Source organism: Dipodomys spectabilis, unplaced genomic scaffold (genome assembly GCF_019054845.1).
Source record: "Dipodomys spectabilis isolate Male_0828 unplaced genomic scaffold, ASM1905484v1 ptg000527l, whole genome shotgun sequence".
Classification (NCBI taxonomy): domain Eukaryota; kingdom Metazoa; phylum Chordata; class Mammalia; order Rodentia; family Heteromyidae; genus Dipodomys; species Dipodomys spectabilis.
In genome coordinates this window covers 410,019-482,107 of record NW_024871204.1, presented here as the reverse complement: position 1 = coordinate 482,107, position 72,089 = coordinate 410,019, and the positions used below count along the sequence as shown (strand labels likewise).

General features: G+C 39.3%; 1 pseudogene; it reads right to left on the bottom strand.

Moving 5' to 3' along the window:
- Window positions 1–52,709: 52,709 nt before the first annotated feature.
- On the bottom strand, window positions 52,710–52,809 carry LOC122099668 (annotated as a pseudogene).
- Between the last annotated feature and the right edge of the window lie 19,280 nt (window positions 52,810–72,089).

The window sequence follows — 72,089 nt, the reverse complement described above, 5'->3', positions numbered from 1 at the left end:
TGCGTCTGGCTCCTTCGTCCCGGACTGCGTCTCAGGTATGCCTCCGCGGCGGTGGTCGCCGCTGCGACCCTGCCGCCGCAGCGGCAGCTGCTCAGATGTGTCTGCTTGGCTTCCCCTCTCTTGACTAACTCTCTGTCCTGTGATGGCACACTTGGTGTGATTCTCTGGCTTGGGACTGTTCACTGGAACTCTGAAACTGTTTTCTATGCAAGAGCTTGTTCAGATTCCAGCTTCTCCTCCGCCATCTTCCGACTTCTCGTGGGATAAAATTTTAAGGGTGGGGCTAGGAATGTGGCTTAGTGGTATAGAGCTTGCTCAGCATGCATGAATGCCAGGGTTTGAATCCTCAGTGCCACATACTCAGAAAAACCTAGAAGCTGTGGAGTGGTTCAAGTGGTAGAGCGCTAGCCTTGAGAAAAAGAAGCTCAGAGACAGTACCCATACCCTAAGATCAAGCCCCAGGAGAGTAGAAACAATAGGCCAGATGCTGGTGGCTCACAACTGTATACCTAGCGTCTCAGGAGACTGAGATCTGAAGACCACAGTTCAAATACAGCCTATGCAAGGAAAACCTGTTAGACTCTTATCTTCAATGAACCACAAAAAGACCACATGTGGCACTATAACTCAAGTGGTAGAGAGTTCACCTTGAACTGAAGGGCTCAGGGACAGTGCCCAGGTTTGAGTTCCAGACAGACAACTGGAAAAAAGTGAGGGTCAATCAAATTACTTTTCCTATTTGCTGATTAGGAGAACATTCTCTGGAAATGAACGCTGATGTACACCAGAATTGGAGTCAGAGCTCCAGGTTCAAGTGTAGCACATCCATATGCCCAGTCTCTCAGACTCTAGAATTACAACATTGTGTCCTACAGGGTTCTGAAAGGTCCATTGTTGAAAGGCTTAATATGCTCCCCAAACCCTTTATGATGAGCCTTGACTTGTATTGTCAATGTCATTACAGTTCTGAACCTAGCAGAGCACCAGTTCCTCACACCTGTCATCCTAGCTGAAGTCTCAGGATCACAGGGTGAAGCCAGCCAGGGCAGGAATGTCTATGACACTCAGGCTTCCACTGCTGAAATGTCAGAAGTTCAAGAGTTTCCTGTGTTTCCGTTGGTGATAAGTACTTGCACTCTAAATGTTCTTAGAGTTCTCCAGGTATAGAAGCAGGAAAGAAACATTATTGACCCATCCTGGGTTCAAATGAAGTTCTCAGGATCTGAACCCTAGCCTTGTTAGCAGGAAGAACTCCAGGGTAACATTGTATTTGAAGGTAGAAAACAGTTATGAAAGCCCTTCTTTCCTCCTGACATCCAAAACCAGATTCACCTCTCATCTTTCTATGTATCTATCTATGTATCTATGTATCTACATACCTACCTACGTACCTATATACCTAGCTATCTCTTTGCCAGTTCTTGGGTTGAACACAAGGCCTTGGCACTGTCTGTAGCTCTCTACTACTTGAGCCACAGAACTAATTCTGCCTTTTTCTGTGTATGTGCTACTGAGGAATCGAACCCAGGTCTTCTTGCATGGAAGGAAATGACTCTCAGTAATCCACATTCCCATTCCCTTCATCTTTTTTTAATGGTAGTTTTTATGCTACCATTTTATGTTCCAAAGTTTAATTTTCTGAATATTGATTACTTCTAAGAAACCTCATCTTCTCTTTCCCTGCCTCGTTTGTGCTTGTTCCTGCATTGGCCTCAGCATAAAATGTAAATAAAGGCTGCTGAGGTTCACCTGCTTTACCTGGATGGCTGCACAGATTGTTCTATATATCTGTTTGTTGCCAGTTCCAGATCTTGAACTAAGGATCTGGGCACAGTCGATGAGCTGCTTTTGCTTAAGGCTAGCCTCCTACAACTGGAGCCATACGCCCCAACTTCTGGTTTGTTGGCACTGAAGTAGGAAAATGGGCTCAAGGACATTTCTGCCTAGGGTGACATTGACCATGATCCTCCTATCACAGCCTTATAAGTATCAAGGAGGAATGCTGAGAGACACTTGTGCCTGCCTTATCACTGCTCTTGCTAATGTTCTTGGACAGACAGGTGAGTTCCCTATTCTCAGGTTTAAGTGGTGGGAGCTGGAGCCCACAGTTCGAATCCTGATCCTGCCACCTTTAAATGGCAGGAGAGCCTAAGAAACTCATTCCTATCCACATGAATACCAATGGAATGTGATGTTTGTCCTGATTGAATGGGCACTCCTTGAATCATTCTAGGATAAAATCATACACAATTATATTATAGGACACTGATCGATTTTAATTACTAAATTATGAAGGATTTAAACAATCAAATTCATTAAATGGAGGCAGGATGAAATACCTAAGAATTGGGCATCACATAGTATAGAGATGCCATTTTTTCTTCCAGGACTTTCTTTAGTTAATCGGTATATACCATTTTCTGAATGTAGTTTAGTATATGAAACTAGGATATATTATATCTGACCAGAAAATCAATTATTTAAACATTTTTTATCAGTAATGCTTAAAGTGAATTGTAGAGGTACATCCAAATTATGTATATTTGAAGGCAATGCTTGGTTAGTCCTCTTCTCACATTCCCCATTCCTTTCAAGAGAATAATACACATTTTAAGGAAATACTTAGAATGTTTTGGAGAAATAGGTTGATTTAAACCAGTGAGTTGCTCTATGATGCATATTGTTATTTTATATCCAGAAAAGCTAAATTCTTACTTTATCATTTTCCTTAGGCTTTATATTCAGACTTAATCTCTGATGGGTGACAAAGATATAAACATTTTTAAACAGTGGCTGAATTTAGGCTGAGGTATCTAGGTACAATGATACTCATGCAGATAGGCCTCACCAGTCATGAGACCCTGATATCCAAATGTTAACCAATGCTTTTGGTGTCATGCTTATGAGATTTTGTGTATTATAAACAGTGGCTATTAGAATTATTTTGTAATCAACATCATTTCACAGGTTAGGAACGGAAGTGAGACATTACACTCAGAACAAAATTTAAGGAGGCATCCAAAATTAGTTACCAAGTTATACATCATTTAACACAATGTTTTAAAAATAGCAAACTAAAGGAAATAATTAATGAAAAAATCAACATTTACAATAAATACAGAATCATTATGACTGATTTATCTTTTTTATTGTGAAAAGTACTATACAGAGGGGTTACAATTACATGAGCAAATAATGAATGCATTTCTTATCGAACATTGTAGCCTCCTCCTTTGTTTCCCCTTCCCATCCCTTCCCATCCTCCTCCCGCACCCCCATCATCCTCCCCCCACCAAATTTGTAAAGTTCATTTTCGACATAACGACTTTTACATCTCATTGTTGAAATGGGTCCACCTGTATCCCTATTTAAACGATTTGTTTTTTCCCTTCCCCTCCACAAATTATACAGACATCAAATACTGTGAAAGCAGGGGTTATACAGTGAGGAGGGACATAAAAAGCAACAGAGAAATCATCTTATAAATGTGTTAAAAAACAATCTCATGAAAGAAAAAAAAACCATTTGAATATATATCTTAGGGTTCATTTCCCTAACATCAACTTATCTGACCTTTTCTGCTTGACTCAGACATATACTAGTTATCACAAATAAGGGAAACTATAGGACATGTGTTTCTTTGGGCCTGACTTACTTCACTTGCTATCATTTTTTCCAAGTTTTTCCATTTCCTAACAAATGGGGCAATGTCATTCTTTCTGATGGAGGCATAAAATTCCATTGTGTATATATACCACATTTCCTTGATCCATTCATCTACTGAGGGACATCTGGGTTGGTTCCATATCCTAGCTATGGTAAATAAGAGTGCAATGAACATAGTCGTGCCTGTAGCTTCAGTGTGGTCTTGTGTGTGAACATTTGTGTAAATGCCCAAATGTGGAATTGCTGGGTTATAGGGGAGCTCTATGTGTAGTCTTTTGAGGCCCCTCCATACTGCTTTCCAAAGTGGTTGAACAAGTTTATACTCCCACCAACAATGTAGTAAGTTTCCCTTGTGTCCACATCCCGTCCAGTATCTGTTGTTACTAGAGTTCTTGATTATAGCCATTCTAATTGGGGTGAGGTGGTATCTCAATTTTACCCCAGTTGCAATACAGCTTACATGATGACTTTTCTGGTTATATGTTTAGTTAGGTCTTGATATTTAGTTGTAGAAGTTATGTTTTTTCATATATTTATTTGTCAGGTCAAAGAGGAAATGAATTCCTTGCCAGAGTCAACATCCATAGAAATGTTACAGATGTATCCTGCAACTTTGCCAAAGTTTCAAATCAGCTCGAGTAACTTGGGTCTTTTTCTGGATCTAACTAAATAGGTGTGCAATTTTTTCAGTACTAGAAAGATTTTGACCACCATTTATTAAACTAGTATTTTCCAGTAACTACTTCTCTCTTTTCATGAGATTTTTATCTCATTTATATCATGTATTGAAGTTTTCCTTTAGATAACCCACATTCAGTCTTCTACAAAGTGTAATTTGGAGTAGTTTAAAATTATGTAGACTCATGTACACTGCTCAGATTGTATAGTTGCATATTTTTTTCTTGTTAAATCAGTAGGAATCAGTTTTCAATATGGATATTATTGGACTTATTCATTGCATTTCTGAATTTTTAAAATATGTCATGATTTTGTTATTTTATTCTTTTAATTTTGTGCCAATCTCAATTCTCATACAGTCACATTTGTTTTAAACAATTTTATCCATTCAAGGGATTTGCTATATTAGGTTCATCTAGACGAATTTAATTACAAATTAACACAACCGTATTTTTGAGACACAGTTATCTTTATGGCTCTACTCCAAGTTAATATGTATTTGAGTTATTTGTGCTTTCAAAAAAAAATGGACAAACATGTTTTTGTTCCGGGGGGAGTTCTACTTTGTTGGTTGTTTTTTCAGTTGTAGTGACTTCAACATATGTGTGCATTATATATAAATCGTTTTGTGTCTATATTTTGTTTCATATAACGGAAAGTACAAAAAGAATCAGTGATTTAGAACTTTTCCAAATAGAATTCTAAGAGAGACACTTGAAGCTTTGTGACAACTGGGAATTGGCAGGTCATCAAAGAGGTGGGGTTAGCAGAATAACGGAGACATTGTTTGACATGATTTTAATTCTTCCTCCTCTTGCCTCACTATTTCTAATAGTGTTACTTCAAAGTCTTTAGTGGAAAGAAAATAATTATGTCTGTATGAACTCAGAATTTTAGGTTCAGTTGGGACACACTACATATTCATATTTCATTTAAACTTGAAAAAATTTTTTCCTTCGTTTAAAATCACAGATGTGAATTTATAATGCTAAAATAGCATCTACTAATTTATATGAAATGGTTCACTTCACACTATATGTAATATAGACTCTAACAATAGTAGTGAGTAATATAGTATGTAATAATTGACTTTGAGGGAAATCAATTGCAGTGGATTTTTGTGAGATACTTAGTAATAATAAAACTTATATTTGATTCTATCGAAAAACTCACAGTTACATCTAAAAGTTACTCATAGTTATAAACTAATGCTTACAAAGTAAGATTGTTTCTTGGAAAAAGCCAGAAGTTTCAATAAGCTTGCTTTTTTAAGATTGTCTTGGATCTGCGCTTTGTTCACTCATCCTGTAATCCTAGCTACACCAAAGTCTGAGATCTGAGGATAGTGGTTCAAAGCCAGCCTGGGTAGAAAAGTCTGTGAGACTCTTATCTCCAACATAACTCTTGAAAACTAGAAATGGTACTGTGGCGCAAGTGGTATAGTGGTATCCTCAAACTGAAGAGCTGAGGGACAGTGCCAAGGCTCAGAGTTCAAGACCCATGACCGACAAAAAAAAGTGACATGGATTTTTACTTTATATTTTCATGATTTTTATTGTAAAAATACACACAGACGGTTTACAATTACATGAATAAGGTAATGAGTACATTTCTTATCAATCATTGTTGCCTCCTCCTTTGTTTCCCCTTCCCATCCCTTCCCATCTCCCCCTCTGCACCTCCACACCCCACGGCAAAGTTATAAAGTTTGCTTTTCGACAGAATATCTCGTAGATGTCATTGTTGTAATGGGTCACCCTGTATCCCTATTTGTTTTTCCCTTCCCCTCTCAAAATAATACCAACATCAAATATTCTGAAAACAGGGGTTAAACCGTGGAGTAGGAACATGCAAAGCAACAGAGAAATCATCTTATAAATACACTAGAAAAAAAGAAAAGAAAAAAAATTTGAGTCCTTACCAAGGGGTTCATTTCGCCTAACATCAACATATGTGACCATTTCTGCTTGTCTCAGACATAAATTAGTTATTGCAAATAAGGGAAACCATGGGACCTATATTTCTTTGGGTCTGGTTTACTTCACTTAATTTTTTCCAAGTCTTTCCATTTCCTAACAAATGGGGAAATGTCATTCTTTCTGATGGAGGCATAGAATTTCATTGTGTATATATACCAAATTTTCTTGATCCATTCATCTACTGAGGGGCATCTGGGTTGGTTCCATATCTTAGCTATGGTAAATAATGCTGCAATGAACATAGTTTGCTGGTAGTTTTAGTATGTTCTTGTTTGTGATCACTTGGGTAAATGTCAAAAGTGGGATTGCTGGGTCATCAAGGAGCTCTATGTAGAGTCTTTTGAGGAACCTCCATACTACTTTCCAAAGTGGTTGAACAAGTTTACAATCTCACCAACATCCCGTTCAGGATCTGTTATTATTAGAGTTCTTGATTATAGCCATTCTAACTAGAGTGATGTTGTATATCAGTGTTGTTTAGATTTGCATTTCTTTTATGGCTATGGGGGCTGAGCATTTCTTCATGTGTCTATTGGCGATCCTACTTTCCTCTTCGGAGAAGATTCTCTGTAAGTCTTTAGCCCACTTATTTATTGGGCAGTGGTTTCTTTGAGGATTTGTAGTTGGGGGATTTAATTTTTTGAGTTCCAGGTATATTATACATATGAGACCCTTGTCCCTTTTATAGCTAGTGAAGATCTTCTCCTAATCCATGGGCTTTCTATTGATCTTGAGAGCTTTGTCCTTTGCCTTCCAGAAGCTCTGCAATTTCATGCAATCCCATTTGTCCAACCTTTCTTTGATTTGTTGTGTTTATGGGTATCTATTAAGAAAATTTAGTCCTGTTCCATGGATATCTAGAGTATCTCCTATTTTGTCTTGTAATGTTTTTAGGGTGTCTGCTTTGACTCCGAGGTCTTTGATCCATTTGGAATTGATTCTGGTGCGGGGTGATATATAAGGATGTAGCTTTAGTTTTCTATAAGTGATTAACCAACTTTGCAAACACAATTTACTAAAGAGGCTGTCTTTCTTCCATTCTATTTTTTAGCTCCTTTCTTAAAGATTAGGTGGCTATAGATCTGTGTGTTCATTTTCTGGGTGTTCAATTCTATTCCATTGATCCTGAGATCTGTTTTTGTGCAAGTACCAAGCTGTTTTGATTACTATGGTTTTGTAGTACAGTTTGAAATTTGGTATTGATATTCCTTCAGCACTGTTGTTTCTATTGAGGATTGTTTTTGCTATTCGGGGTCTTTTATTGTTCCATATGAATTTTTGGATTGCATCTTCTATTTCCTTGAAAAATGAGTTTGGAATATTGATAGGTATCACATTGAATTTGTAGATAGCCTTGGGAAGTATTACCATTTTCATGATGTTGATCTTTCTAATCCAGGAGCATGGGAGTTTTTTTGTTTTTTTTTTTTTTTTTTTTTTTTTTTTTTTACCACTTTCTAAGTTCTGATTTGATTTCCTTTTAAAGTTTTCATCATAAAGATCCTTCACTTCTTTGATTAAGTTAATTCCTAGGTATTTTATTTTTTGTGGAGTATTATGAATGGAGTTGCTTTCCTAATTTCAGCCACGCTTTTCTCATTGTTGGCATACAAAAAAGTCATTGATTTCTGAGAGTTAATTTTATACCCTGCTAATTTGCCAAAGTTTTGAATCATCATGAGTAATTTCTGAATGGATCCATGGGATTTTTTAAATAGAAGATCATGTCATCTCAAAGAGGGAGAATTTTACTTCATCTTTCCCTATTTGGATCCCTTTTTTATTTGTATCTTTTCTTATTGATGTAGATAGTCATTCTAATACTAGATTGAAGAGAAGCAGGCAGAGTGGACATCCTTGTCTCCTTCCTAAGAGAAAATGGCTTTAGTTTTTCACCATTAACTATAATGCTGGCTGTAGGTTTGTCATATAAAGCCTTTATTGTATTGAGGAATGTTCCCTGGATTCATAGTTTTCCCAGAGCCTTCATTATAAAGGGGTGTTGGATGTTGTCGAATGCTTTCATTGCATCTATTGAGATAACAATGTGGTTCTCACCCTTGCTCTTGTTGATGTGATGAGTTACATTAATTGATTTGCATATATTGAACCAGCTTTTCATCACTGAAATAAATACTGATTGATCATTGTGTGTGAGTTTTTGGATGAAATGTTGATGTCGATTTGCCAAAATTTTGTTGAGGTGTTTTACATCAATGTTCATCAAAGAAATGGGTTTATAGTTCTCTTTCTTTGATGAGTCCCTGCCTCGCTTTGGGATGAGGATTATGGTGGCTTAATAGAAAGATTTCTGTAGCGAACTTTCTCTGTCAATTTCATTGAAGAGTTTTTGGTGTATTCGTGTGAGCTCTGGTTTGAAGGCCTTGTAATATTCCTTTTTAAATCCATCTGGTCCTGGGCTTTTCGTAGATGGGAGGTTTCTTACTGCTCTTTCTATTTCTATGCTTCTTATGGTCATGTTACTTGATTTATCTCATCTTTGTTGAGTTTCTGCAAGTTGATATTAGCTAGGAAAATGTCCATTTCTGCCAGGTTCTCAAACTTATTAGCATAATGGTTTGAGAAGTATTCCCTTACAGTGTTCTGAATCTTGGTTGTTTCTGTGGTGATGTTTCCATTCTCATCTTTGAGATTATTTGGGTGTCTTGTCTTCTTTGGTAAGAATTGCTAAGCGTCTATCAATTTTGTTAAATATTTTTGAAGAACCAATTCTTTGTTTTGTTGATTCTTTATATGGTGTTTTTGGATTCTAATTCATTTAATTCTGATTTAATTTTAATTATTTCTTTCCATTTCTTGGATTGGGATTTATCTTTGCTGCTCTTTTTTAAGGAGGTTCAGATGTCTGATTAAATTGTTGGCTTCAGATCTCTCTAATTTATTGATGTAGGAAATCACAGCTATAAACTTGCCTCTCTGTACTGCCTTTGCTGTGTCCCAGAGGAGCTGGTAATTTGTGTGTTTATTTTTGTTGAATATCATGAACATTTGTATTTCCTTTCTAATTTCTTCCATGACCCATTTGTGATTCAACAGTGTGTTGTTCAACCTCCATGTGTTACAGGACTTCATTTGTGGCTTTTGGTGTTGAGTTCTAATTTTATTCCCTTGAATGCAGTTTCTCACCCTTTACTGTGGTCTTGTTCATTTTCTATGAGTAGGACACCTTTAAGTATCTTTTGTACAGCTGGTTTGGTGGAGATTTATTGTTTCAATTTTTCTTTGAAATGGACTCTTTTTATTTGACCTTCGGTTATGAAGGAGGGTTTAGCTGGGAACGGTATTCTTGGCTGATACTTACTATCCTTAGGGCAATGGCATACATCATGCCAAGCTCTTGCTTTATTCATCTCTGCTGAGAAATCTGAGGTTATTCTAATTGTTTTCCTTTTAGAGGCGACTGATCTGTTCTCCTTGACAGCTTTAAGGAGCCTTTCCTTGGTCTGAATTGATCCTGTGCAGATTACAATATGACGGTGGGATGTTCTGTTTTGGTCTGGTCTACATGGGGTTCTAAAAGCTTCTTGTATCTGAATAGGCCAATATTTTTGCATGTTTGGGAAGTTCTCTGCTAGGATTCTGTTAAATAAATTTCCTAGACCATTAACGTCTGTCTCTAGGTGCTCCTCTACACCCAGTATCCTCACATTCGCCTTCTGATGGTGTCTTCCAAGTGTTGAATAGATCATATTTCTAGGATTTGTCTTGGATAATTGTATGTTCTTTCTCTATAATATCCAGGCTGTCTTCAATCCCCGAGATTCGATATTCTGCATGGTCTAACTTACTGTCAAGTCTTTCTACTTTGTTTTTTATTTCTTTTCCTTCTAATTGGTTTGCTTTGATGGCTTCAAATTCTTTGTTGGAGATTTGTTTTAGATATTGTTTGAACTTTACTTGCTTAATTTGATGTTCAGTGTTTATTCTCAAATCACTTAGTTGATCGGTTAGTGTTTCCTTGGACTCCCATTCCTTCTGTTGGGCTCCATTCATCATTCCTTTTGTGGTCTCTCTGAATTGTTTCAGCTGTCTGTTTATGAATTCCATGAATGCCTGTATTGATCTTCGTCTAATCTCATCCCACTCTCTCAATTCCTGTATTACACTTTGATAAGTTTCCTCACATTCACACAATTCCTGTAATTTTCTATGACTGTTTTCAGCCTTCTCATGTTATCCTTGTATTTCTCTTTAACTGTTCTCAACCGGCTTATGCAATTCCTGTTTTAATCTTTAAGTAGCTCCCTAATGTTCACAAGATTCCTGTATTAATTTTTGTTTGCCTCCTCTCGCTCTCTATCATACTCACACTGAGTCCTTTGCAAGTTTTCAATTATTTCATTCACCATGTTTACCAGCAGTGTTTGTAGAGCTTTTGATAACTCTCCTCTGAATTATTCATTAACTGTTCTGTCACCTGATTATCATGAGTGGGAGTTCAGACACTTGGACTTGCCATTTTTCTTGTGTTCTTCCAGCTTATTGTGCCAATTTGGTATGAAAGTAACACCAATTTTGTGCTAGAATATTATTTTAAGGTAAGCATCAACCAGAGTTCTGTAGTTGCACAATCAAAATGGCTTCAAATACAATATAGTTCAACAGATACAATCTATTCAACATCAAACAACCATGGATTAATGGGTTACAAACAGCAAAGAAGGATTTGGCAAACCAGAAATTATGAGCTTTAGGTAGAAATGTGTGGAAAAATAGGACTAGAGGGATGTGGACAGATTAAAGGAGAGTAAATTGAACCAAGTCCTAATCTCTGAGAGGGAAATGGATTGGGCAGAATTATAGGAGAGATATTTTAAAGAAAAATGGGAAAACAAAAATTCAAGTTTAAGAAGTGAAACACAATTTATGTAAGTTTAAAGAAATGATATTGAGAGAAGAAAAGAATAGGACGAGAAGAGGGGAGGAGAGAAGGAGACATGAAAAATTAAAAAATAATTTTTTATATTGGTTACTAGAAAATTATGTAGGTATAAAGAGATAAGACTGCTCGTAAAGAATTTAAGCCTAAGAGGTTGTGAATTGAGTAATAAATTTCTGTATTAATTATGTACAAAATGGGGGATAAGGTGTAATAATTGACAACAGGCATATATCTGGGGATGAGCGGAACAGCAATTAAGTCATGCAAAAAAGAAAGAGAAAATATGAAAACAATAAAAAGGACCAAAAGGTCAAAAGATATTAAACACACACACACACACCAAAAAAAAATTATGAGAAAAATATTTACAGAAAACACTTTAAAAATAAAAATTTAAAAAAATCATAAAAGAGGTCTTTGGTTTTTTGAGTTTTTTTAGGGGGGCAGGGAATGGGAAGAACCTGTATCTCCCCTGTGTCCATAAGAAGTCTCTTCGTCGAGTCTCTGGTCTGTTTGTGGTGTTTGGTTTTCCTATAGCTTGATTGGTTTCTTAAGTCAGTTTGTTTGGGCAGAAAATGCTCTGTGTTAGGCAGGATTTTGTGTTCCTCCTCCCAGGCTAGTTCAATGGGAGGGAGATCTGCTTTGAGTATCCGAAAAGAGGGAAATGGCAATTTCCTCTAGTTTGGAGAAGCTGTGATGAGGCTAGGTTCTGTGTAGATTTGAGGCCTTTCAACAAACAGTAGCTTTTCCCTGAGGGGCTAGCTCCTGAGACACAGAGTCCAGCTTTGAGTCATTCTCAGGATTTATGTTTACTGAATTTCAATTGTTTGTCTAGGCTTCTGTAGGGAGGGACAGACTCTACCTCTGTTTACATGGTGAAGAAAGTCACTTCTCTGAGGGCAGAGCTCTCTCTGCCTGGGCGGGGTGACTTTCCCCTGGGTGGAACTGAGCCTGGCAGGTCCCTTCTAGTTCCTGTGATTTGCAAAATGACTCTTTTGTTTTCTTCAAAAGGCTGAGTTGTAGCTACCTGCTCAGCCAGACCTTTGTCAGTATCAAAGATGGAGATTTCCAGTGGTGGAAGGGGAGAGGGCTGGCATTCCCACCTCTGCTCCCTGAGAAGGAGTGAGGATTTCAGGGTTCTACTCCTGTCAGTATCTTAGTTCCTGGGCAGTCTCTGGTCTGCAATCTGTAGGATGAAGGTATCTGCTCCTTCTCAGTTCTTGCTGGTGTTGAGTAGAATCCCCTGTCCGCTGTGTCTGGCACCTTTGTCCTGGGATCTCTCTGTTGTAGGGATGATGGCTATGGCCGATGCTGCTGCTGCTGTAGCCACAGCAGCCACGGCTACTAGCAAGTGCTCAGATCTGTCTCCATGACTGGATTTTCCCTTTCTGGACACACTCTCTGTACTGTGATGGCACATTTGGTGTGATTCTCTACCCTAGGACTGTTCACTGGAACACTAAAACTGCTATCTATGAGAAAGCTTTTTAGTTTCCAGCTTCTCCTCCACCATCTTCCTCAGAACTCCCTTAACACTTTATTATGACATGATATTGTGACATCATATTGACATTGTGATATTACTCTACCATTCTGTTCTCACACACCTATTATGTCATCTCATGTTAGAAAACTCATGGGTTTTAGGACTTCTATCTCCTTCCTTGAACTCTTTTCCTCATTGTAAACTAGTAGCAATTGAAATCAGACATGTGATTGTAATATTACAAACTCACAATGACATCACTATTCCATGGGTGACCTCATGACCCCAGTGATATCACAAACCTATTGCATCATCACATTGCCATTGTGACATCACCATCACATTGTGACGTTTTAATCAGTTATGACCTCTTAGCATCTTTGAAACAGCATATGGCCTTTGTGACAAAAAAATTCAGTAGTTTACCTATGTATTCATTGTGGTCTAACAATTGAGATCAGTTATACCATTGTTATATTAAAAACCCTTCGAAGCAGAATCACCAGTGTGACTTCATTAACTAGTCCTCTCCTCATAAATTTGACATGATGCCCTTGTGATACATAAACCCTTTTTGATCTGATAATCTGTTTTTTACTTATTTCAGGTATGACATGTGATATTAGAAATGCACTCTGATATCATGAAAATTATGTCATCACTTTGTCAGATATCATGCACATTGTAATCCATTGTGACATTACATACTTGTTGGGAGTTCATAACGTTTGGGCTAATGCATAACTTTGTAGATCTCACAATCCCATTCTGGATTTATATTCACATTTGTTAAAGGAAAATTGAAGTCTAGCATGTCATTGTGACATCATCAATCCATTGTGACATCATAAACCTACTGTGACCTCACCACCATTATGGCATCACCAACTAATTATGACATCAAAATATTATTATGACTTGATATTGTGACATCATATTGCCATTGTGATATCATTGTCACATTGGGTATTGCAAACCTATTATGACCTTATAACATTTTACAAAATTCATGGCCTTTGACACTATTAACTTGTAAACTCGTATACTTATGTTGCACAAAACACAAGACAATCTAATAAGGCACATTGAGGATAACTTTATTTATGCTAGTAATGGGCCTGCATTTACATTGTCCTGGGCTGTACACACATTGACAAGCCAGCCCCAAACACCAAATCTCAGACCTCCAATGGGCAACCCTGCACATAGTTAATTAGTGTGCAAACCACCAACCCCCCAAATTATCATCTCGAAACTCCACACTTCAATAGGTAAGGCTTTTTCCTTTTCTCTTACTCCCTCCTTCTTTATAGACATGTTCTTCCTTTCCCTTTTTCCCTTCCATCACTTCCTTCTTCTCTTTAGGCCTCTCCACTATCCACAGGCCTACACTTCTCTGGCCTGGTGGCCAATTGGCATCCTTCTCCTCCTGCACTCCCTCAAATTCCTCTCCTCCCAAGTCTTTCCCCTCCTGCTATCTCACCACTTCCTTCCTTCAAGGTCTTCACTTGATTTTCTCCAATTCCATTGCGCTGACCATGCAGCCTATATATAGGTTGAACCCCTCTCAGACCCAGTGGGTCTCTTGCCTAACAGTTTTCAACCATCACTTCATGAACTGCACATTCCTCAGTAACTTCTTCACAGCTCATTTGAGAATGACATCCTACCCCCTCCAGCAGCATGCCCTGTCCCCGTTTGTGGCATGACCCATGCACTCCTGTGGGCCAGGACATGGGGCCACATTGATTAGTGGGTCATGCTGATTATTAGGGCTTTGCTGCTTTATACATCCCCTACTGGTTTTCATGTCAAATCAAATCCTTGATTCCTTCTTACCAAATCCTAAAAATTCCCATATCTCCACCCACTGACCAGGCTTAAAATGTAAATTTAATTGTAAACAAGTAAATTATAAAAACACACTAGTTATTACTAATTAACACTTAGTAAGTCTTATCCTTATGGGACCCTCGGAGTGTCTGCACAGTCCATCTTGTAGCCTTCTCTGTATATGTGTCCACTGCCTATTTCACTAGAGACTGATGTATCTAATGCTGTTTTTCGTGCTAATATAATAGGCAACAGTGAAGTTAGAACGACCAAGTAAGGTCCTTGCTACTTCGGTTCCAATTCAGGAGTATGATGCAGTTTTACACACACCAGCTGTCCAGGCAAGGAAGAGTGGGTGGAGTTTCTTTTTTTTTTTCTTTTTTCAACTCAATTTCTTAGTTTATTTCATTTACTTGAGGTCTAGCTTTTGAATTTAATGCTGAAGTGAGACTTGCTATAGAATACACTACATTACTCTCCCCAAAGAAATTTTCCTTCCAACTGGATTTAATTTCTTATTTTATATTTGAACTTATTTTATCGTCAACCTAATGTTTATTTATTTTTACACAGTTTTTATTATTATTATCTATAAGTAGTTTTACAAAGAAGTTCCCATCCTACAAAACAGTAAATGAATACAAGGTGTCTGACAACATTATCACTCATCCCTCATAACCCTTCCCTTCTCACATGTTTTGAAAAAATCGAGATAGGTGATTACATATATTTCACATATTTCACAGTATTGTGGAATTGTGATACTTAGTAAAGTGACAAACACTTTTTAACCTTGACAAGGCAAATTATTGTTATCATGGTCTAAAGTTTGTTAATTATATGAGCTTTGACAATCCAAATTATTTTTCCCACCTCAGATGATGTTTACATTTTTTCCTTTTGCTTAGTGTAGGCTATTCCCTCTTTCCCTCTTTCCCTCTTTCCCACTCATTCCTCCCTTCCCATCACTGTGTTTGGGTTGCTTAGTTATTTTTCTTCTATGTCCAGTGCAGCTGTTGGGCCACTTTGTTGTATGTTGTTCCATTTTCCACTTATTGTGTTCCTCCTCCTGGCTTCCCTCCATTGCGTGCATATTTCAACAGTCTACATGGTCAAGAACATGGGGTCATTAATGGTGATACAACAAAATGAGTGGCTGTCCTTTGTTTCTCGAGACCTGTTTACTTTGTCATACCTTCTGGCATTTTGGCTTTAGCCTCCACATATCAGGTAGACCCTGTGCCATTTGTCTTGTTGTTCTTGGCTTACTTCACTCAAATAATTTGGTCTAGTTCCATTCATTTCCCTGCAAATGCCATCATTTTGTCCTTTTTAAAGGCTGCATAGTGTTCCATTGTATATAGGTACCACAATTTTTGGATCCACTTATCAGTAGTGGCTCATCTGGATTGTTTCCAAATCTTGGCTATTGTGAACAGTGCTGCAATAATCAATGAGGTGTGTGTCTTTGTATACTGGTTCCTGTTGTTCATAGTAGATGCCTAGGAGTGGTATGACCAGTTCATAGGAGAGGTCGATATTTAGCTTTCTGAGGTTCCTCTAGACTGCTTTCCAAAGTGGTTGTATTAATATACATTACCACCAGCAATGCAGTAATGTTTCTCTTTCTTTGCATCCCTTCCAGCATTTGTCATTGGCTAAATTTAGGATGTGGGCCATTCTGAATGGAGTAAGGTGGTATCTCAGATTTGTTTTTATTTGCATTTCTTTTAAAACCAGGGATTATGAACATTTCCTCATGTGTTTCTTTGCTGTTTTTTTTCTCTTCTTCTGAGGACTATCTGTTTAGCTCCCTTGACCATCTTAAGATTGGTTTGTTAGATTTATGAAGAGTTAGATTCTTAAGTTCATCATATATAATGGCTATTAGACCCTTGTCTAATATATTGCTGGCAAATATTTATTTTATTTTATTTTTATTGTGAAAAAACTGTACAGAGGGGTTACAATTACATGGGCAAGTTAATTGCTGGTAAGTATTTTCCCCAATTATTTGGCTTTCTTTCTAGTTTGATTGCTATTTTTTATCTGTGCAGAAACTATTTATTTCAAGGTAGTACCATCAAGTCATTCTCAAATTTGTAGTGACCCTGGAAATCTGTTCTGGAAGTTCCTGCCTATGCCTATAAGTTCAAGTGTCTCTCATACTCAGTCCTGCAGTAGTTTCAGAGTTTCAGGCTTGATGTTAAGATCTTTAATTCATTTTGAGTTGATGTTAGTGCATTGTGATAGGCTAGGATCCACTTTTAGTTTTCTGCATGTGGCTAGTTTTCCCAACACCAGTAGTTGAAGAGGTTGTGTTTCTTCCACTGTATGTCTTTGGCTCCTTTGTCAAATATCAACTGACTGTTCAAATGTGGCTATATTTCTGGTTCCTCTAATCTGTCTCATTTATTTTTGGGTCTCTTTTTGTGCCAGTACCAAGCTGTCTTTGTTAATATGGCTCTATTGTATAGCTTGAAGTCCTGTATCATGATCTCTCCTGCATTCTTTGTTTTGCCTAAAATTGTTTTGGCTTTGCTAGGTCTTTTGTTGTTCCATATGAATTTTTGGACTATTTTCTCTATTTCAGAAACGTAGGTCACTGGAATTTTATTGGAAATAGCATTGAATGTGTTTATTAATTTTGGCAGTATGGCCATTTTCACCATATTAATTCTGCCTATCCAGGAATACGGGAAATCTTTTGATTACTGGTATCCTCTATTGTCAAGGTCTAGTGTGTTGGGATCCCTGGGTAAGGGTCACGAAATCACCAGGACACAGGGGATGCAGAGTGCAAACAGCAATTGCCACTGCATGCTGTGCTTTATTGTTAGTGGCATTTAAAGACAAGCAAGCATGATCTTTGCCAAGATTTGGTCAGAAAACCTTCACACAAAAATTTCAACAGATACATTTTTACTTGACATATGAGACAATGTCTTGGTATATTATTATCTAAACTATTTTAGAGCAAGCTCAGAACACTTCTCCAATCTCAGGAAAATGCTTGACCAGCTGTTCATCTATGCTTAAGCAAGCAGAAAAGCTACTTCCTCAGCTTTCAGGAGTCTGTGACATGTGTTTTGAGATAGGGAGAGAGAAAATTTTCCCTCTCTAGCCCGGCGTGCCAAGAGCTTTCCTAATCCCAAACACAGTCCTCAGATAATCCTGAGGCTGGAGCCTGTATCATTCTTCCCCCTCAACATAGACCCTGAGTCTTCACAATTTCCTTCTTTTTTCTTTTGTTTTAAAAGTAAAGCTTTCCACAGGGTTATCATAGAAGCTTGCATTGGGTTCATAAAAATCAAATATAACAGCACAAGTGCAAACAGAATACTCACAATCATAATTCCCATACCATTAGCAGTATATGACATGGTTTGTAGTATTCTTTTCAGATCCAATCCTTCCAACTGTTTAATAAATGTATCAGCAATATTAGAAGCATCATCATTGGCAAATTGTTTACAAAAAATATCATGTACATTAAATAGTAACTGAGCAATCAATTGAGCAGCAGTAGAATTTCCAGATAAATACTGCTGTAATCCATTTCAATCATGTATAGATTTATTATATTTTACATTAGTAATGCAAAAGGTAGTAGAATTCCAATAACATTTTAACAATAACTGTTTCTCCAAAACCAATAACTTTTTCCTAACCATCCCACTGTCTGTTTAATAATATTAATCTGTGTTTGTAATTGAGCATCAATTTTTGCCTGTAAGACCCACAATTTATGTGAATCCCGGTGCCATTCTTTCACAAAGTGTTAGTTTATAAGGAAGTGTGTAGGTCAATTCCAGACACCGCAGCAACAGTGGTAATAGTAATTTGGATTAAAATCACAGCTGTAATGGCTCCAATCATATGTTTTGTACGTTTTAGTAGTTTGGTAAAAAATTCAATAACAACACTATCCAAAGGATTTTGGGACCATTCTCTTCCTAATTTAACAGGTAGCCAAATATGAGTTCTTTGTGGAAAATCATAATACTATCACTGTCATTAAAATTAAGAGAGGAATTAATGCAAGAATACAGGGGACAATTAAAACAAAAAATAGCAGGATAAAATGTAAAATTTCCCACTAAAAATACATAAGGCAGAGGCACACAAGCAGTTACATTATAAGATTTGTACAAAGTAAAATTATAAGTGGATGCAGAGTTCGCCATCCCCGAAAACAATCCATTTGGTAGCATCATGGGTTTCAGCGCCGCTGCGATCTTCTAAAGATGAGTTTGATCAGCAGTGGGTACAGACATGAAAGCCCATCGAGCATCTGTAATGCCCCCATCTCCCCAGGCCATCAATCGAGCTCCAGTAAGCGATCCATTAATGGCATCCGTCATCCTAGTGACATTTGATAAATCACATCTGGTAATATTTCATTCTGAACATGTGTTAATAAATTGTCCAAAAGTTCCCCAATTAATACAATTATTGAACATTTTTCCAAATGTTCCTCTACACTCTTGCCACACAAAAGGCTGATATTTTAAATCAATATAAGTAAAATCAGGGCACATTGGTAAGGATAACTCGCCATCAAAGGTGACTCTTTCCCGGCTACTATTAATGGACTAAGTAGTTAATCGCTGCAGCTGTGTTTTAGAATTGGAAGTGTGCTTCCCAGGTAAAACTCAATGTTGCCAATTCATAAGTAAACATGGAGGAGGCTCCAGAAAAACACGCAAGGAATGAGTATAGTAAGTAAAATTTAAAAAGCTATCATTATCCTTATTGTAAAATGTCAAATTATTCCAAGGAGGAGATAAAACAGCAGGAACAGTATAGACGGTTATATCCATGTCTCCCCAAACAACAGGTTCCAAAAAAGGAGGGTTAGGAACAAAGGCCCAATAACTTACATTAGCATTAGCATGGACAGGATTCACAGTAAGCAGGGCACACATGGCCGGAACAAGTTCTCACCTGCGACAGGTTTACCAGTGTGTTGTAACAACTTTTGTCCTTCTCCAGTCAACTTTTAAACCTGCCCCCAGGTGGGCAGTGGCGATTTATTCTTCCTCAACTGGTGGACGATTTCTTGCAGGATATGGGGCTGTCCTCACTGGGCCGCGTCTATATCCATCGTACAGGAAGCCAGTATTGTTTGCCATCCTGTGTAGACACAAAACTCTATCCTCGCCCCTTATATAATAATGTTCCTAGTTGCCATTCTGCTTTCAATGTAATCTTAATCCATGTGGGAGCATTTAGATAATGTTTTTGTGATATTTGTTCAAAATGGCGCTCAGCTCTAGTTAAAATATCTCCTTGTGGTAAGTTTAAAAAGTTAAGAACAAAAAGAGCTTGATGTAAAATTATTTTAGGTTTTTGCATGGAAAACCACAAATTATTCATACCTTCATCCAACCTTTTCCTCCTTTTTAATTTTTTAATTTGTTGTTTTAGTGTGCCATGAACTCGTTTAATACTAGTTTGTCCTTGGGGGTTATATTCTATTCCTGTAATATGTACCACATCATAAAGTTCTCAAAATCTTTTAAATTTGATATTTTTAGGCTGGTCCCTTATCAATCTTTATTTTGGCAAGCACTCCCATAATGTCAAAAGCTTCCAAGAAGTATTCTATTACATGGTTAACAGTTTCTCCTATAAGGGCAGAAGCCCAAACAAATTTTGAATAAGTATCTATTGTAACATGTACAAACGAAAAACGGTCAAAGGCTTGTACATGGGTTATATCCATTTGTCAGAGCTTGTTAGGTGGTAATCCTCGAGTATTTACTCTAGCAGGTACAACTCTCAAATGCATTGGTCTGCAGATAGGACACCTTTTAATAATTTGTTTAGCTTGAGAATAAGGTATTTTATAATGCATATGTGAATGGCCAGCATTTGTATGTAAATGAGCATGATCCTGTTCAGCAGAAGCAAAACTAACTAATTTATCAACCTGATTATTGCCATATACAAGGTACACAGGTAATGAAGAATGACCCTTAATGTGAGTTCCAAATACTTTGGCTTTACGTTGTTGCAGTAATGCTTGTAATTGTTTAAATAACTGAGTTAGCTGGGGTTTAGATGAATATGTAATAGCTATTAGTCACATCTACTACAGCTTAGGCAGAATCAGTAACAATATAAATATCTCCCACAAAATCTTGCAACACCTTAATAATAGCAAAAGTTGATTTTGTTGAACTGATGCTAAAGTAGTTGCTTGTACCCAATATTTATTTGTTGCACAATAAGCACTTTATTTTTTCGAGCCATCTGTAAAACCGGTAATAGCAGTGGGAATAGGGGCCTTGGTAATTATATCATTAATGACAAATTGTTGTTTATGCAAGCAATCCCACAATTTACCTTTGGGAAAATGATAGGAAAATTGCCCACTAAAATTTACTAATGTTATTTGTAGCATTTCATACATGTTTAACAAATATTTTACTTGGTCTTTTGGCAAAGGAAAAATAATTTTAAATAAATCATACCCCGATAGGGTAAATACCCGTTGCCTGGCCTGTTGAATAATAACTGTCAACTGGACAAACAAGTCGTTTAAGGATTCAGGTGGACCTGTTGCAACAATGAGAAGTACAAAATGTCATGTCAAAACCAGCTTTACAATGTCGGTGGGGGGGAGGGGGGGTATGATTGGGTGGGGGGGGAGGGGGGAGGCTGGGAAGGGAGGTGAAGGGTAAACAAAGGAGGAGGCTGCAATGCTTGGTAGGAAATGTATGCATTGTCCTGCCCATGTAGTTGTAACCCCTCTGTACAGTATGTTCTCAAATAGAATAAAATGGAATTAAAAAAAAAATAACTGTCAACTGTTGTTCATAAGGCATAATATTCTTTGTAAATCTATGCCGTGTATAAATCCATTCTAATCATAGCTCATTTTGTCCTATAATTCGTGTTGGGTATTTCCATGTATCCAAAATATATAAATTTATGGGTTGATTCAGCATTACTCGATGTAAAAACATTTCTTTTTTATTTTTTGCTCTACAAATTGTAATTTATTTTTAGCCTTCTTAGTTAAAATTTTTTGCTATGTAAATCAGGCTCCCCTTGTAACAATTAAAACAAATTATGTAATTGATAAGTAGGAATTTCTAAGGTTGGTCGCATCCAATTAATATCTCCTAATAGCTTTTAAAAATCATTTAACGTATGTAATTGATCACGTCATAAAGATATTTTTGAGGTGTCACTGTTTGTCTGGAAATAACATATCCTAAATAATTAACCACTGTATCTTTTTGTATTTTTTAGGTGCTATTTTAACTGTGATAAAAATTTAACACAGGGTTTATTAGTTTTTTGAATTACTTTAGTCCAAGAGCCATAATGCTCTTCTACTGTCCAAATCCTTTCCCATGCTATGTCTTGTAACTGCTCATGGATCTCTTTCAGAGAGTTCACTTGCATACGAGCCTCCACATATTGTTCTGTTACACTCAACATGGGAAAGGTTATGACCTGTAGGCGTGGATTACTGCTCTGTGCATTTTGTCTAGACCTTTCTGTACATAACTCAGTAAACCACATTTGCCATTGTAGGTATTTAGGTTTCTTAAGCAAGGCTCTACAAAGCATCTTCCGATCATCGGGAGCAAAATTATTGTAATGTCGAGCAAGCCCATTAAGCAATTCCTTAACATAATGATATTGAGGTCCATACAAAGTCACTGCCTTTTTAAGTTTACCAATATCATAAACAGCAACACCTTCATATCTGGCTGGTTGAGCTATACCATTCATACGGGGTGGTCGAATTAGAGCATAAGAAAAAATAGGCATTTCATCATCAAACTCACTGTCTGAGTCCTCTGTTTCGTGAGGGAGTGACGCTGTAAAAATTGTATCAGCCAGCAGAGGAGCCGAAGTCTGCTTTACTTTCAATTTCTCAGGTTCTTCTTTCACTCTGCTAACTTCCAACTCCATATGTTGTAATTTTGATAAAATCAATTCCATTTGCTCATTTTATTTACACTTTCAGTTTGTTCCTTTTCAGCCCATTTTTACCTCTAGTTTTTTCTCTGTTAATTGCAATGCATCCTTATCTATTGCGTCCTTAACCTCAGAGTCCAATTGTTAATCTACAATAGATGTGGTGGCCTCTTTCTTTAAGTCTGCTATTAATGTTTCCTCATTCAAAGCTTTAAAAAGGGTATGTAAAATAGCCCAAAATCTAATAGGACCAAAATCTAATCTCTTCCCCTTCTCGAACAGCTCTTTCTTCATTATTCTTTACTCGTTTACAATTATCAACATCTAATGTTCCATTATCGGGGAACAAAGGATTCCATTCCCTAACTACATTAATACACATTTCTATGTCAAAAGAAGAAATATTTACACCATAGGTAGCAAGAAAATGTTTAAGCATATGTAAGTACGGAGTAGACTTAACTTGTCCCATCACCCTGTAATTAAAAGTACTTACCTGAATATCCCTTCCTGAATTCAACAATGCAGGGTCCCTGTTTGGGCGCCAATTGTCAACGTCTAGTTCATTGGGGTCCCTGGGTAAGGGTCAGGAAATCACCAGGACACAGGGGATGCAGAGTGCAAACAGCAGTTGCCACTGCATGCTGTGCTTTATTGTTAATAGGTATTTAAAGACAAGCAAGCATGATCTTTGCCAAGATTTGGTCATAAGACATTCACACAAAAATTTCAACAGATACATTTTTACTTGACCTATGAGAAAATTTCTTGGTATATTATTATCTAAACTATTTTAGAGCAAGCTCAAACCACTTCACCAATCTCAGGAAAATGCTTGACCAGCTGTTCATCTATGCTTAAGCAAGCAGAAGAGCTACTTCCTCAGCTGCCAGGAGTCTGTGACATGTGTTTTGAGATAGGGAGAGAGAACATTTTCCCTCTCTAGCCCGGCGTGCTAAGAGCTTTCCTAATCCCAAACACAGTCCTCAGATAATCCTGAGACTGGAGCCTGTATCATTCTGCCCCCTCAACATAGACACTGAGTCTTCACACTCTATGATTCATTTTTTAAGGCTTTTACACTTTCCATGAAATAGACCCTTTACATCTTTGGTTAGTTTAATTCCTAGATACTTTTCTATTGTGAATAGGGTTGTTTCCTTGATTTCCATTTCTGTTGGTGTGCAGAAAGACGACTGATTTTTGTGGGTTAATTTTGTATCCTGCTACTTTGACAAATTGGTTTATAAGCTCTAAGAGTTTGGGGCTGAGCTTTAGGGATCATTAATTTATAAAATAATGCCATCTGAAAAAAAATAGATAGTTTGTCTTCTTCCTTTCCTGTGTGGATCCCTTTAATGTCTTCTTCTTGCCTTATTGCTCTGGGTAAGAATTCCAGAATTATACTGAAGAAGAGTGGAGATATTGGGCATCTTTGCCTTTTTCCTGTTTTTAGGGGAATTGGTTGTTGTTTTTCCTCATTAAGTATAATATTGGCCTTTGATCTGCCGTGTAGGGCTTTTATGGTCTTTTCAAATGTCCCATATATTCCTATTTTTTTCCAGAACTTTTAGCATGAATGAGTGCTGAATTTCATCAAAAACCTTTTCTGCATCAATGTTGATATTCATGTGGTTCTTGACCTTGGATCTGTTGATGTGATGGATTACATTTATTAACTTACATATGTTAAACCATCCCTGCATCTCTGGGATGGAGCCTACTTGGTTATAATGTATGATATTTTTTGTGAGGTTTCTGGATTCTGTTGTCTGCAATTTTACTGAGGAGCTTTGCATCTGTCTTAATAAAAGAGATTGGTGTATAGTTCTTTTTTTGTTGAGTCTTTGCCTGGTTTGGGTGTGAAGGTGATATTGGCTTCATAGCATGAGTTTAGGATTACTCCCTCTGTTTCTATTTCTCTGAAGAGCTTGAGGAGTATGGGAATTAGTTCCTCTTTAAAGGCCATATAGAATTCTGTAGTGAATCCATCAGGTCCTGGTCTTTTACAGTTGGAAGAATTCTGATTACTTCTATTATCTCTTTGTAGGTTATTGACATGTTTAATTGATTCATTTCTTCTTGGTTCTGTTTGGGCAATTTTTTTTTCAGGCAGGAAAAGAATTTATTTACCGAACTGCTGCCCCCACCATGCATGGTGGAGAAGCATGGCTGAAAAGGAAGGGGTGACCCACCTCTGGACCAGGACTTATCTAGGCCAAGAACAGGAGAAGGTGTGGCCAGGTGGGGGAAATGTGTGGTCACACTGGATCCAGATGTGACCTCAGGGTCTGGTACCCTCTTAAGATCAGATGGGAGGCATGTGACCACAGGTGGCCCAGGATGTGACCTAAGAGGAGGGGAAAGTGACTGCTTCCAGGTCTGCCAGTTACCTATGTAACAGATACTGGGCTGAAACTTAGCCACGAGGGAGGAAGGTGTCCCTGTTCACACCTTATATTCCAGCCTTTTGATAATTATGAAAAAGGGCGAAGATTCTCTCTGGCTACTTCCTGTTTTCACGGGTGTCAACAGTAGGGGTAAAAGGCTGAGATATGTTCCCCTCTAGGAGAAGGCAGCAGGAAACAGCTGTCACTTGGGCATTGAGTGCTTAGATGAAGTCTAGAGGAGACAAGTCTCTTGGATGTAGTCTGGAGAAGACTCAGGCATTGAGGGACTGAAAAAAATAATATAGAGCAAATAAATAACAAGAGGAAGGACTTGGGGCTGAAAATGTTGGTACAAATGTCGCTAGCTATTTCTGACATCTGGTGACTAGGTAGAGAATAAGTCAAGTAACAAAGGCAAGAATGCAAATTCCTTTCCAGTTGAAAGTTAAACAGGTATTGACATTAGATGGGCAGTCTTCTTACTTCTGTTGATCTCCCGGCTCTGGTTAATTTTTAAAGTGCAGGCACAAAATGGATGATGTGATAATATCTCCTCTTACTCCTTTCCATTTTTCCTTGTTCCCCAGACTGGCTGAATCTAGGTGCTTGTTACTGGGATGGTTTGTCCCAGTTGGTATTCAAGGAGGTTTGAACTCAAGACCTGGGCACTGTCCCTGAGCACTTCTGCTCAAGACTAGCACTCTACCACTTTGAGTTATAGTACCACTTGCAGTGTTTGCTGGTTAGAGATAAGAGGCTTGAGCAAATGCTTCCTGCCTGGCTGATTGCAGGTTAGTTGGGAAATGGAGTCTGAGGGATTTTTCAGCCCGGCCTGGCTTTGAACTGCAATCTTTGCCACAAAAGCCCTTTGTTATTTCCAACTAAAGTAACAAGGAGATCAAATAGAATAAGTAGAGCTTACCTGGTCCTTATCAAAAATTGACCAAATATTCTGCAATGAAAAAACTCATTAGATGAGAGAATCTTAGGACACATATGCCCAATATTTTAGAATCATGTTGTCAGTACTAGAACACAACACAAAACAAAAAAGGCAAAACGCAAAACCTAAATTTTTTGATAATATTTTTTAGACATCTTTGCTAACAAATCACATCAGATGGTTGGGCCTCAGTTACCAGGGTCTGTGAAAAGAGCAACTTGATAGCAAGGCACATTAGAATAGGTGGTTGGAGGAGTAGTAAGCTTGGTGGAGCGGAAAGGGTTGTGTGGGGCCAAACCCTTAATCAACCATGTGGCCAAGATGGTGAACTCAAGATGGCAAATTTCTGAAAAAAATGCAAAGAAAGCCTAAACAAAAAAATCAAGCTTAGTTTGGCAAGCCTTTGAGAGGGAACCCAGAGGGGGTCCCTGGATCCCAGCCCATATCCCATTCTTCAGGGCACAATCCAAAAAGTTGTAGAAAAGAAAGGGAGAGATATAGAAAGTTGGACATGAATAGCAGAGAGCATAGAGAACCTGAAAGTAAACAGACTTCTGACCATGTACCATTGCAGAGGCAATAATCGTCTAAATCTGAGAACAGTATTAAAACATTAGGTGCTCTGGCTATCCAAAGAGCACAGGGGGCATATCAAAGGTGTTTCACGGCTCGGGCATGACTCACAGCACCCCAGTAAATGTGTAGGAGAGTCAGTCTGGTGAATGAAGAAGAGCTGACCAGGCAGAAGCAGCATCCCGACTTTCCACAGAGACCTCTAGAGAGAAATGGCCAAGCCCCACAAACCTAGCATCCTCAGCTTCATAGGTGACCAGCCTTTCCGCTAAAGGCCATACGAGCTATCTGTCATGGTGCCACATCTGCAGAGAGATTGACCAACAGAGAGCCATAGAGAGTAGTTTCACTCACCAGACTGGACAAGTAATGTGGATGTGGATGTGAAGGCCAGCAATGGTATTGGTTAAAAGTCTCAAGGCAGTTTGGTTCACAGAAAAGTGGTGGTTAGGAAATTCTAACATTTCTGACTCAAAAACCACATCCGAACCATGGCACCATATGTAAGGTATATGAAATAGGTAGGTTTCATTAGGAAGCCAATGAAGAGAACACCACATGCTATTCAGGCAGGAAAAGATGTTTGTTTACCGAACTGCTACCCCCACAATACATGGTAGAGAAGCATGGCTGAAAAGGAAAGGGCAGAATAGAAATTTGAATTTCTGTAGAAATTTATCCCTCTCTGCTAGGTTTTCCTTCCTTTGTGATTAGAGTCTGGAATTACTTCTTTACGATTGTTTGGATATCTTGGATGTCTGTTGTAATTTTCCTGGGATATCTCTGATATTATTGATTTGGGTCTCCTCTCTTATTTTGTTAGTTACTCTTGCCAATGGTCCTTCAGTTTTATTGACTTTAAAAAAAAACTTTTTATTTTATTAATTTTATTTATAATTTTCTTAGTCTCTACCTCATTAATTTCAGCTCTTATTTCAGTTATCTCTTTCTGTCTAGCAAATTTAGGTTCAAATTTTTCTTGTTTCTCTAGCAGTTTTAGTTGCATCATAAGATTGTTTACTTGATCTTTGTTTTCTTTTTTTCTTTTTCTTTTTTTTTTTTGGAGGGTGGGGTCTGGTCATGGTGCCTGAACTCTGGGCCTGGGCGCTGTCCCTCAGCTCTTCAGCTCAAGGCTACCACTCTACCACTTGAACCACAATGCTACGTCTGGCTTTTTTTCTTTTTGCTTATGTGGTGCTGAGGAATCGAACACAGGGCCTCATGCATGCAAGGCAAGTATTCTACTACTGAGCCACTTTCCCAATCCGGTCTTTGTTTTCTTGATGTGTGCACTGAGAGCAATAAATTTGCTCCTCAGGACTGCTTTTGGTGTGTCCCATAGATTTCGCTGTGATGTTTCTTCATTTTCATTGAATTGTAGGAAGTTTTTAATTTCTTCTTTAATTTCTTCTGTGACCCATGTATTGGTCAACTGAGTTCTGTTTAATTTCCATGTGTTTAAGTTTTTTCTAATTTATGCCTTATTATTGAGAACTAGTTTGATTCCACTATGGTCAGATAGAATACAGGGTATTATATCGATTCTCTTGTATTTGCTTAAATTCCTTGTATGAACTAAGAAATGATCTATTTCATAAAAAAATAGGGGGTTGGCAAGAATAAGACCTTGCTGGTGTGAATGCCTGTAATTCTAACTATTCAGGAGGCTCAGATATGTGTATTCAGGTGCCAGTCCAGGCAGGAAAGTTCATGAGACTTTTCTGGGGTTGTTCAGGACCACATCCTGCCTCAAGTCTGGGGTTGTTCACCCCCTTTGCCATCATTGGCCTGGCTGGGCTGCTTATGAAAACCAGTATGGAGAAGCGCTGCACCCCACTATGGGTCCGGAGTGGTTCGCTGCTGCTGTTGATGCCACTGCTGCTGCCACAGCTGTTGCCACTGCCTTAGCTGCTGCCACTGCTCCAAGATCAGCTGGGCCACTTATGCAAGCCAGGCACCCCACCACCAGTCAGGTGTTAACCACTGCTGCTACCTCAGGCTAGGCTGGGCTCCTTATGCGGACCAGTATGGAGAGGCACAAACCGTCACGGATCTGGAGTTGTTCACTGCAGCTGTCCCCCCCCCCCATTCACTGCTGCCGCCCCAGGCTGGTCTGGGCTGTTCCTGTGGGTTAGTGTCAAGAGGCATTGTGCCCGGAGTCTGGGTGGTTTGCCACCACTGCCAGCTGCCACTGCTTCTCCAGGTTAGGCTAGGCTGTTTAAACCACCAGGACAGAGGAGCCACGCTCAGTCTTGGGTCATTTGCCACTGCTGACAGCTGCTGCTCCTCCTGACTGGATTGGGCTGCTTGTACCAGCCAGGAAGAGGTGCTATGCCAGGGAGGGTGAGGCGAGTTTTCGTGCTGGCTCTGCCTTCTGAGATTTCTGCTTGTATTCTCTAGGTTGGCACCACCTCTTGGCAGTCTTCTGAGAGCCTTGGGATGCTTGTGAGTGTGTGGTCCACAGACAGTCCAGAGCCTGGCCACTTAAGGAGCTGGGCATGAAACCCCACCAATTAAGCTGCTTAGTGTGGAGCCCCATCACCAACAACGGGTGGGGGAAGGGTCTTCCCACTTTACTGTCTGTGTAGGTTTTTCCCTTTTCTTTTTTCACTTCCTGTATCTCTCTGAGTAATTGCCTTTTTTGTGGGTCATTTCGAGAAACAGAGCATTGAAATCCAAACTCTGTATTTGGTTGGAGAGAGCTGAGGTGTTTCCCTGCTGTTCCATCACCATCTTGGCCCCTCCCTTTCAGGTGGAGTTTTTCTTAGGTGGCCAGTGGGCCTTGATTACCAAAGGATAGGTACATAAAAGAATATGTTTTAATGCCTGCAGTCTGTAGTTAGACATTTCTGTTAATATAACCTTCCCAAGTTTAGGAACCAAAGGGGGTGGTCTACACTAAAGTATTTCAATGGGATTAAATCCTTTAACATAGAAGCTACATCTTGCTCAAAGGAGAGCAAAGTGGAGGAGGCTTACGTAGCCATGGCCAGTATCTTTATTTAATTTAGTTAGTTTTCTTTAAGGTCATATTCATTCTTTCTAGTGCCTTGAACTCTAAGGTCTATAAATGGATTGTAACTTCCAATTTATTCCTAGGTTGTTAGTTAATAATTAAGAACTTGGACCATGAATGCAGGGCCATCTTTGGACCCTAAATTTAAGGGTAAGCCAAATCAAGGAATTAGTACACACCTCAGCTCAGCTTGAAAAATTGTCCACTATTACTAACAGATACCAATAGCCATACTTTCCAGGCTTTACATCTGTGGAGTCCACTTTCCCAAATTCATGATCTGAGGTTCTTCATATATGAATTCTTTCCATAGGTTCCAGCTTTTCAGCATTTACCTGATGGAAATTACCTACACACATTACAAAGAATTGTCAGGCTGAGGCCCCACTAGTTTCAGAAGTTTTAGGCAGTGGCCTCACTCAATTTACCTGGGTGCAAATATCTATATGTAAACTGACAGAAAGCTTGAGCCTGTATGTTATTTTCACAAGCTCAGTATCAACATTTGCACACTTATTACTATTGTGTTCGCTTCTTCTTTTAATCTTAACAACTAGTAGCTCTAGAGAACCAACTGGTTTTAGAGTGGTCTCCCAAGCTACGTGATCAGCTCAGATGTTTCCCTGTATCTTAGGGTCTCTAGTTTCTTTACTTCCTCTATTGTACTCTGAACCTTGGAGTCTTCTTCCATTTTATTCTCCTCCTTTTCTCTCAAACTTGTTTTCATGACCCCACTCTAGTTCTCAATGTGCTCCTTAACCTGCAAGTGTTTTGGCAGGGTCACAGGAGAGTTCTTTGACTAGCCAACTGCTGCTCCTTCTCACAACACCTTTGCTTGCTCTTCAGCTCCTCCCTTAAGTTCACAAAGGTGCTATTGAGAGGTAATTTTTCCCACCTCCAACTGTTCCATTGGGACATGAAGTTTCTGCATTACATTTATGGTGAAGATCTCAGCAGTCTTTTTGGCTTTTTATTCTAGTAGTCTCTCTTTCTAGTTTTCCACTTTAGTGTATTTTTGTGACAGATCTTCCAACTGTTTGTTTAGCTCTTCTGTTTTTGTTCCTAATGCTCTTTTCCTTTCCCCGGCACTCTCTGTCAGAGCATGTGGTCCTTTAACTCTTTCTGAATAGTACCAATCTCTTTCTTGAGCCTGATATTTTCCAGTTCACTTTTCCTGGCCTCCTCTTCTATGACACAGCACTTCCCCGTCTTCTCTGCTAATTACTCTTTCCTTCTTTCTCTGTTGCTTTGAATTTCTGGTGACACTCTTCAAAGCTTATAATCAACATGTACTTCAGCCTAATACATTCTTATATCAGGTAGAGCTCCTTTGTCATGGCGATGGTTTCTTAATGCAGCATTAGGATCTCTTCTTGGCCTCACTTGTGGTTAGCAAGGATGGCAGCATTGCTGTCCTGTGCTTGTTTGCCTCTGACCTGTGGTCCCCTAATTTGCCTCATGCTCACCCAGGCTAATGTACTTGAATTTCATTTGATTTTCAGTGTTTTCTAGGTTCTTTTTGAGGATTTTCTTCTCCTTTTTGACTCGCACAATTTCTTAATTTATATCTTTAAATCTTTTCTTCACGTCAAATAATTTTCTCTGTTTTCTCCAATGTGCTCTTCTATGTGCTTTCAATCTCTTAGTGGGTTTTGACTGGTATATATTGGAGACTCAGTCTTTTATAAGACTATGTTTTGAGATAGAATGGTGGAATTTTTTCTTTGCCACATTTCTTAACTTCAGAGGGCTGCTTTTTAAATTAAACATAGTTGGAATTCAGAGCCCCAAGCTCCTTTTCATGTTTCTCCAGATATATGAACACATTTTCCAGGTGGTTAATGTGATTAATTAACCTGTCATTTTCTATCTTTCTCCTCCGTGGGCATTCCTTTTCCCAATGTCTATTTTGTTTGCAATAAGCACACTGATGTAGTCCTAGAGGTTCCCTATTGCCATTTGCAAATGAATTGTACTGTCTTTGCCAAGGGTTTCTTGATCCCTATTCTGGTGTTCCTACCAAAACTCAAACCCTTTTCTTAGACTCTTTTTCCCAGGTATCTCTGTTAACAAACACCCTCTGGACGACTAATTCCAAAGTAGAATAAACTTTTCCCTCAAAACCTTCTGACTTTTGAAGCTTTATTCTAATATTTGGGGCTGTCTGGGTAACAAATGCCATATTTAGGAGGACTCTTTCATTCTCCAGGGCTTCAATATCTATAGGCCTATACATCCTATAGGCTTCTGGGAGAAGTTTCAGAAAAGCATTAGGGTACTCACTGGGGAACTGTAAAATCTCACCCACCTTAGATTGATGATTTGGCTTTTTAGCCACTGCGGTATCCCTGCTAACAGAACCTGGCAATAATAGGTAAGCACCTCCATACCTCAATTGCTGTTAGTCTGAGCTTGGGTAAGTCTGTGTAAAGACTTGCTGGTTCAATAGTGGGGCTACTCTCTGGTCGAAGGACCACCTTCAAGTCACGAAGCAGGATTCACTCCCTTTTCTACCAGGTGAAAAGTGACTGTAAAATTTGCTGACACTCATCCCAGATGTGCTTGTGTTTGAAAATTACTGTCTCTAACGAAGTAATGAGCCCCTTTTTTCTGAAAAGCATGGATTTTGCTGTTTCCAGTTATACAGGTCACTAGTTGTAAAGGGAACATATATTAGAAATGGGGCTTGCCCACCATCTCCTCCATGTTCCTGTCTCAAAGGTAATAAGGGTAACATACCACATTGTACCACCTCAGATTGGTACAAGTAACCACTTTTGGTATGGGAGGACTTAACTTTAGAGGTGATGATGGCAAAGAATAGGAGAGAGAGTACATCAGTGCATCTTCCTCTGAGGAATTCTGTAAACCTGGAGGCGAATATGTTTTGGATATGACACCTTTAGGCCTTGTTCTCCCATCCTGAGAAAAGGAGTAAACAGAGGTGCATACAGGACACAGAACTATCAGCATACATACACAGACCAATAGCCACAGACAACTCACATCTCCCATGCCTCTCAATGTTGACCTCTACAGGAGGTCCCAGATGACAGAGAGAATGTCCCAGATTGTCTCTTGAGGAGGCCACAAATGATCTTTGGAGGATGTCACATATGTCATTCCTAGGAGGCCCTAAAAGACCTCTCATGGTGGTTTCAAATGGCTTCCCAAGGAAGTGTTAGATGACCTCCAAGGGATGTCCCAGATGTCCTCTCAATGTGGCTGAGATTACCTCTCGAGTAGCTCCCAGATGGCCACTCACAGAGGCCACATATGAACTTCAGAGGAGGTTCCAGATAACCCTCTTGAGAAAGCCACAGATTACATCCAGAGAAGGTCCTATATGGCTCCTGAAGGAAGTCACAGATGATGTCCGAAGATAGTCATACATTTCTCATCAAGGTAACCCGAGATGACCACCCAAAGAAGCTCCAGATGACCTCAGGAGGTGGTCCTAGATTGCCTCATAACGAAGCCCCAATGACTACTTTTGAAGAGGTCTCAGGTGGCCTCCTGAAGAAGCCCCAGATGACCTCTGGAGAATGTCCAAGATGGCCCCTGGAGAAGGCCCCAGATGAACTCCAGAGTAGGTCTCAGATGGTTTCTTGAGGAAGTCACAGATGTACTCTTGATGAGGTTCCAGATGGCTTTCTTTGGAAGCCCTACACAGCCTCTCAAAGAGTTCCCAGATGGCTTCCCAAGGAAGCCACACTTGACCTCTAGAGGGGGTCCTCAAAACAAGCTGGCAAGCTTGCCCAGACGTAGCCTTAGAGGTTCCTAAATGACTTTTGTCCCTCTTGGTCTTCTGGAGACAAACACTCGAGGTAAACTCTCAACCCTGAGTGCTGACACTCTCTCCTATGGGGATTTTTCTCTGGGGCCAAGGCCTGTTGCCATCCAAATGGATTATGTCAATGTGGTCTTTAAAAATTAGGACCTTTATAGTTCAAGAGAATCCATCAAGACACAGTTAATATAATAAATGTTCTCCAAGCCATCAACCCCCAAAATTATGATATCAAGAGCTCCAAACCTCAAAGGGCAAGCCTTTTTCTCCCCTTCCTTTGTCTCTCCTTCACAGTCCTATACTTCCTTTGAGGTCTTTCCCTTTTTCTCTTCTACCAGTTCTTTCTCCTCTTCAGGCCTCTCCACTCTCCACAGGCCTGAACTGCTTTGCCTGGGTCGTCAGTTGCCATTCTTCACCTCCTGCTCTCCCTCAACATCCTCTCCTCCGAGGTCTTTCCCCTTATGCTATCACACCACTTTTTTCCTTCCAGGACTTTTCCCTTTTTCTCTCCACTTCTATTGAAGTCTGTACCCCTTCTCCACTCCAACTGCCTAACATTTTTCAACTGTCACATCCCAAACTGCCCACAGCCCAATAAATTCTTAACAGCTCAACACGTGGAGATTAATGCACCAGCACCTCCCACCAAATGCCCCACCTTCTTTGGTGGCATACTTTGTCCTCTCCAGCTTGCCAGGAGATGGGGCCACGCTGATTATTGGACCCTATATATTATTGGGACCCTGCTGATTATTACAGTATCTTCCTTGTGAACTGGTAGCAACTGAAATTGGAAATTTGATTGTGATATTACAAACTCGTTGTGACATCACAAACACATTTTGACATCATCACCACCACGACATCAGAAAGCAATTGTGACCACATTGTCATTGTTACATCATGATTCCATTGTGACATCTCAAATCTATTATGACCTCTTAACTCCTTTGAAAAATCACATGCCCTTTGTGTATCCATATCCTTGTTGTTAAGTAATGACAATTGAGATCAGACATGCCACTATAACATCAAAAAGTGTTTGTGACATCCTCAACAGTGTCATATGACTTTTTCATTATGGAAGCATCAGCTCATTGTGACATCACCAAACTCAATGACATATTGCATTATGACAACAATTCTCATTATAACATCATAGACATATTGTGAATGCCTATTCTGTGATTCTGTGGTATGAGAATTGATATGAGAAAGGCACTTTTGTGCCTACATAACCATTTTGACATCATAATCACTTTGTGACATCACAGTGCCATTGTGCTATCACTAACACAATGTGACAACACAAACTTCTCCTGTCCTCATAACTTTTGTGACATGCTGACATTGTGATATCTTAGACCTTTTGCCCTCAGAATTTGTTTTCAACCTCATATTTCATGTGTTACATGAGATACCAGAAATCCACTGTGACATCATGACCATTGTGATATCACACTGACAGATGTCATGATCATCGTGTAATATTATGACTTCACAAATTTTGATGTCACAGTTAGTTTCTGATGCCATACAGATAAGGGGTAATCGTAGGTCTATGATGTCATAATTGGTTGGTGATATCCAAATGATAAAAACAATCCCATTTGTCATGAAATCACAGAGAATAAGAGTTCACAAACAGACTGAGGTATCTCCAAAGGCAGGTGTTGTCACAAATGTCCTAAGAGGCTTGTGATGTCACAGTGTGACGCAATATTCATGGTGTCTGTCAGTATGATGTCATAATGATCATGATGTCACAGTGGATTTATGATGTCACATATCATAACTGAAATATTATAAGGTTTAAAGCAGATTACAAGCTTATAAAGGCCCTAAGACATCACAATTGCAGCACATCTCAAGACTTATGAGGACAGGGCAGATTTGTGATGCCACGGTGTGTTAGTGATACACCATGGCACTGTGATGTCACAAAGTGATTATGATGCCATATATTTATGAGATCACAATGGTTTTCTGATATCAACCCACATGGCACATTTGAAATAGAATGAAATAAGAGAATAGGCATTTACAATGTGTCTATAACATCACAATGACAATATAATGTCATAATGCTATGAGGTCATTGTAAATTGGTGATGTTGCAAGGAAGTAATGATGTCATAATGAATATGTGGTGATGGGGTCACAAAGGGTTTGTGGTGTTACAACGGCATATATGAATTCAATTGTCATGTGTTCACAATGAGGATATGGGTACACGTATGGACTGTGATGTCACAAATGCCATGTGTGTTTTCAGAGGTACTTAGGGGTCATGATAGCTTTATGATACACAGTTGTGATGAGGTCACCATGGGTTTTTGATATCATGATGATTTTGTAATATCTCAAACACATGTCCCAATTCAATTGCTAGTATTTCACAATGTGCATAAAGTTCACAAAAGGGGCTTGAAGTCCTAATGGACATGGATTTTTAAAAATGTTATGAGGTCATATTAGGTTTGTGAATACACAATAGGACAGTGATATCACCATGGCAATATAAACTCACTACATCATTTCAAAATATTCTTTTGGTGTCACAATTAGTTGATGATGCCACATTCGTGATGAAGTCACAAAAGATCAGTGATGTCACAATGTATCGGCCATGTCACAATTACATGATGGTTCTCAATTGTCTTTAACTTACAATGAGTATATGAATTCACAAAGGTACTGTGGCTTCTCCAAAAGTATGTGTTGTCACACATATATTGAAATCCTAAAAGATTTGTGATGTCAGAATTTGGCACAATGGTTATGACATCTGGCAGTGTGATCTCACCATGGTCATGATGTCACGGGGAATTTGTGATATCAAATGTCATATGTGAAATCTAATGAGGTCGACAACAGATTATGAGGACAAAAAGGCCTAAGGTATCAGAATTGCAGCATGTCACAAAAGATGATGACAGGATAGGTTTTTGATGTCACGGTGGGTTTGTCATATTACAATGGCAACGTGATGTACAAAGGGATTGTGATGTCACAATGGTTATGAGTTCATGATTTGTTTATGATATCAACCTACAGGCCACATTTGAAATAGAATGAAATCAGAAAAGGCATTCATACTGTGTCTATGATGTCACAATGACAATGTGAAGTTCTAATTCTATCATATCATTTTCGTTTTGTGATTTCACAATGAGCAGATGGTGTCAAAACTTCAATGTGATGTCACAATTGTGATGATCTCACAAATTGTTTTGATGTGAAAATGTCATGTATGATTCTCAATTGTTACTATTTCACAGTGGGGATTTGGGTGCACAAAGGGACTGTGATGCCACAAAGCTATGTATTTTTTTCAAAGGTTATAAGAGGTCATAATAGATTTGGGATGTCACAGTGTGATCCTAGTGTCAAAACAACAATGTGATTTCACAATGGGTTTGTAATGTCACAGTGGTGATGAGGTCACAATGGGTTAGTTATGTCACAAGTTGTAATATCACAATTATTTGTCCAATTTCAATTGCTCCTAGTTCACCATGAGGACATTGTAATAACCAGCAGTGCCCCTATAATCCACGGGAACAGATAGTCATCATGGCCTCCTGGTCTAGACCACCGGAGAGGGGAGTACATGCCACTGGAGGGGGAAGGACATGCTGCTGAAGGAGATCGGATGTCAAGCCCCACATGGTGAGCTGCCAAGAAGTGATTTGGCATGGACATTTGGGAAGTTATGTTTGAAAACCCTTATGCAGAAAATATATTCCATTGGGGGAAGGGTACAGCCTATATATAAGATGCATGTTCAGAGCAACAGAAGGGGAGAGAAAAAGGAGAAAGTCCTGGAAGGAAAGAAGTGATGAGACTACAGGAGGGTAAAGACCTGGGAGGAGAGGAAATTGAGGGAGAGCAGGTGGTGAAGGATGGCAACTGGCCACCTGGACAGGGCAGGGCAGGTCTCTCAAGAATAGAGCAGCCTGAAGAGAAGAAGGGAATGGTTAAAGGAAAAACTGAAAAGACCTGCAAGATAGGACAGGTCTGGATAGAAGTAGGATGAAGAGAAAGGAAAAAGCCTTTTCCTTTGAAGTGTAGAGCTTTGGAGTTCATTATGTTGGGGGCTGGTTGTTTGCAGACCAGTTAACAAATGGCTGGGTTCATCTTGAGAGGTCTGAGGATTCGTGGTTGAGGCTGCATTTAGCTCTGGGCATCCAGCTCAGGTCAAGGTAGTCGCTTATTACAAAATTTGTAAGGTCAAGACAGGTTTGTGATGTTACATTGCATTAATAATATCACAATGTCAACATGAGTTCACAAAGGGATTGTAACGTCACAATGGTGATGTGGTCACAATAGGTTTCTGAAATCAACCTATATGCCACATTTGAGATAGAAAGAAATCACAGAATAGCTAATCACATTGTCTCTATGACCTCACAATGAAAATGTGATGTCATAATGCTATGAGGTCATTGTCATTTTGATATGTCACAATGGGCAGTTGGTATCATAACAACGTGATCTCACTCGAGATGATGTCACAAAGCATTTGTAATGGTACAATGGGATGCCTGATGTCAGTTGTCCTTTGTTCACAATGAAGACATGGTTATCCAAAGGGACTGTGATGTCACAAACACCATGTGCTTTTTCAAAGGTGCTGAGAGGTCACAACAGGTTTGGGATGTCACAAGGTGATCATGATATCACTGTGGTAAGGTGATGTCACAAAGGGTTTGTGATATCACTTTGGTGATAAGGTCACACATGGATAGTGATGTCACAATGAATTTGTGATATCACCATTATATGTCCAATTTCATTCTACTAGATCACAAGATACGAGTTCACATAAGGAGCTAGAAACCAGAAAGGCCATGAATTTTGTAAAATACTAGGAAATAATAGATTGGTGAAAATGCAATGGTGAAAATCCCATTGACAATGTGATGTTACCATTACATGAGATAGTATTTTTTTGAAGTCACAAACAGTTGGTGATGCCATACAGGTGAGGAGGTCACATAGATTTGCGATTTCACAATGGGATGATGATCTCACAGTCTCATGCCAGATCTCTAATTGACAATGAATATATAAGTTCACAAGTGTTAATTGTCTCTCCAAAGGAATATATTGGCACAAGTTTAATGAGTTTTAACAGGATTGTGTCATAATGCGACTCAGTGGTCATGACATCTGGCAGTGTGATGTCACAATGGTCATGATCACAGTGGATTTATGATATCACGTGTCATACCTGAAGTATTATGAGTTAAACAATTTATGATCTCAGAGAAGCCAAAGATAACACACTGGAAGCATGTCAAAAAATTATGAGGATAGGACAGTTTTATGATGTCACAGTGGGTTAGTGATATCATAATGCCAATATGGTGTCATAAAGGTATTGTGATATCATAATGGTTAGTGGTCACAATGCATTTCTTTTTTTTTTTTCTTTTTGGGTCCGGTCGTGGGGCCTGAACTCTGGGCCTGGGCACTGTCCCTCAGCTCTCAGCTCAAGGCTGGCGCTCTACCACTTAAGCCACAGCACCACTTCCGTTTTTTTCTTTTTGCTTATGTGGTGCTGCGGAATCGAACCCAGGGTCTTGAGCATGCAAGCAAACGCTCTACCACTGAGCCACCTTCCCAGCCCTCACAATGTATTTCTGATATCAACTCACCTGCCACATTTGGTGATGTCACAATGAGCTGATGGTGTCATAATAACAATTTGATGTCACTGCTGATTTATAATGCTACAATGGTTATTAGGTCACATTATGTTTCTGATATCAACACACATGTCAAATTTGAAATACAATGAAAAAGTTGGGCGCTGGTGGCTCACACCTGTAATCCTAGCTACTCAGGAGGCTGTGATCTGAAGATAACAGTTCAAAGCAAGCTCAAGCAGGAAAGTCCATGAGACTCTTATATCCAATAAAAACCACTGGAAAAACAGAAGTGGCGCTGTGGCTCAAGCGATAGAATGCTCACCTAGAGCTGAAGAGCATGGAGTGCACCCAAGCTCAGATTTCAAGCTCCACGACCCACGACCCACACACACACACACAAAAAGATTAAAAATAGACATTCACATTCTGTCTATAACATCACAATGAAAATGTGTCCTATTATCACTGTAGTTTTGTGATGTCAAAAGTAGTCGATGCTGTCATAATGAGAATGTTATATCACATTGGTGATGTCACAAAGGGTTCGTTATGTTACAATGGCATGTCTGATATCAATTGTCAGTTCATAATGAGGGCATAGTTACACAAAGGGATTGTGATGTCACAAAGTATATGTATTTTTTCAAAGGTGCTAAGAGGTTCTAATAGGTTTGGGATGTCACAATGTGATAGTGATGTCAAATGACAATGAAAGCTCACAATGGGTTTGTGATGTCACATTCGTGATGAAATCAAATAGTTTTGTGAAGTCACATCTCATAATCACATGTCCAATTTCAGTTGCAACTATTTCACAATGAGGATATGAGTTAACAGAAGAAAAATGAAATATAAAAGGCCATGAATTTTCTAAAATGCTATGAAGACATACTAGATTTTTGAAAAAACAATGGAACAGTGATATCACAATGGTAATGGAGTTGCAATATGATGACAATATAGTTTTGATATCACAATTGGTGAGGCCACACTGGTGATGAATTTACAAGAGGTGTTTGAGGTCACAATAGGTTGGTGCTATCAAAATGACACATATGATCTCAATTGTCATTAACTCTCAATGAGTATATGAGCTCACAAAGGGACTGTGATGTCTCCAAAGGCATGCGTTGTCTCAAAAGTGATGCAGTCCTAACAGGCGTGTGTTGTCAGGATGTGACAAAATACTCATAACATCTATCAGTGTGATGTCACCATGATCTAGATGTCAACTGAATTCAGGTATCACATTTCGTTCCTGGATTGGGTATGAGAGGATTGCAATTTCACAGTGGGTTAGTGATATCACAATGAAAATGTGGGATCACAAAGGGATTGTGCTACCACAATGGCTATTAGAACACAATGTGTTTCTACTATAATAGGTTTGTGTTGTCACAATTGGTTGGAAATGTCACCATGCCATGCCAGATCTCAAATGTCATTAATTCACAATGAAGATATGAGTTCACAAAGGGACTGTGTTGTCTCCAAAGTCATGTATTGGCACAAATGTGATGAAGTCCTAACAGATTTGTGAGTTCACAATATGATACCATGGTCTTGATAGCTATCATTGTGATGTCACAATATTCATGATGTCAGAGTCTATTTCGAATATCATATGTCATACCAGAATTATTATGAGTTTGAAAACATTATAAGCTTACTAAAGGCAGCATATCACACAAGTTATGATTAAAAACTCAAGGTCTTTGGAGCTTAAATTTCTTTCTTCAAAATTGTTTCCTCATTGTGAACTAGTAGAAATTTAAATTACACATGTCATTGTGATATTACAAACTCATAGTGACATCACAAATTCATTTGGTCTCATCACCACTGTGACAACACAAACCCATTGTGACATCACCTTGCTGTTGTGCCTTTGCAATCACATTGTGACATCACAAAGCTATTGTGAACTCTTAGCACCTTTATAAAACACATGACCTCTGTGGCATCACAGACCCTTTGTGTACCCATATCCTCATAGTGAACTAATGAAAATTGTGATCACACATAGCATTGTATCATCACAAATACTTTGAGCAATAATTATGACTGTGAAATCACATTGTCATCATGACATCTTCATCTCATTGTGACATCACCAAACCCCAATGACACCATATCATTTTTTCTTTTTATTTTCTTCTCTGTTATTTATTGTAAGTATAGTGTACAAAGGGATTGCAGTTACATTAGCGAGGTAATGAGTACATATCCTATCAAACATTGCTGCTTTGACATTATATTGTCATTTGGATGTCATAGACCCATTGTGAATGCCTATTCTTTGATTTCATTCAATTTCAAATGTGCCATGTGAGTTGATATCAGGAAACCATTGTGAACTCATAACCTTTGTGACATCAAATTTCTTTGTCACAGAACATTGCTTTTGTTATATCACTAACCCACTGTGACATCAAATACCTCTCCTGTCCTCATAATTTTTGTGACATGCCATTGTGATATCTTAGGCCCTTTGTCAGTTGAAATACTGTGTTTGACCTCATATTTCAGATATGACATGAGATATCTAAAATCCAATGTAACATCATGATATCACAGCACTGGACATCATAACCATTGTGTCACTTTGGACATCTCAGACCTGTAAGTTCTTCACCTTTTTGATTACATATACTTTGGTGCCATCAGAATCCCTTCCCAAACTCATATATGTATGATGAGTTAATGACAATTGAGATCCTACATGCCATTGTGACATCACCAACCCCTTGGGACATCTCAAATCTATTGAGACCCCTTATCCATATGGCGTCACCAATTGTGACCTCAAAACATTATTATAACATGATGTTAAGACATTACATTGTCATTGTAAAATCACTGTCCTATTGGGTTTTCACATGCTATGACCTCATTCTATGAAGCTTCTTCTATCACCTGGTATTCTCACATTGAATTATGAGTAATTGGAATTGGATATATCATTCTGATATTATAAATAAACTGACATCACAAGACTTTTGTGACCTCATCACCACTGTGACATCAAAAACCCAATAAGACATCTCATTTCCATTGTGACATCTCATTCCCATTGTGACATTATGGATCACATTTTGCCATCACAAACCTATTATGACTTCTTACCACCTTTGAAAACACACGTGACCTCTGTGACATCACAGAACGTTTTTGTATCCATATCCTCATGGGGAACTAATGACAACTGACATCAGACATACCATTGAAACATAACAAATCTTTTCTGACATCATCATAATTGTGAAATCATGTTGCCATTATGACACCATCAGCTAATTTTCACATGTAAAACTACAATGACATCATAGCATTGTAACATCACATTGTCATTCTGATGTCATATACACGTTGTGTTTGCCTATTATGTTATTTGATTCTATTTCTAATGTGGCATGTTGGTTGATATCAGAAACCCATTGTGAGTTCATGACCATTGTGATATCACGGTGCCTTAGTAGCATCACGTTGCCTTTGTTATGTCACATTGCCAAATTGATGTCACAAAGGGATTTTGATGTGACAATGGTTATGACATCACAATGAGTTTCTAATATCAACCCATATGCCACATTTCAAATACAATGAAATCACAGATCAGGCACTCATAATGTGACTATGATATCACAATGACATAATGGCAAATCCTATAATGTCATTGTTAATTTGTGATGTCACCATAAGCTAAAGATGTCATAATAACAATGTGATATGACACTGGTTATGACGTCACACAGGGTTTATAATGTTACAATGGTTATGAGGTCACAATGTGTTTCTGATATCAACTGATATGCCACATTTGAAATATTATGAAATCATAGGATATACTTTCACAGTGTGTCTATGGCAGCAAAATGACAATGCTATGATGTCACTGTAGCTTGGTGATGTCACCATGAGCTGATGGTGTCATAACGACAGTCTGATGTCAAATTGGTGATGATGTCACAAAGGGTTTGTGATGTCAAAATGGCATGTCAAATCTCAATTGCCATTAGTTTATAGTGAGGATATATGAGAATGAAATCATAATGACATACACAAATGAACTGTAATGACACAAAGGCCATGTGTTTTTGTCAAAATTGCTAAAATTCCTAACAGATTTCAGTTTTCAAAATGTTAATGATATAAAAATGGGTTAGTGATGTCAAAACTAGTTTGTAATGTCACATCTTATTTCAAATTTCAATTGCTACAAGTTCATAATGAAACACGTTCATAGAAAGAGCTTGATATCCCAAAGGCCATGAATTTTCTAAGATGTGATGAGGGCATAATAGATTTGTGAAAGCATGATGGTACAGTAATACTACAACTGCAATATGATGTCAAATTGTGTCATGAGTGTTATGTGACAATTAGTTGGTGATGCCATAATAGTGATGAGTTCAAAATACCTTTGTGATGTTGCAATAGATTGCTGATGTGACAATGGCATGCCAGACCTCAATTGTCATTAACTCAAAATGAGTATATAATTTTAGAATGTGATTGTGAGGATTCCAAAGGCATTTGTTGGCACAAATGTGATGAAGTCAGAACAGATTTGTGATGTGACAATGTGACACAACAGTCATTACATCTAGCAATGTGATGTCACAATATTCATGATGTCACAGTATATTTCTAGTATTTCCCTAATTCTAATGACAGCTTGTGGAATAGATCTATGTGCTGAGTCCTTCATTGCATGCTCTGCGCTGAGTCTTGCACAGGGAGCTATGTGCAGAGTCTTTCATAGTGTGCAGTGTGCTGAGTCTTGCATTGGGTCCTGTGTTCTGAGTCTTTCACAGGATGCTGTGTGCTGAGTCAAGCTAAGAGTGCCATGTGCTGAGTGATTCTATGGATGCATTCTTTCATTGGGTCCTTGTAAGAGCTACATACTGAGACGATTATGCAGACAAGAAGTTTGAGCTCAGATATGTCTCCATGGCAGGGACAAAATTATGTATTACTGAAGACTAGTGAGTTGTCTCCTGAAGACAATTGTTTTGTTCTGCTTTGGCTAAGTCATGACCTTGAACTCAGGGCCTAGGCTCTGACCCTTACCTCTTGGGCACATGGCTACCACTCCACCATGTGGAACCACGGATCCCCTTGCAGCAGAGTGCCATGACCTAGGGGTCGATAGCTGCCTTCTCAGGAAGCTGAGATCTGAGGATCTAGGTTCCAAACTATCCCAGACACAAAAGGTCCTATGAGACTATTATGTCCAATTGACCCCTAAGAAACCTGAAGTGGAAGCTTGGTACTTTTGGCTCATGCCTGTCATCCTAGCTACTCAGGAGGATGAGATCTGAGGATCATAGTTCAAACTAGTCTGGGGCAGGAAAGTCCTTTAGACACTTAGTTCCTATGGGTCACCAGAAAACCTGAAGTGGTTCTGTGGCTCAAGTGGTATAGCACTAGACTTGAGCTAAAGAACTCAGGGACAGCACGCAGGCCCATGCATCATCTCCTACAACCAACAACAACAAAAAAGCAGAAAAAAATCTAACAAACCTGAAGTAGAGGGCTGGGAATGGGCCTTAGGGGTAGAGTGCTTTGCATATATGAAACCCTGGGCTTCATTTCTCAGGACCACCTCACTAGAATAAAGCCTGAATTAGCTCCGTGGTTCAAGTGGGAGAGAGCTATCCTTGTGCAGGAAAAACAAAGTACAGTGCTGAGTTCAAGCTCCAGGACTGGTGTATGCGCGTGCGCGCGCGCACACACACACACACACACACACACACACACACACACACACACACAGACCAGAAGTGAAACTGAGACACAGAATGGTAAAGCACTGGGCTTCTCCATTGAGCTCATGTTCAGCACCCAGGCCCTGTGTTCAACCCAAACCTAGCCACCCAGGGCCCAACAAGGAGAGGTCAAATGTTTCAAAACATGATGAGCTTCACCAGCCCTAGATGACAGGAAGCTTTCTGTTATGTGATATGTGCTTGGATTTCCCAAGCTTCCAGAAACCCAGGAAACGCATCATAGGCCCATCATCACCTGCAATTAAACATTTCATTAGGTTCAATATCTTAGTTTTCTGCCAGAAGAACTCCTGAATTTTATTGAGCACTGTATCTGAACACCGGAATATAGTCTCACAAAGGCAGGATAAGTGCAGGGAACTTGGCCTGCCAATGGAGGTTACACAAATGAAGGCATCCTGTCAAAACAGCGAACTGGGGAGAGAGATAGCTTAGGGTACAAAGAGGCCTTTTTCTCTGGGCCTTCAGAGCCTACCCACACTCATACTCACTAATTGGCCCAGAGGGAGTTGGTTCATTGCTGTACAGGAGTAAGGCCTTTTGTTTTCCTGTTCAGACAATGAGTGAGACTTCTTCCCACAGCATGGGGTAGAGAGAAACCCTCAGGCTACACGGAACAGTAAGGGGAGTACCTGAACATGCACTGTTTCGAAAGCACTCTCTATGCTATGAAATCATTGTATTATAAACAAATTTCCTAGTTTGGTGCTGTTCATTATAACTACTCTGGAGCTACACCTAAAGGAACATCCATACACACGCAAACACATGGAGGTACAGGACCTTTTTGTGGGGGCAGGTCCTGGGGTTGGATTATGAGCATAGGCATTGTTCCTGAGCTGCTTTTGCTCAGGTATTGCATTAAAGGCCCCACATCTGGGCTTTTCTCTGAGCTCTTAGAAATAACAGTGTCATGGACTTTCCAAAACTGGCTGGATTCAAACTAAGGTTCTCTACATCTCAGCCTCCTCAGAGCTGAGATTAGAGTCAGCAGCCACTGGCTCTTCCCTTTCTTTCCTTCTTCATTTTTTACTCTGGACAAGCTGACTTCTTAACAGGGTCATTCCATTGGTTTGAATTTATAAGTAAACTACCCAATGTTCTTTATAGCTGCTTTCTCTGAAAACGATTTTCTCTCCTCATCTTCTCCTCTGGTCACAGGCTTGCAACCAAAAGTGAGAAATGAGTGTTCCAGGATTTGGGAGCAAATGTCGACAGGACACATCAGTTCAGTCACTTAGCATTGAGCTGCAGTAAATTTACTGTCTCAGGATGAGTGGAACAAAAGCTGGAATGATCCTCATGCAGTCTGCACTGCTCCTTTTGCCTATAAAATGACCTACTAATTATGAGTGTTTCCAACCTTAAGTATCTAGAACACACTAGAAACATCTTCCTGTTTCTGTTTTTCTCCAGTACCTCTCGAGATTTAGACTAAAGGTTTGTGTGGAGCGGTTCCTCGGCGAATCCCTGAGGAAAGTTGCTTGAATCTTCCTCAGATCGCTGTCCAAAGCCAGCCTGAGCAGGAAGTTGTGAGTCTCTTTTCTCCAATAAACCACCAGAAAACCAGAAGTGGAGCAGTGGCCTAGAGGGAAGAGCTCCAGCTTTGAGAGAGAAAGCCAAGCAGGAGATATTGGCCAGAGCAGGCTGGAAAGCCTGGGAGGTGCTTATGTCCAATTTTTATCGACCAGATGGCTGGAAGTGGAGCTGTGGTGGTGGTAGAGCCTCAGCCTTGAGTAACACAACTCAGGATTGTATAGGGCCCTGAGTTTAAGCCCTGGGATGACTACAAAAAAATTCAAAGGGAGAAGGCCAAGTTATGTATCAGTGCCTTACCTACTTATGCGTGTATTACCTCCCTGAGTGCAAACAGACCGTATGCTATGCTTCTGCTTTTATTTACTGATTTATTTTCCAGAGATGTCTGTTGCACGAACTGCATCTTAATCTTGATTTCAGGCCCATAGCTTTTCTCTTCCAGGGTGTCAGGCCTGTGTCCTTATATGATGCACACTTAGGCTTTCAGCAGGGTTTATTTACATTTTATTATGAGGCCAACACAGGAACAATCACAAATCAGGCAAGGGAAGACAAGATCAGGTTTCTTAGAAGTAACCGGTATTCAGAAAAATTAACTTGCGGATGAAAAATGGCAGCATACTTATGTAAAAAATACCATTAAGAAAAAGATGAGAGGGCTGGGAATGTGGATTAGTGAGAGACTGTTTGCCTAGCATGCAAGAAGCCCTGGGTTCGATTCCTCAGTAGGACATACACAGAAAAAGCCAGAATTGGTGCTGTGGCTCAAGTAATAGAGTGCTACATATAGTGCCCAGGCCTTGAGTTCAACGGAGAACTGACAAAGAGATAGATAGGTAGGTAGTTAGGTGGGTGGGTAGATAATAGATAGATAGATAGATAGATAGATAGATAGATAGATAGATAGATAGATAGATAGATAGATAGATAGATACAAACATGATAGATGAATCTGCTCTTGGACGTCAAGAGGGAAGAAGGGAACAATTAGCAGTCATGAGGCCTTCTGCAGTGTGCCAGGATACCAGCATCGCATTCACATAACCACAGAGCAGGAAGACTGTCTCTCTCCCACTTCTCAGGCAGCTGAGGGCCCCAGAGCCAAGAGGGAAGAGCCAGGTGCTTGGAGAGAGAAGAGAAATGGCCCTGCTTCTCTTTGGACTGGGGATTGGCATTAATGATGTGCAGAAGGAAGGAAGGAGATTGGACTCACCGAGGTAGAAGAAGGGCCTTCAAATCTGAGAAATAGTGAAAAACCCACTCCTTAAAACCAGAGATCAGGGTTTTCAACTCTGTTCCTTCCCCCTACACACACAAACAATCGCACACTAAACTGGCTCTCTGTTGGTAACCTAAAGATAGTTTGAGGCTCCCTTCACCTGAGGGAGGAAGGTTAATCAGTCATTGTTTGAAGAGGCTGAGAAAAGCCTGACCCTGGTATAACTCTAACAAATGTTTGAAGTCCCCCCTCCCCCGTTGCTGGTTGTGCCTGGAATTAATGAAGTGGTTTTGCAGCTCACTTTCCTGTTGAGTGTGTACATTCTGCCTCCTAATCCTGCAGGCCTTGGTCTTTTCACCTAGCCTGGCTTTTGCAACTATTTTCTGTCCTTCAAATACAGTGATATAATGGAGTTCTTCCTGCTAACAGGGCTTTGACCCTGAGAACTTCATTTGAACCCATGATGGGTCAATAATGTTTCTTTCCTGCTTCTATAGCTTGAGAACTTTAAGAACATTTAGAGTGCAAGTAACTTCTCATCACCAAGGGAAACCCAGGAAGCTCTTGAACATCTGAGGTTTCAGAAGTGGAAGTCAGAGTGTCATAGACTTTCCTACTCTGGCTGACTTTACCCTGTGATCCTGAGACCTCAGCCTCCTAAGGTAGGGTGATGGGCATGAGCTACTGATTCTCTGCTAGGTTCAGAACTGTAATGACATTTTCAGTACAAGTCAACTGCTTATCACAAAGGGCTTGGGGAGCATATTAACCCTTTCAACATTGCATCTTTCAGAACCCTGTAGCACACAAGGTTATAATGCTAGAGTCTCAGAGACTGGGCATATGGATCTACTAAACTTGAACCTTGAGCTCTGACTCCAATTCTGGTATACATCAGCATTCATTTTCCAGAGAATGTTCTCTTAATTAGCAAATAGGAAAAGTACTTTGATTAACCCTCACATTTTTCCAGTTGTGTGTCTCGAACTCAAGCCTGGGCACTGTCTCTGAGCCCTTCAGCTCAAGGCAAACAGTACCACTTGAGCCACAGTGTCTTTTGGTGGTTCATTGGAGATAAGAGTCTAACAGGCTTTCCTTGCTTAGCCTTTCTTTGAACTGTGTTCTTCAGCTCCCAGTCTCCTGAGAAGCTAGTTTTCCAGATGTCAGCACCAGAATCTGGCCTATTATTTTTGAAAATCCTGGGGCTTGATCTTAGGGCCTGGGCACTATCTGTGAGCTTCTTTATCTCAAGACTAGAGCTCTACCACTTGAGCCACTCCACAGCTTCTGGGTTTTTCTGAGTATGTGGCACTGAGGATTCAAACCATGGCATTCATGCATGCTGAGCAAGCTCCTTACCACTAAGTCACATTTCTAGCCCCACCCTTAAATTTTATCCCTCAACTTGCCTATCCTCAAGAAAAGACCTCTGATTATAAATCATCTAAAGAAATCCCTATAGGAAGGTTTCCAAAGATAAAGAAGACAAAGCTCATCTGTGGGCGAGACTCTAAACATGTGAAGACTGTAACAAATGCTTCCATTTAATTATGTATCATGTTTCAACACTTAATAAAGTATAAATGAAAATGAATCAATGTCTTAAATTATTGTGAATCATTTTATAATAGATGTAAAACATGTACTAAATATTATGTGTATAATAATACTAAATACAATAAACAATAAATAAATGAATCAAATAAAAAATAAAATACAAAATCAATAATAAAATTTATATGTAATAAACATACATATGTAAGTATATATCATATATTACACATGTATAGTAATATTATTTTCCATTGCAGGGCATTCATTTGGGCTTTCAGAACTCTAGCCTGAATTTGTTTTCCTCAAAGACAGTAAGCTTCGTCTTCACTCTTGGTGCAAAAGAGTTACCTGGAGGGTGAGATCAAATCACAGCAATTACAGAAATACTGACCCCAGTTCCACGACAGTAGCTTAATTTTTTTTTTTTTTTTACTGAAAGCAGTTATGTTCATTCAGTTTCATACAGAGCATTTAAAAAAAAAAGCAGTGTAGAATTTTATACAGCTTTTCAGACATCCTTCCATTATCCCCAAAGTGCTTCTCTGAGCACTACATTTTTTCTTTTTTTGTACATTTTTATGGCAAAAATGTTGTACAGAGGGATCACAGTTACATGAGCAAGGTAATGAGTTCATTTCCTATTGAGCATTGTTGCCTCCTCTTTTGTTTGTTTTCCCCCTACCTTCCCTTCCCTCCCATCTCCCCAACTACTCCCCCTGCCGAGCTCAGTGACTTTTTTTGATTTTTGGCTTGGCACGGGGTTTGAACTCAAGTAGTGGCAACGCTGCACCTTCCCTCACATTGCTACAGATTTACCAAGACCCTGAGTACAAATTCCAGGTTAAGGAAGGAAACTGGCAGAAATTCCAAACCAGAGATCTTTATTTCTTTTTAATTTAGTTAAATAATTAATTAATTGTTTTATTAATTCTTTATTTTTAACCACGGGGCTTGAATTCAGGTTGTGGCTATGCTGACTCAGCTTCCATCACCCTAGGCTGTGGTGCAGTCTCTGGACCCATAGCCCATCCTGGGATCCTAGGCCCTGGGGGTTTGCAGGAAGAAAAAAAAGTAGGATACCACAAAAAGTGGCGAGCTTCAGAGGGCTGGGGTATTATGTCTTTTTCTTTGCACCGTGGGTCTGAATGACAAGGCTACAAAGTGGACATGACCTGCCGTTGCTCATACATGCAAGGCAAGCACTCTACCACTGAGCCACCTTCTATTTTCTCATTCCTGGGAGAAACTGCACATGATCCTCATTTTCAGTCTGTACCTTTGGATACGGAGGAACATCTCTCCTTTGCTCTCCATCAATTCCCTACTTTCCAGTTAGAATGACTTAGAATAATAAAAATGTAAAAAGAGAAAATAAATCATCATGAAAAAAACAGATGCAGAAAATTCACTGTATTTTTCCCACAAGTTCAACCATTATGAACTATTGGGGAAATACATGGACACCTTATTCCCACTGGCACTGAAAGACTCTAGTTAGGCAATTCTGATGAAGATGAGTAACAAAACGAAAAAGTGAGAAATTGTATCAATTGCAAGAAAAAAAAATGGAGTAGGATCCAAGCAAATTTCTTCTTTGTGCTGCTGAAAATAATCGGCTTACTATAGTGTGGTGACTACTTTCCATAAAGGCCACTCATGTGAATACTAGGGATGACAATGAATATACCCCTCTTCATCGGGAAGCCTACAGTGGACATGTAGACATTGTCCATGAGTTGGTGGCTCAAGCAGCAGATATTCATGCAATAATTGTTAATGGCTGGATACCCCTGCGCAATGCTTACTCGTGGAATAATACCAGTGTGGCGTCTTTCTTACTTCATCATGATGCAAATACCAATGCCCAAACTAAATGCCTCTTGACTCCCTTGCATCTTGCTGCTGGGAATATAGATAGCAAAGATACACTAGATCTCCTTCTGTTGAACCATTATATCAAACCAGGTCTGAAGAAAAACTTGGAAGAAACTGCCTTTAATATTACCAAAAGGATAAGTATGTATCACTACTCTTTGAAGTTGTGGAAGGTTGTACAAATTGTTCTATTAAGTTGTAATGGTTCGGTTAAGTTTCTTTTCTTTTATCTTTTTTTTTGTTGAATTTTATTATTTTACTGTGAAAACACCATACAGAGGGGTTAAAATTACATGGGCAAGGTAATGAGTACATTTCTTATCAAGCATTGTTGCCTCCTCCTTTATTTCCCCTTCCCATACATTCTCATCTCCCTCCCACTCCCATCCCCCCTCACTACCCCTCCCCCCGTCAAAGTTGTAAAGTTCGTTTTTCTACCTGACGTCTTGTATATATCATTGTTGCAATGGGTCAACCTGTATCCCTATTTAAACAATTTGTTTTTTCCCTTCCATCCACAAATCATACCAACATCAAATAAAATTAAAGTAGGGGTTTTACGGTGGTGGAAGGACATACAAAGCAGCAAAGATATCATCTTATAAATATGTTAGAAACAATTGCAAGAAAGAAAAAAGTAACATTTGAATCCTTATCTTGGGGTTCAATTCAACTAATATCAACTTATCTGACCATTTCTGTTTGTCTCAGACATATATTAGTTATTGCTAATAAGGGAAACCATGGGATCTATGTTTCTTTGGGCCTGGTTTACTTCACTTAATATATTGTTTTCCAATTCTTTCCATTTCCTTACAAATGGGGCAATGGCATTCTTTCTGAGGGAGACATAAAATTCCATTCCATAGAATTCTATTTTCTTAATCCATTCATCTACTTAGGGGCATCAAACAAGACCATACTAAAGCTACCAGAACAACTATGTTTATCGCAGCATTATTTAGCATAGCTAAGATATCCGTTACGTTTCTTAAACATCAAAATGCCGGTCCATTCTTTGTGTCCATACAAAATATTTTCACAATCCAAATAACAGCAATATCTTATTGTAAAAATTCCGTGGAATTTTTCCAATTGAATTGCCTGACTTTGATGTCAAAATGTATTTGAGTTGTTTGTGTACATCTATAATGATTTCTGCAGAGTTTGTGATTTTTTAATCAGAAATAATTTGATCCTATCTGTTGAAATGAGTGGTACAGAAGCTAAAGATATTTCTGGTTCTTGACTGAAAAAAAGAATATTTTAAAATATTCTATATTCTGTGTTTGCATAATATCCATAATCTATTTAATTCTTTCCTAGATATACTTTGAATTCAACATTGTTTTATAATATGTTATTTATTAATAAATGTGTCCTTTCAGATTGCATTTCGTATAGAAAATTTAAGATTATATTTTCTAGGTTCTTTTTTTTTTTTTGGTCCAGTCATGGGCCTGAACTCTGGGCCTCTGAACTCTGAAAGCTGACCCTCAGCTCTTCAGCTCAAGGCTAGCGCTTTACCACTTGAGCCACAGAGCTACTTCTGACTTTTTTCTTTTTGCGTATGTGGTGCTGAGATATCGAACCCAGGGCCTCAAGCATGCAAGACAAGCGCTCTACCACTGAGCCACCTTCCCAGCCCCTTTTTCTAGGTTCTTATAGTAGGTTGTTTCTTAGGGATAAAATGATAATGTTAACTAATTTCAAAAGTTTTGTGAAGTTCTATGTAAAGGCCTTTCTAAGGTGAAGATTTAATACACTGATATCAAACTAACGTTTAATTCTAACACTTGCATATATTGTTACACTTGTAATTTTGTAATTAACCTTTTAATAACTGTTTTTCATTTCTGCAACTGAACAATGGAAAATATGGAATACTTCACAAATTTTCATATTATCCTTGTGCAAGTGTTATGTTAATCTCTGTATTGTTGTAATTTGGGTATACGTGCTGCTGAAGCATGTAGTATCCTCTAAATTTAAGTAGTTAATGATGCAATCTTTATACAGGCTTATATCCTTGGGTGCCTATTTGTAGCAAGGAAACCTTATTGTTCCTAACAATACTATTGATCTTATTTCCCTAAAATAATGTGTATAGTGGAAAAAAAATTACATTGTTCGGTCGATTGCTCACATTTGCGTTTTTTTGTCAATGACAATTTTAAGGCTTTTTCATTTTAGATTTGATCATACTTTGAAGCACTTATAGCTAGGTCCTAAGGTGATGGCTTTTTCAAGTTCTTATTTATGTAACTGAGTTAGCTTTGTGGAGCTAATAGATTCAACGTAAGCCTTGCTTAAGAGCTACTTCTAAACTTCTTCAGCTTAAATTTTCCAAATGAGGTCTTACTGGCACAAATTTCTACCTGACCCTTTATCCTTCTTCTATGTAGGAACAGACCAACCAGAATATCCTACCCTGACAGCATAGATTGTCTTACTGGAACAAAACTAATCTTAGTTACAAGGGATCATAGAGAGATGAACAGTTCAGCAGAACTGTTCAGACTAGAAGGTATTTTATCAAAATTTAAGTGTCTATTATACCTACCATTTCAAAAGTAACTAACGCCAAGGTGAAAAAAATTCGTCATATGCATGATTTCCTAATGTCTGGACTGTCTACCTTCCAACCAGGCAGGAACTTACACTACTGCCTTTCTATCACCAAATATTTCCATAGCTCCAGGAGAAGTCCATGTTTCTCCTCATTATTAAGCCTTAAATTGGTAATGTTTAATCACAGTGTTTCCTCTTGCCTCCAGGCTGTAAATCTACAAATGCTAAAGATTTAGGTCTAACTCTACCTATCACTGAGGTACAGATAATGCAATAATACTTTAAAACAGAGTTGTCTTTGATACCCTAACCACAACAGAACAATGCAAAACATGTGCCCTTTTTATTATATTATATATAGTTATATATTTTATATTTATATGTGCTGATTTCATATTTCACACAGTGAAACTTAGTAGAATTAATTGATAATTTGACAAATAAATTGATAATTATTTATTCCAATAAAGAAAATTAGAATACAAATAATTAGGTTTAGAATACAAACTAGAATATAAAAAGTATCAATGTAATGTCTTCACTATAAACTTGTGATACCTTCTAAGTGTTCTTGTTCTTCTGAATTCACATGGTAAAAAAAAAAATGTTGATTTCCTCTAAAGTATAAGGAATTTTACTCTGCTGCTCTGTTTATTGTTTCAACTCACTTGTTCCAAACTGTTTTTTCTCCATATTTCTGAAGCATACCTATTGATTATACCCAAATTTTTCTGATATTATGTATACAAGATATTATCTTCTGCAAGATGTATGGGTCCTAGGATCCCATGTCCCAGTTACCCGCATCATCATATAACAGGGTCAAGACTTCTCAACTAGGCCCAGGCAACATGCCAACAGAAATAATTGAAGAGCCATGTCAATTTCTCATTTCCAATAATATTTCAGGGCCCCAATTCCTTGAGAAGCAGGAATTAGCAGTAAGCAATAGTGAAATGCAAGTCAACTTAAAATGAAGGATGAGACCACAAAATCTATGAGAAAGTACTGCAATTCAAACTTTCGGTTTACAGATGACTAGCCCATAGGAGTGAACAAGATCACAAAGTGTCACAAGACTATTTTTAATACCCCTTCCCTAATGATTAATGAATGATTTCAGTCCAGCATAAGTGGGCCTGAAAAATAGCTCCTGGAAGGATAGATTCACAATTGGTCTATAAAGGTCAGGAAAACTTGAATTAGAGGTCAAATGTAATTCAGAAAAAAATTAATTGAGAATATCCTTAGTGCTTGATAACACTGTGATATGTACAAGTTGCCATGTCGAAAATAAACTTTACAACTTGGGTGCGGGAGAGGGGAGGGAAGATTGGGTCGGGGCGCAGGGGGAGGATGCTAAAGGATGAGAAGTGGAAACAAAGGAGGAGGCTACAATGCTTGATAAGAAATGTACTCATTATCTTCCCCACGTAATTGAAACCCCTCTGTACAGTATTTTCACAATAAAAAAAAATACACTGGTACTTCAGTAAAACTTGGTTCTGTGGTATAAAAATGTTGTCATTCTCAAAATATTTAATCTCCTGAAAGTGTATTCTTTTTCAAATAATCTTTGAAAAATCAAATTCGCAAACCAGGTACTAGTGGCTCACGCATGTAATCCTAAATACTCAGGAGGCTGAGATTTGAGGATCACGGTTCAAAGCCAGCCCAGGCAGGAAAGTCCATTAAACTCTTATCTCCAATAAACCACTCGAATATCAGAAGTGGCACTGTGGCTCAAGTGATAGAGTGCTTGCCTTGAGCTGAAGAACACAGGGACAGTGCCCAAGCCCAGAGTTCAAGCCCCACGAACTACCAAAAAAAAAAAATCACATTCGCCAAAATAACATTTGACAAATAAATGATACTTAGTGGCAATAGAGTTACAATAGAGGTACAATAGAGTTGATTTACTTACCCAGCACTAATGCCAATCAGGTTCAACCATTCATTAAACTGTAGAAATAGTACCACCCACCATTTGTGTTATTCATTAGGTGCCTTTCAAATTTGTTAAATGTATCAGCCTCCCATATTTCAAACCCAAACGTTAGATAATAAAGTAAATTTCATCATTTAATAAGGTACATTTTAAAAAGTCACAAATAGTTGCCTTATCATATGTTATTTTATGTTTTTCCTATCTGTCTAACATAGTAAATCTTGAATATGGGTACTCGTCAGAGATGTGACAAACATAAAATCTGACTTCTATTTCTATCATATTCCTCTATAATAGTAAATTTTAATTTTCTTTTTTTCAAAACTTAAATGTACTACAAAATATTATCCCATGTAAAATAAAATAATCACACACCCTTGCACAAAGCCATTTATAAAAATTGGTTGTTTGGAATACATTCTAAACCATTTTTAAACTTTCTTGTTGACTAACGATTAATCTTCTAAATGGATGAGAATTAAATCATGTCTAGGTGCTTCACGCCTCCAGTCTTGCAAATTATTATTGCAGATGAATGAATTATGGAAATATAAGCTGACATAAGTTCAAGTATATGCAGGATTGAAACTCCATGGAATGTATATAAACCTTTCAAACTATCAACAGAGAGTTTAACAGAATGACTATCAGGAAGTTGAAGCTAGAGAGGAATAATTGTAAATACATAGAATGAATGAAAAATGGAACAAGGGGCAAGCACAGCTAGAATATCAATGTACACAAGTGATAAGGAAGTGGTAAATCTGAAATACATCTTGTAGAAGGAGTTGGTTGACTATGATAGAAGGAGTGAAATCTGATCCAGGAGCATTGGACAATTAGATGGACATATTTAATTGTAACACACTTGCACAACCTTTTGAAATTCAGTTAAAAAACACACAAAAATTATAACCAAACAGCAATCTCTAGAGAGTATGAATATGACCTCTCAAAATTTTAAGCAGTTAATGAAGGGCAGTATTAAGAAAAGCAAACAAAACTATTAAAAGAGGGCAGTTTGGGGTAGGGGAGAAATTTGAGCAGATTTAAATAGATTGTCTCAGGTTATAAATCACCTATATCTGCTGCAAATGTTATCTTCCTTCTGCGAGTTCTCTCTGAACTGGATACTCCACTCCTGAGCCACACTTGATAGCTTGTGAAGATAGAATGCAAGAGAAAAGATCAAGAACCCATTACTCCGCTGGAAAGAAAACAATTCTCTATGTTTTCTTTCATCTCTCTTCACTACTCTTTCTTCATACTTTTAAGTCAATTAATTTTGAATTATATATTTCCTTCTTTATTCTGGAAAAGTAATTGGTGAAAGTAATTCACTAAATATTATTTGCAATTTTTTTTATCATGCTGTTTACTTGTTCAAGGGAGTCCATTAAACTTCACCCCTGCATTTGGTTGCCATAAGAACCCAACATTGATGTTAATCAGGACAAACTGTAATGTAAAACTTTGTCTTCAAAAAAACCAGTCCAAGAAACTGTGATCACAAATGTTTGGATATCCGTTTTTCTTTTTTTCTTTTGCCTTGAAAGTCTTCTTGTGTCGGGCTGGGAAGGTGGCTCAGTGGTGGAGTGCTTGCCTTGCATGCTTGCTGCCCCGAGTTCGATTTCTCAGGACCATATAAGCAAAAAGAAAAAAAACAGAAGTGGCATTGTGGCTCAAGTGGTAGAGCACTAGCTTTGAGCTGAAGAGCTGAGGGACAACGCCCAAGCCCAGAGTTCAAGTCCCACGACCGGACCCAAAAAAAAAAAAAAAAGAAAGAAAGTCTTCTTGTGTCTAAAGTGCCCACAAACATAAGTATTCCAACACTTTTTGGTTCAATCACGTCTAACCTCAAAGATATCCTTTGCTAATAAGATGCTTAGAGGAAACCGCAGAATACTCCACTTTTATCTTCTCTCTTAAGACTCTCCTTAGATACCATATCAGAAACAGTGAAGTTATTCTTTGCAAAATTATTTCAATAGATTATTTTTCTCTTAGTCTTGCATTTGGTCAACAAGATATATGGAAGAGAATAAAGTTAAAGCACCCATACCTTGGATGACAGTGTCTGTTACAAAGGACAATGCTTCTATGTCCTATTTTTATGTCCTCCTCTTAGCTCTTGCCTGATTTCCGATTAATCACAGCTTCTTGGCTCCAAGTCTAGTGAAGGTGAAGGACTCTAAGACCTCCCCCACTGCTACATCTTCATGGTGTCTCCTTTAAAACTCTTTTAAGTTGCCTCCATTGGATGTGGGATTTATTTTCATGTCTTCATTCAATCAGTTCTGCATTGTAGTGAGCAAAATCTGTAAAATCACTTTAGGTAGCAAAAATATTACAATCTATATCAAAAAGTTTTGGCCTGCCTCCACTGTTGAAGCCAATTTGCTTAGTTAGGGCTTCTAAGAACACTCTTTTCTTACTTTTTCCATGTGGTCAATTCTTTTCTGATCCCAAAACTTTTTGGCTTATGTAATAAGAGAAGTATTCACTATCTCATTTTAATAAGGATTTATATTTGTGAGCCACTTAGAAATGTGAAATCACTGGTTTGAAGTATCCAATCAGAATTTTTTCTGTGTTTCAACGATTCACGTGCAAAGAAATTGTGGAAAGTATTACAAACAAAAAGTGTAAACCCAATAGCTTTTTTCATTGTGGAGGGCACTTTCTCCCTAAATATTTTGACCCAAATTATCTTTTTCAGAGGATTACTGTTTGGTAATTAAAGGTCAATTCACAAATTTTGATGTCTTTTTTTTTTTAAGAAATTTGAATTAAATTGCACTATAACCTCATTTCACACAGTGAGAGAATATTTCCTGGGTAAGGACAGTTTTCAAGGAAAGCTACAGGATTTACAGCAAGGTTTCTGAGGTTTGTTTGTTTAGTGTGAAAATGAGCCATCTTCACTCACATTGCTCCCTTTCCACTAAGTCTCCATGGATTTCTTTGCATGAAAGCCTATTTTCCCAGGCAATTTTAAATTTTCTTAATAGGCTACATTGTTTAAAAGTTTGAACAATTAAAATTTATGTGTCATATTTTTAAAACTCTTTTGAAATTCCTTTATCAAAACCGCAAATTCACCAATCCTAATTCCACCTTTACCATCAAAAACAGTTAACATGTTGTTTTCACGATATAGTGTCCATGCAACTATTATTTTCCAGTGGCTTTGTTATGCATATATATGACCATATAAGCTGATGTTGAACAAAATGAACTCCAAGATATGGAATCAGAGAATTTTATTTGCGGTTGTTGTTTTTTATGTATTATGTGATTTCTATTTTCTTTGGTTTTTCCCCTTTGGTTTATCCTTTGCTGTATTTGATTTTGGTACCCTGTGTATTGTGTATACATTTACCTTAATTAGGGAAGGGAAGAGGAACATCACAATGGTGACACAAATGACAAAGGTCAAACCAATGCATTAGCAATACTCACAAGACAATATGTTGGAAATATACATTACAACTTGTGAGGGGGTACGTAGGTGAAGGAAAATTGTGAGAAAAGTGAGGGAGGGGGTAACAAGTTTGAAAAGTTATGTATTCACTATCTTACAATCACTGTAACCCGACTGTACATCACTTTGACAATAAAATTATATTTAAAAAATAAGCTGCATAAAATAAAATTTCACTGTATTGGTATAGTTAACATTATTTTTTATATAGTAAAATTAAAAAAATCAATACTATTTGGCATCTAATTTAATTACCCTTTCTTTATCAGAAGGTCGTCAACTTGAATGTTATCCAACTAGACAATATTTTCACAATATATTTGTATATTTTGGAAAAAAATAAATTTAGCACTTCACGCACATAAAACCAAAAACAATTTACTTCTATAGAAACCCATAACTTTTAAAATTAAATAAGTTGTGAGGACAGAATATATGTGTTCTTCAAAATTCCTATGACTAATAACTACTCATTTTCAGATTCTGAACATTCCATACCTGAGAGATTCAAAACAGTACTTGTTTTCATGTTATATAATTCTGCCATGGATGCAGATTCCAATGGGGTGTTACACATTGAGAAGTCAACAGAAAAATAGCCACATTCTTGTAGAGGATAAAACTATGAAGCATCTGTAATAATTCTTCAAGAGTAAGCAATCCCAAGCTTTATGCCATAAAGTCATCCTAGCCCAACAGTTTCCAACTTGTAAGGTGCACCTTAAAATTCCCTTATTTCACATCATGAATAGCTTATCTGTACTGTGAAAAAATACTGCATCTCTGGTATTGTGATGCCTTCCTTGTTCTGCAAAGAACACCACAATAAACTCAGTTGCATCAATTTTCCCCCAGTGGTATTCTTGAGATCAGAACTCTTGCAAATATTATTTATATTTATACTTTTTAACTATCATAGATATTCAGGATACTAAGATCAGATGATTATGGTTCAAAGGCCATCCAGGCAGGAAGGTCCCTTAGAATCTTATCTCCAATAAACTTCTCAGAAAAAGCCAGACACAAGTGGCACAGGTTGAAGTGGTAGGGCAGGAGCCTTGAGCTCAGAGACACTGTCAAGGCCCAGAGTTAAAGTCCAATAAAACAAAAACAAAAATTGGGCTGTGAAGGTGGCTCAGTGGTAGAGCAATTGCCTTGCATGCATGAGGCCCTGGGTTCGATTCCTCAGCACCACATAAGCAAAAAGAAATAAAGCCGGAAGGGACGCTGTGGCTTAAGTGGTAGAGTGCTAGCCTTGAGCTGGAGAGCTGAGGGACAGCATCCAGGCCCAGAGTTCAGGCCTCACGACCTGAAGCCCCCCCCAAAAAAACTAAAAATTAACCCAAATCTAGCAATTTTCTCATTGTATACAGAGGCACATAATTAAGGAAATTGCTTCCAGTGTAACATATAAGTAGAAGAAAGAAGATGTCACACAATTATTCTCTTCATACCATGTTATACCAAACCCTCAAAAAGTGTTTTTTTTATTTATAAATTAATATCATCCATTCGTTGGCAACTCTGTCTAGATTATTCACATTATCATTTTATACATGAACTGTTGGAATGATCTATTAACTAAGTTCTAATTATAACTCTCTTGAAAGAATATTCTAGGCAAATTGAATGCCAGAATCATTTGTGAATTTGTCAGTTAAAACCTCTACTTAAAAAGAATTTTTAGTATCCAATAGAATATGGAACTACAAAAAGAAACAATTTATTTTGAATCTAAATTCTAATTTTGCAAGGTCCACAAAGTCCTACATTAGAAGAACTGTGCTATTTCTCCGGGCTTAAGTTTTGTAAAACTTCATCATTTCTTTGGCATCCAACAGAATGACGCTTACTTACTTTTTCAAATTTTGGATGGGAATCATGAGCTATTTTGCATCTAAGAATATTCTGTAATGAAGAGAGATTTAAAACACAACTGAGGATTATATATTAGTTGCATTTTAACTGGAAACTTCACTACTCAAAACATAATGACAAAATTAGCCCAAACTTCCAACTGTGTATTTCTTTCTTGTAATTTGGTTTGTTTTATTGAGACAAAATTATACTACCTGGTCCAAGGAAGGTATCACTATGTAATTCCACTCTCTAATCTCTGGTCTTAGTCTGAGTGCTAGAATTCCAGGCTTGTATCACATTGCCCTGCCATAGATTGTTGGTTTATTTAATCTAGAAACACACTAGCAATTCTGAACTTCTCTGATGATCTTATCCATTGACTGCTCAGATTGTTTATGTACAGTTTTGAAAGATGTTCTAACATTTGACACAGGATATGAACATTTTCAGATGCACCTGCAGGGGTCTCTGATTCATTCCTCCATGGATCTGATCCCTTTGATAATGAATTCTTGACTTTCTTACTATCTCTGGTCCCTACCTATATAATAGTCTCAAACTTTTTTGAAGAAAGTTCACTAGAGGACTTTTTAATATTAAAATTTATCACTTGATTCTAGTATTACTCAGGACATATTTTCTATTGCTTTGTAACTTTTCTACATATTCGGAGAGTTGTTTCATTTGTGTATTCGTGGGTGCACATATAAGTGCCTCTGTGTGTATGCGTATGTTTGTATGTATGTATGCAAAAGCCTCAAGCTCTTATTCAACAATCTTGCTCATGAGTGGTATTCCATCACTTGAACTGTTCTTCCAATGCAGATTTGGCTGTTAATTATATATAGTGTCTCAAAGATTGTTCTGCCCAGGCGGGATGCAAACTGAACTTCCCAGACTCCTTTACATTCTTAAGTTTTACTTTTCCAAGAGTATCAAACTACAAACTACAAACATTTTTGTGAGTGTTAAGTCTAACCTGTAGCCCAGATTTTTAACTCAAGAATTCATATAAAGGTAGATGAACATACACATTACATATGCTGAATGTACACTGTTAGAAATGTGATCTTAAGCTGGGTGGCGGTGAGATCTGAGGATTGAGGTTCAAAGACAGTAGGAAAGTCCCAGAGACTCTTTTGTCTAATTAACTACAAGAAAACTGGAAGTGGCACTGTGGCTCAAGTGGTAGAGCACTAGCCTGGAGCTGAATAGCAGAGGGACAGCGCCCAGGGTTCAAGTGCCATGACCAAAAACAACAACAACAACAATATATATATATATATATATATATATATATATATATATATAAAGGAAATAAAAAGAAATATGATCTTTGCCTCCAGATTCATTGCTAGTATAATCCCTGCTCTTTCAAGATGGATGTTTTTTCCAGTTAAGTCCATTCTCTTATATCTGAATTGCATGGAACCAGAATCATACTTCTATTCTACTTTTTACAAATTTGCACGATTGGAAGTGTGATTTAGAAAGGGAGTGGCCTCATACTTCATGTTCCCACTTGGGGAAACTTAAAGTCATATTTGGACTTTTTGTTGGTCATGGGACTGGAACCCAGGGGTTCACGCATGGTAAGCAATCACCGTACCATGAAGCCACATTCCCAGAGCTCTAAATGACTTTCTTAAGATGGTATTATATTTTCATTCCATAACTATGTATCATAAATTTGGCCAGTTGCTAGAAAAGGACATAGAAAACAATATTAAGTTCAATAAGGCTGGATGGACAATGAGTAACTGTCACGGTCTAGCCAGGGCACAGAGGGGCTTACCTCATAGGGCTGGATCAACAGGCTGAGTAAGACAGTTGCTGACCCACAGCCCACCTCCAGAATGAGAGGGCCACCTTGGGTTCCAGCCACATGGGGACACTGGGCCACCTATTCAGTCCCCATTCAACCAGTTCCTGAGAGACAGAGAGACAGAGAGAGAGAGAGAGAGAAAGAGAGAGAGAAAGAGAGAGAGAGAGAGAAAGAAAGAAAGAAAGAAAGAAAGAAAGAAAGAAAGAAAGAAAGAAAGAAAGAAAGAAAGAAAGAAAGAAAGAAAGAAAGAAAGAAAGAAAGTCAAAATTACAATTAAGCTGGGTGCCAGTGGCTCAGGACTATAATCCTAACTAAGAGGCTGAGATATGATGAACATGGTTCATAGCCAGCCCAGCCAGGAACGTCCATGAGACCCTTAATCTCCAAAGAACCACCAGAAAACTGGAAGTGGCACTGGGGCTCAAGTGGTAGAGTGCTAGTCTTGAGCTGAGAAGCTCGAAGACAGCACCCAGGCCCAGAGTTCAAGCCCCACGATTGACAAGAATTGGACTTCCCACCACAAGAAGTTTGCTGAATACCACACATTTTCCTAGGGACCATGGCAAAGAAGTCAGGCTGAGCTTTCTGTCAACTGAAGGGCATGAGTTGGTCACCTGGCTTCTCCATGCCTCATTTTCCCCAGGTACATAACTGAACACAGGGAAGGATCTCCTTCCTCATAGGAATAGGATAAGGATGAAAGAGAACCGTGTTTTGTTTCATAAACATGTACATGTCACAGGAATAATAACAGGCCTCATCTGAGCCCTTTCCCAGTTATCTTACTGTCGTATGCTCACAATATTGCCAAGAACCGTATCTGACAGCCGCTCCTTCTGTGCCTGGCCCTGCTCCAGAGATCCCTCTGTATTGATCACTTGTTTCCTCACAACTGTCCCAAGATGAGCCTGAGGTACAATGGTGGAGGCCCAACCCAGAGCTTTATGGCTGCTGTAAACTAAGTTTGGGACAATCATCTAAACTGATGACTGAGCATGGCGCTATATGTCTACCATCCCAACTAAGGAGGACCGGGCCTCGTGGTGCACACCTGTCACAGATAGGAGGACCAAGATCCAGCCCAGCCTATGCACATATTGAGTGAGTTTCTATTTCGGAAATGCCCAAGACAGAAAGGCTTGGCTGCCGTGGTAGAAAAACTGACTGGCAAGGGTAAGGCCTTGAGTTCAAACCCTAATACACCAAAAAGAACAAGAGTCCCGGTGGCAGAGGCTCATGTCTATAATCCTAGCTACTCAGGAGGCTGAGATATGAAGATCACAGCAAAAAATTTAAAATAGGTTTGGCCTCACCCATCAGAAGTCATAATGAGAAAACCCGGAGTCTGACTTATGCTGGTGCACTCCATACCAGCAGGGCTCACATCCTTAGTAAGTGCTGGCCATGCTTTCTGTCCCCCTGGGAAGCCAACCCCTGTGGGCCCCATACTCAGGTCCTACCAAGCTCCAGCTGCCACCAACCAGGCCCAAAGGAGTAGACAGCTCCAAGGCACACAGGTCCCTTGGTCTTATAATATAATATTGCTGAGTCCCCTTCAAGTTTCTCACACTTCCAGGTCCCCAGACCTCAGTCACAAAGCCCATGCATCCCCCAAATGTAGCAAGCAGAAGTTACCAAAGGACCACGCTTCCTCATTACAATCCACTTCTACACACACACACACACACACACACACACACACACACACACACACAAATCCAGACCAGTGACAGAAGACTCGTCCATGCAGCACCTGCAATTTTCCAAATGATCACTCACCTGAGCACAGTCAGGTTATACAAGGAGGAGGATGTTATCTCTCTCTCTCTCCTTCTCTCTCTCTCATGCACACACACACACACACACACACACACACACACACACACACACAGAGTCTCAGAGAAGTGCCTCTCCAGAGTTGTTGGTTCCTCATCTGGGACAATGTGCAAGCTGGAGCACAGGAGTTCCCTTAGAAGAATCAGGGGTTCCCACCCAAGTGGAGCATCACTCTAATGATGCAGCAGCACCACACACACACACACACACACACACACACACACACACACACACACACAGACTCAGAGCAGTGCCTCTCCAGAGTTTGTTGGTTCCTCATCTGGGACAATGTACAAGCTAGAGCACGGGGGTTCCCTTGGAGTAATCAGGAGCTCCCACCCAAGGGGAGCACCACTCTAATGATGCAGCATACCCTGCCTATCACTTTCTCCAGGGCCAGACCCTTGACTCCCCATTCACCAAAAGCATAGGCCAGGACGCTGGGTGAAGGAGTTCTGAGACAAGTGGCTCCTCAGAGCAAGGAGAGTCAACAAGCAGGGGGTCATGGTGACCCCAGAGGGGTATCTGACATGAGGTGGGGGCGGTATTGGGGATATGGATGGGGTCCTAAAGGATACATACATGGATTTAGTCCCTACATCCAGCCTGCATGCTTCTGGTCCACATGGCAGATTCTTGGGAAGGACAAGGAGACCAGATGGACTGGGAGCACCAGCAGAAACTGGCAGAGCTGGGAAATGTGATCACTCTGTGAGAACAGTTGAGAGTTGGGGGAGGGGACAGGCTGGGTGTATGTGTATGTGTGTTGGGGGGGGTGTTCCTCCCAATATTTACATTCTGCCTTGACCCCCAGCACTCTCACTTCCCTAATGGGCTCTTCTGGGACCCTCTCTTCAGGTGAAAGGGTGACCGAGCACAGAGGACAAGGGCTCACACAGCAAGAGAGACCTGCATCCAGTGCCCCCAACCCCAGAAACAGAAAAGACCCAAGAAGGCAGGTGTGAAGGTGCTACTCCTCACCTCTGACTAAAGCCACCAGGTTCCCAACAGGAAGATGAAGGGTGCAGATAGGTGGCTGTGTGGCTCCCACTGCTCCAGTCCAGGGCCTCTGTGGTGCCCCCTCCTCACCCATCCCTGAATCTCCCTGTTTCTTGGGACACTGGCAACTAGGGATGGGGGTGGGATACACTGGTCAACACCCACTCCCACCCTTGGGGCACATTTGTGGCACAGCCCTGGCCAGACTGTAGGGCATGGTGGATCCGGAGATCCAGTCTGGAGGGGGAGGATCACGTGGTTTGGGGGTCATAGGGTATGGGCCCAGGAGGAGGTCATTCACTTGTGCTGCTGGGAGAAGCTTTGGAGGCAGCTCTGGGTGGGTTTGAGCAGCAAAGGCAGTAGCATGGCAAACAAATACTCAGGCCTGGAGCAGAGACAGGGGGGGCTGGACCAGGTTGGGGCCACAAGCATGCCTGTGGAGTGCCATAACCTGAGGACTCCAAGAGGTGCCATGGGTCCAAGCAAGCAGTGCTCAGTTTGAAATGCAGTGCCGTGCGGAATGCTAAAGGGGACCGGTGAGTGGGCAGGTACATGGCAGTGCTGAGCAAGGGCTTTCCTCCTACGGCTTGAGTCTCTTGATGACCACTCAGCCACCTCTACCTTCCTCAACTGTTGGTAGTGGTTTCAACCAACAGAGGAATTCCAGTGCTATCAAGCAGCATGGAATGTGGGTGTGACCACCATTCTTATATCCCATTGGTCAGAAAGAACCATGAAAGAATGGGAGTGTGGCCGGAATCCTGTGATACAGGCAGAATGGGCAGAGTGAAGATGACAGTGGCTTCCTCAGCCCCTTTCCCAGGGAACTCTGTCTACTAATTCAGTTGGGGACAAGAGAGTGACTGGTCTTAGATTGTTGTGTATGTCTGTTTGTTGCCAGTCCTGGACCTTAAACTCAGGACCTGGGCACAGTCTGTAAGCTGCTTTTGTTCAAGACTAGCCCTCTACCATTGGAGCCACACAGCTCTACTTCTGACTTTGTTGGTATTGAAGTTGGACAGGGGTCTCAAGGACTTTCCTGCCTAGGGTGAGTTTGAACATGATCCTCCTATCACAGCCTTGTAAGTATCAAGGAGGACTGCTGAGAGCCGCTGGTGCCTGCCAAATCATTGGTCTTGCTGATGTTCTGGCACAGACCTGAGTTCCCTATCCTCGGGTTGAAGTGGTGGGAGCTGGAGCCCACAGTAGGAATCCTGGTCTTGCCACCTCCAAATGGCAGGAGAACCTAAGAAACTCATTCTTATCCATAAGATTACCAATGGAATGTGATCAATGTCAAGATTGAATGAGTAGTTCTTGAATGATTCTAGGATCAAATTATACACAATTATATCCTAGGACACTGATCGATTTTAGTTAATAATTCATTAAGCATTTCAACAATCACATTAATTAAATGGAGGCAGAATGAATTACCTAAGAATTTGACCTCACATAATACAAAGATGCAATATTTTCTGCCAGAATTGGAATTAGAACTCATTGTCTTGGTAACTTTGTTGCACTGTGTGGGAAGGGGAAGCTTGCCTCCTTAAAGTCAGGAAATTCAAGTCTGTTCCTTAGGCCTGAATTAGATCCCCAGCACTAAAAAACATCCTATTCATGTATATTTTAAATATATGATTAATATTCATATACATATGTTCAATCCCTATTACACTCAGTATACTTATTCTTTTTTGTCTTTTCTTGTATTGATAATTTATTTTATTGACTATTATGACACATAGAACATCGATTACATTGATTACATAGGATTATATGTGTGCATATGTATTCCACTTTATACTTGACACCCAGGACTTTCACAGAAAAGGAAAAAAAATGTGTCACTATCAGCTTCTTATGCCACGATTAATGGTTTGGGAGTCCTGGCATCTGAACTCATGGCCTACAAGGCCAAATTCATGAATGGGTGAGTGTCAACACGCCATCCTGGGGCAAATTGAGCTGACAGGCAGTTCCCAGGACCTGAGATCAAGCCCCAGGGGTTGACAAAATATGAACAGATTGACATGCGGATGACAGTACACTAATAAATCTATATGTTTATATAGTGCCAGAGATGTCTATACATTATTCAGTTATATAGACGACATTTCTACAAATTATGGGGTATTTATTATGCCTCCATGTAAATAATGTTATTGTTTTCATCCTTAATGAACTATTAACTAAATCAGTGTCTTGAAATTATTGCATTCCTGTAAATAATAGTATTCTTTTAATGCTTCATAAATATTAAATAAAATAAATCAGCTTCCTCAAATCATCTTGTCTAATTTTATAGGAGAATCATTCACGTTCAACTCCTTCAACCTGACATTGAAAACATTCCTATGGGTGGGAACGAGTCTCTTAGTATCTCATGCCATTGGTAGGTGTCAGGACTGGGATTTGAAATCAGGGCCTATGTTGCCACGTGGTCCTATGGCTTCCCCGATAGTCCACCAGCCTTCAGCAATGCAAGGTAAAATATCCTTTGCAACAGTGTCATTCGGACCCAGGAGGGTCACCTCACAAAGAAAGAAAATTTAAAAAGGCCATCTCCACATTGTTCCTGTGATTTTTTTTTCTCTTCAAGGCCTAGGGATCTAGGATCCCAGGATCAGCTGTGGGTCCAGTGGCTGCACCCCAGCTTAGGGTGATCGAAGCTGAAGCAGAGTTGCCAGGACCCAAGTTCAAGGAACGCTCTGGGAAAAAATAAAATAAAATAAATTTAGCTCCCTGGCTTGCAATTCCCACCATTTATTCTGCCAGGTTTTGGATTTGAACTAAGGGTCTGGGTAAATCTGCAGTGGATGAAGGGGAAGCTCACCGTACTTGAAGATAAGAGTTTCAGGCCTGTTCACTAGGCCTGAATTCAAGCCCCAGCCTTTGAAAACCTACTGTTTATATAAAGATAGGCTTTGTACTTACCTATAGATGTTCAGTCCATACAAGTTTGGTGTGGTTGTTCCTTGTATTTATTGTTGTATTCATTTATTTACCATTGATTTTACTGAAGATGATGACACCCATTCCGTTTATTACATTAATGACATCCTATAACATAGCATCTAGAGTTGTAGAAGTGTTCTCCATCATGCCTGACACCCAGGACTCTCAGAGAAAAGGAAAACAAATTTCACACTCAGCTTCTTACTCCATGATCCAATTGTTGGTAGTGCTGGAATCTGAACTCAGGGCCTAGCAGCACTAATTGGCAAATAGGCCAATGTGAACACACCATCCTGTGAGCAACTAAGAAGGAAGGCCATTCCCAGGATATGACATTGATCCCCACGGTCGGCCACAATAGTTATAAATTCATTGTTTAAATATAGGATCTATATTTATATATGTATGTGTGGAAAGCATCTCGTGTTCGGTGTACTTCTTATTTTGTGTCTTATCCATGGAGGTATTGTGTATTTTACTGAGTATGGTAACAGATATAACAGTGTTTACATGGATGACAACCTATTTCCATGTCCATACTGTTTCTAATGCTTTCTCCATCCTAGTTGAGACACAGGATATTCGCAAGTCAGGAAAATAGCTGAATCGATTGGCTTCTCAAATCAGGATTCATATTTTCGCTGTGTTGGGATTTCAACTCAGAGCCTAGCAGACCCAATTGAGGAAAGGGTCAAGGTGAGGACACAGGTCTGTGAGCAATGAAGGTGATAGGCCATTCCCAGGACCTGACATCGAGTGCCAGGGAGAGCCAGATAGTCATAAATTCATAATTTAAATATAGGATCTATATTTACATAAATGTGTGCGCAGCATCTTGCATTCAGTGCACTTCTCCTTATTTTGTTCCTAATTCATGGAGGTATTGTGTATTTTATTGGTGACAGGTATAACTGTGCTGACATGGATTACAACCTGTTCCCATGGTTATAGGGTTGCCTATGCATTCATTTTCCATCCTAGTTGAGACCCAGAACTTTCACAGGAGAGGAAAACATTTGCAACGACTGGCTTCTGACATTAGGATGAAACTTTTGTCAGTGATGGGATGTGAATTTGGGTCTGGGTAGCTCTGTTGAACTGTGATGGAAGGGGAAGCTCACCATCCTTGAAGACTAGAATGTCAGGCCTGGTCCCGGGCCTGATTTGAAGCCCCAGCATTGGACAAAATAACAAGCCCATCTTTTTTAAACATAGGATCTCTCTTTATCTACAGGTATGTTATGCAACTTGCATTCAGTGTAGTTATTCTTTTTATTTTGTGTCTTATTCATGGATGTATTGTATGTTTTATTGAGTATGATGACAGATATAACTGTGCTCACATGGATGTCAACATATTCCCATGGCTATAGAGTTGCCCATATAGTATACCCCATCTGCGCTGATACCAAGGACTTTACCAAGACAGGAAAACAGATTGATCAATTGGCTTCTCACATCAGGGTGAAGCTTTTGGCAGTGCTAAGAATTGAACTCAAGGCTTAGCAGGCCCAATTGGTTAATAGGACATGGTGAGCATACCATCCTGTGAGCCACTAAGGAGCTTGGCCATTCCCAGGACCTGAGATCGATCCCCCCAGGGTGGGGGCCAATATAGTCATAAATTCCCAATTTAAACAGAGGACCTCTATTTCCATACATGGGTGGGCAGTACCTTGCATTCTGTGTAGTCATTCTCATTATTTTGCCTTATTCATTCATGTGATGTGTATTTTCTTGAGCATAAAATGACAAATATAACTGTGTTGGGCTGGGAAGTTGGCTCAGTGGTCGATCGCTTGCCTTGCATGCATGAGGCCCTGGGTTCGAATCCTCAGCACCACATATGAAGAAAAAGCTGGAAGTGGTGCTGTGGCTCAAGTACTAGAGTGATAACTTGACTTGAGCTAAATAAGCTCAAGGGACAGTGCTCAGGCCCAGAGTTAAGGCCCACGACTGGAACGCTCCCACCCTCAAAAAAAAAAAGAGAGAAAAAAAAAGAAAAAAAATAACTGTGTTGACCTGGATGACAATCTATTCACATAATTACAGAGTTGCCTATGCATTCTCCATCTTAGCTGAGACCCAGAACATGCACAGCACAGAAAAAAAAGGTGCAAAGACTGGCTTCTCACATCAGGGTGAATTCTTGGCAGTGCTGGGATTTGAACTTGAGGCCTAGGAGGCCCAACTGGCCAATGGGTCCACGTGCGCACTCCAGCCTGTGAGCCATGAAGGAGCTGGGCGGTTCCCAGAAACTGAGATCAAGCCCCAGGGAGGCCACAATAGACATCAATGCATCATTGAAACATGGGATGTATATTCACATCTGTGTGTGGACTGCATTGATCATTTAGTGTAGTTATTCTCTCTATTTTGTATGCTATTCATGGATGTAGTGCGTATTTTCTTGAGTACATGATGACAGGTATAATTGCGCTGACATGGATGACTACCAGTTCCCATGGCCACAGATTAACCCATGCATTCTCCATCCTAGCTGAGACCCGAACTTGCACAGGAAAGGAAAACATGTGCAACGATTGGCTTCTGATATCAGGATGATTCTTTTGGCAGTGTTGAGGTCTGAACTCAGGGCCTAGCAGGCCCAAGAGGTGAATGGGTCCACATGAGCACACCAGCATGTGAGCCACTAAGGAGCTAGGCTGTTCCTGGACCTGAGATTGAGCCCCCAGGTGGGGGTAGGGGGAGGGGGTACAGCAGTCATCCATTCATAAGCTGAAGATAGTATGCAAATAAGTACATATATAGAGAGAGAGTAGGAGAGATCCCCACCTGTGATGGAATTGAATCTACTGTGTGACTACCGATTTTTGGATCTTTCCTGATGCCTCCGTTTCACAACTGATGATTATTGTCATGCTTCATCAAATCTTCATTGCAAATAAGCAATACCCCATGATTCTTGCCTATCATTTCCTACTCCCATCACGCATAAACTACTGATTCAAAGATGACATCAATCACATTCCATAGCTCTTCCTAGGTCCATAAACTAATATCTCGGGATCTCCCTCCATACCATCTTAGTATGGTGGCTGAATTCATGCCTCAGGCCTGGAAAACAAATACTTATATACATTTTAAAGATAGCACTTATAATTCCATACGGATGTTCAGTCGATATCGTGTTTAGTGTGATTATTCATTTTATTTCTTGTTTTATTCATTTATTTACCATTTATGTTATTGACTCTGATGACACCTATACAATTTATTATATTGTTTATATCCTATCACATAGCATCTAGATTTTTAGATGTGTTCTCCATCATGCCTGAAACGTAGGGCTCTCCCAGAAAAGGAAAACATGTGTCACACTCGGCTTCTTAATTCAAGATTCAATTTTCACAGTGCTAGGATATGAACTCAGGGCCTAGCAGGCCCAATTCATGAATGGGTGAGTGTGAGCCTGGCAGCATCTAGCCAATGAAGCTGTCAGGTGGTTCCCAGGTGCTGAGATTGAGCCCCAGGTTTGGCCAAAACAGTGATACATGGTAAAAAGTGTCAGAGCCGACTATGTATTATTAAATGACATCTACTACTTTCCTACCAACTCTTAGGTGTTTATTATACTTCCATTGAAGGAATATTATTCTTTTCATGCTTAATAAACTATTAATTAAGATCAATCAGCATCCTAGGATTCTTGCATCCAATTTTAGACTAAACCAATACACAAACTACTCTTTCAATCAGTATCCTATGCGTAGGAATGAGTCTCTTGGGATCTCCACCACTGGTAGG